Here is a 72,089-nt window from a genome sequence, read left to right on the forward strand (position 1 = left end):
TGCTAACCTCTTCATCTCAGAGTAGCATTTGCAACCTACGTCCTCAATTATTTGCTTGACGTACTCCAATCTCTGTCTTTCTCTACAGTTTTTGCGCTCTACAGCTCCATCTAGTGCCATGGAAGTCATTCACTCATGTCTTAGCAGATGTCCTATCATCCAGTCCCTACTCCTTATCAGTGTTTTCCACATATTCCTATCCTCTCCGATTCTGCGTAGAACCTCCTCATTCCTTACCTTATCAGTTCACCTAATTTTCAGCATTCGTCTATAGCACCACGTCTCAAATGCTTCGATTCTCTTCTGTTCCAGTTTTCCCACAGTCCATGTTTCACTACCATACAATGCTGTACTCCAGACGTACATCCTCAGAAATTTCTTCCTCAAATTAAGGCCGGTCTTTGATATTAGTAGACTTCTCTTGGCCAGAAATGCCTTTTTTGCCATAGCGAGTCTGCTTTTGATGTCCTCCTTCCTCCGTCCGTCATTGGTTATTTTACTGCCTAGGTAGCAGAATTCCTTAACTTCATTGACTTCGTGACCATCAATCCTGATGTACAGTTTCTCGCTGTTCTCATTTCTACTACTTCTCATTACCTTCGTCTTTCTCCGATTTACTCTCAAACAATACTGTGTACTCATTAGACTGTTCATTGCGTTCAGCAGATCATTTAATTCTTCTTCACTTTCACTCAGGATACCAATGTCATCAGCGAATCGTATCATTGATATCCTTTCACCTAGTATTTTAATTCCACTCGTGAACGTTTCTTTTATTTCCATCATTGCTTCCTCGATGTACAGATTGAAGATTAGGGGCGAAAGGCTACAGCCTTGTCTTACACCCTTCTTAATACGAGCACTTCGTTCTTGATCGTCCACTCTTATTATTCCCTCTTGGTTGTTTTACATATTGTATATGACCCGTCTCTCCCTATAGCTTAGCCCTACTTTTTTCAGAATCTCGAACAGCTTGAACCATTTTATACTGTCGAACGCTTTTTCCAGGTCGACAATTCCCATGAAGGTGTGTTGATTTTTCTTTAGCTTTGCTTCCATTATTAGCCGTAACGTCAGAATTGCCACTCTCGACCCTTTACTTTTCCTAAAGCCAAACTGATCGTCACCTAGCGCATTCTCATTTTTCTTTTCCTTTCTTCTGTATATTATTATTGTAAGCAGCTTCGATGCATGAGCTGTTAAGCTGATTGTGCGATAATTCTCGCACTTGTCAGCTCTTGCCGTCTTCGGAATTGTGTGGATGATGCTTTTCCGAAAGTCAGATGGTATGCCGCCAGACTCATATATTCTACACACCAACGTGAATAGTCGTTTTGTTGCCACTTCCCCCAATGATTTTAGAAATTCTGATGGAATGTTATCTATCCCTTCTGCCTTATTGGACCGTAAGTCCTCACAAAGCTTTTTTAAATTCCGATTCTAAAACTGGATCCCCTATCTCTTCTAAATCGACTCCTGTTTCTTCTTCTATCACATCAGACAAATCTTCACCCTCATAGAGGATTTCAATGTATTCTTTCCACTTATCTGCTCTCTCCTCTGCATTTAACAGTGGAATTCCCGTTGCACTCTTAATGTTACCACCGTTGCTTTTAATGTCACCAAAGGTTATTTTGACTTTCCTGTATGCTGAGTCGGTCCTTCCGACAATCATATCTTTTTCGATGTCTTCACATTTTTCCTGCAGCCATTTCGACTTAGCTTCCCTGCACTTCCTATTTATTTCATTCCTCAGCGACTTGTATTTCTGTATTCCTGATTTTCCCGGAACATGTTTGTACTTCCTCCGTTCATCAATCAACTGAAGTATTTCTTCTGTTTCCCATGGTTTCTTTGCAGCTACCTTCTTTGTACCTATGTTTTCCTTCCCAACTTCTGTGATGGCCCTTTTTAGAGATGTCCATTCCTCTTCAACTGTACTGCCTACTGCGCTATTCCTTATTGCTGTATCTATAGCGTTAGAGAACTTCAAACGTATCTCGTCATTCCTTAGTACTTCCGTATCCCACTTCTTTGCGTATTGATTCTTCCTGACTAATGTCTTGAACTTCAGCCTGTTCTTCAACACTACTATATTGTGATCTGAGTCTATATCTGCTCCTGGGTACGCCTTACAATCCAGTGTCTGATTTCGGAATCTCTGTCTGACCATGATGTAATCTAATTAAAATCTTCCCGTATCTCCCGGCCTTTTCCAAGTATACCTCCTCCTCTTGTGATTCTTGAACAGGGTATTCGCTATTACTAGCTGAAACTTGTTACAGAACTCAATTAGTCTTTCTCCTTTTTCATTCCTCGTCCCAAGCCCATATTCTCCTGTAACCTTTTCTTCTACTCCTTCCCCTACAACTGCATTCCAGTCGCCCATGACTATTAGATTTTCGTCCTCCTTTACATACTGCATTACCCTTTCAATATCCTCATACACTTTCTCTATCTGTTCATCTTCAGCTTGCGACGTCGGCATGTATACCTGAACTATCGTTGCCGATGTTGGTCTGCTTTTCTTACTCTGCTATTAAAATGTCCAGCCAGTATCAGCTCATAGCCACTTGGAACGCTTCTATAATCTCTATCATCATCAGTTGAAAATCCTCTCTTACCTTCAAGGGCGTAATTTCAGTATGGGCAGACACCCCCACTATGATTACATTATTGCTCTAGATCTCAAATGGAGCTTTGTCAACCTCTCATTACTTTTCACGAGGGTAAACATTTTTACCACTGTTTACTCAGATTTGCATACACGTAAACCCCTAAGCGTAATAACTTCGTTTCTATCCTGTGTGACGTGTGTATCCTGACTAAACCTGAAGGCATGTCTCTGTATGCATCATGCAACCAAAGCATGGAAACGTTTCTAATGTTGCAGAATGAATTATCTAGTGATACGGGTTTTCGGTACCTTGGCATTCGCTTCGTACAGTGCAATGTTTATTTCTTACTGCTGACAATTTCGACAACCGCCACTGGGAATCCCAATGCTCGTAGCAATTGGAAATACCTATGTAAACTAATGTACGACTGTGATTAACATTCAACTTTAGATTTACAATTTAAGCAAGTTAAATAATTAGTAAAGCTAATTACAAGGGAAATACAAAGTCTGTAACGGCCTACAACCTTTAAACCTTGATATTACGTTTATAAATCTTCTGCAATACCATCGCAGCACATGGTTTCCTGGCAGTTCCTTATCTTCACTATTGGGAAAAAGCAGTGTTAAGGAAGCTGTATTCTTCAGGAAGCTTCTGTTGAGGAATTCAGCGTCCACAACTCGTGCTACCGTTACTTACTCCTGTGCAAGTGAGAGCTCCATTGCTGGGGAATAGCGCGCTAAATCTCTAGAACCGGAATTACGGTAGACCCATACAACCCCAAGCCATCCCGAACTCAACACGCATCATCTCTGAGATGAGACCTGTGTAGTTAGAGCGACCATCCGCATTTCCATGAGAGTCAACAAATGGAATTTGATAGATTCACCAGACAAACCCCTTGAGGTCGGCTCTTGCTGGGACACGCACGCAGCTCAAAGTTACCATTCCTTCTGGAGGTTCTGCCTTACCTGTAACGTTGTTGGTGTCATTCCCACTTCTTCCCGTCGTCCACTGTATCGTAATTAACCCTGGCGTCGGTGAATCCTCGATGATACTCATTCACACACTCGCAGTATTCACTTCAACATTAGCACTCACAACTGAATTTTGTACTGTAAGTATATGGATGAAAGCACTAGTGACTAGGTCGTTCTAGCGGTACTGAATACCGTAACGTCCAAAGCCATCAAAAATAAATTCAAAATATATCTATTTCAAAAAACAGATAAAATGTTTGCTTGACATTTTTCCAAGACATAGTTCCATTCCTTCCGAACTGACTACGTACGCGTGAACCACATGTGCTTTGATTTCTATGAAATGTAATAGTATGATAGCAACCAAAAGATTAAGTAAATTAATAATAGGCGAAACTGTTCACAAATGGTACATAAAACAGATCAGCACGCTGTTGCAGAAGCAACAAAATCCCTTGCTAAGTTTAAAAGAACCAAAAATCTCTAAGACTGCCAAAGCTTTACAGAAGCTCGAAATTTAGCATGCGCTTTAATACGACATGCTTTTAATAGTGTCCACAGCAGAATTCTGTCTTGAAAGTTGGCACAAACTCCAGAGAGATTCTAGTTGTGTATGGAAATGAGCGTTTGGCGTCATTGGCCGGAAGGCCCCTTACGGGGCAGGTCCCGCCGCCTTGGTGCAGGTCTTATTACATTCGTAGCCACATTGGGTGACCTGCGCGCCGGATGGGGATGAAATGATGATGAAGACAACACAACACCCAGTCCATGAGGAGAAAATCCCCGACCTAGTCGGGAATCGAACCAGAGCCCCTCAGGATGGGAGTCCGTCACGCTGATCATTCAGCTGTCGGAGCGGACTAGTTGTGTATAAAAGTACACCATTAGCAAGATACAATCAATACATTCACTTCGGGATAACGATGGTAACGTTACCAATGAGAGTGCCACTAAAGCACTATCACACGCGCTTGTTCAGAGAAGCTGTAGAAATCCAAAAACACGCGAACAGTTTCAACAAGAAAGAGGAAAGCCTTAAGGTAAACGGATCCTGGCTTCCCGTTACTGCAGCGAACGACCGTCGCAGGTAGCAAGAGGAGAACCGCACCGGGAATGACCGCGGAGAAGCCCTCGGACGTTGGCGCGCCAGGTACATACAGTCTGCGGCCGCGAGCTCGCCTCCAGTTCACCACCGGCAATGGAGGGTGAAGCTTTGACAATGCCAGCCACTCGTGCTGGCGAAACGTCAGAAAAATCATTAGATGAACTTCGGCCGAAGAACCCGAGACAGAAGCCAATAGGCAGTCTGTCAACAAGTGGCCACGAAAGCCTTAACAATTTTGTATTTCTGAAATTTCTTCAACGAAGAAGACAAAGTAAAATTCCAGAATTCGAATCGAGAACTGCTGCCAACATATGAAATTTAGACGTAGATGTCCAGGATGTAACGAAGAAACGTAAATTATTCTTCCGATCCAGAGTATATACCAATAAGATTCCTTTCAGAGTATTCTCAAGGCTGGAAGTAGGAGCAATCCACTGAATTACAGACCGGTATCACTGACGTCGATTTGCAGTAGTGAGTTACCCGTACCAGGTGACGTTGCGGACAATCAGTTCGCTCCCCTTAGAAACAAGCGAATATAACTGCAAGTGCTGTGCAACAGATAAAGTCACGGATATATGAAAAAAAAACATGGTCTGTTGAAAGATGTAACGCAAACGTTCTTCATTTAAATCCATCAATAAGTTAATATCAACCGTAAGTCAATTCCAGCATATGTTTCATATAAAACGTTATACTGTACAATTGCAGTGGTCAGATTCTTTTATTTTACACCTGTGTTAGTTGACCTGATCTATGCTTTTACATCTTTGCCTACTGGTGCGATCCGTCTCTGTCTGGTAGTGCTTCGGTCACCTGTTAGTTGACTCTTTGGCTGCAGTTTCTTGGAACGGGTTGTTGACATTGGAGGCAGTCGGTCGCTGTAAGTGAGAGAGAGAGACGAGGGGAACACTTGACACGTGGTGAACTGTTTACGGAGCTTACGGGGGACGATTGTCTAAGCGGTCGGTGGTCGGCAGAGTTGTGTTGGTCGGTATTATTGGGGCCTAATATCGACGCAGCTGGTTCACCCTTGACTATGGAGGCATAGTTCCTGATTTGGGTCTCACGTCACTCTAATTCTTCTTACTCAGAGCTAGCCGGCGGTAGCTGCTTCTTCCATGTTCTCCCGGTTTGAAGTTTGGTTTTAAGGTAATACTTTTAATATTGGCGTAATGCTCAATTTGTTTAATGGTATTTTATAGTTTTTTTTTCATTTCGGTATCTTGATTATGCTGAAGAGACTTTTCTGATTGATCAGATATTGGATATTTGCATTGAGAATTGTTGCTGTAGCATGAAATATTAGTACTTAACGGGACTCAGCACCTCAGATACCAGACATGTGAAATTTCCTGTTACTACACTTCCTGTAAGTTACAGTCATAAATGTCAATCACCCCCTTGACGAGCCAGACGTTGGAATTGTAATCTTTAGCATCACTGCTGTCAATGTTTTCCCAGCGCTGGGGGCATGTTCGAATTATATTTGATTGTACTACTTGCTTGTTAATCATTCCTAAGTTAGTGAATATTATTCTTTAAATTAACTAATTAAACATAAATTGGTTTCATTGATGAACTTTTTGAGTAACTGCCTGAATGCCTTCTTTAAATATTTTCTCAGATTTCCTCCTGATATTTGAGCTTCTGTTGACATTTTAAACTTGTTTAAGGCGCTAATTATTGTCACTCATTAGTGGTGCGTGGTGAATTCTTAATCACGTCATTGCAAGCAGCATTACCACTTGTACTTTATTAGTGTTTTTGATATATGTGTAATAAAAGATTGTCCATCTCTTGTGAAGCAACAAATGACGTGATAAATCGCTTGCACCCTTCCCAAGCGCGTTCAGTTGTTCCTTTATCCTGGGGCGTCCACTCTCATTTCAAAAACCAGAAGTCATACTCCACAATTACGACAGCTCTTCGGAAAGCAGCGAACCATAATCCACGAATTGGAAACCACACTACCCTCATCATAAAGAGCAACCTTCTCTGATTTCCGACAATTTTCTACGCTGAACTGCAGCTCGTTCTCTGTTAAAAAAGCTGTATGGTGGGTGATGAGAATTCTCCCATGCAAAACGTTGTAGGAGTGTCCTAATTGTCGCTGCAGTGTGCAGCCGAGAACTGTCATTAAGAAGGAAATGCATGTTATTTTCGTTACGTGGGGTTGCATAAAATCATGGGATTTCTCTGGACATCCTTAAACGCTCAACGTGCGCTCATAACTGAGAAGAGCGACATGACGCTATCTACGGGTGTACTAGGGACAGTTTCCATCATGTATCTGCAAAACTTCATCGTATTTTCCTTGTGGTTTCCATTTCGGAACCGATCGTTCCTCACTTTCCGAATAACCCTCGTACATTAGAAATGGCTCTGAGTACTATGGGACTTAACATCGGAGGTCATCAGTCCCCTAGAACTTAGAACTACTTAAACCTAACTAACCTAAGGACATCACTCACATCCATGCCCGAGGCAGGATTTGAGCCTGCGACCGTAGCAGTCGCGCGGTTCCGGCCTGAAGCGCCTAGAACCGCTCGGTCACCACGGCCGGCCATTAGAAATGAATTCCTATCAAAAGCATTGCAACCTTATATCACTCCAACTCCTCCCCAAAAGGCAACGCAGTTGCAGTTGTTTTATAGCACACAGTGAGAAAATTTTACCCCACATAGCTTGCAGTGCAACACAATGTGGACAAAAAACCGAAGTCACATGCCCTGCTCAATGTGTCAGTTGAATGCCTCTTGTGTGCATGTAATGGAAATGAAGCACAAGGGCTGAAAGCAGTCCCCAAACGGAAGCTTCATAATCAGGGCATGCGTTTATTAGAAAGACAAGAAATGTCGCGAAACCAACTACTCTTCCAACAAGAGAGAATGAAAGCCAGTCGTCATTTTTACACGTTGAAGCCATTACACTTTAAATGTAACTCAAAATGTTATTTAATTCTACAAACAGCGTTAGTGAGTCACTCCACTGACACATTCATGTCTTACTTCCTATGGTCAGCAGCAAAAACCTGCTGCAACTCGGTACTTCCCCCCTCAATACTTGGCAGTCACAATATGTGACGTTAGGTTGTCACAATTTTGACGGGGAATCATTCCTACTGTAATTATGGAATATTACATCCGGCTTTACGCGTGTGATGGAAAAAAATCTGGTTATTGTAATACATATTATACGTACTATCAAACATGTGCTTGATAACGACTTAGTCAAAATTAGCTAATTGCCCGATTTAAATGAAGAACGTTCACGTTACCACGTTTTCCTTTATAAAATATTTAGAGACTTTCGATCCTCACAGAAACAAAATATTATACGGAGGTGGTCCTAGCGTACGTGAAACATGTGTGCTGTAATTCTTAACATGGTAACGTAGACTTTCATGAACTACAGAATGAAGAAATGGTCATTATATCACGTCCCTTGGCCCAGATTAGGTGAACTGTAAATGATTTAAAATTTTTCCACAATATTTAGCAATTATATTTGTCATACGTAAAAAAACTCTACTTGAATAATACAATTATAAAGAAAATCTATTACATCTGACACAAGTATCATTATTATCTCTGTTCATCTTGCTATCGGCGTGAAACAAAACGATCCAGACACTATCTTCCTTTGCATTGTTCGGATAGTACGCCATTCTGCCCAGTCTACATAATAAAGTGTGTACATATTTTATTATTTGAGCAATGAGCTCCAATAAATGTCTAAAGTACTTCTATTGTTAATTTTAGCTTTAATCTGCACCACACATCCCTTTTCTTGTCGCATCATTTTTTAACAAAATTTCAGACAACGTGCAGGCAGCAAGCTGAACATCGCTGGACAGCGACAATTGGCCGCCTTTAAGCGGCAATTTCAAATTATCATAAACTTTATCCCATTCTTTCCATAGGCGATATTATATCTTTCATTTATGATCTATGAAAAACTGTTATTTTCAAAGTGGTTAACGATTTATTCGGACGAATTATGTTACGGGCTATGGAACACAGATTAGGCTTGCTCTAAGACGTAATTAAATCACACGATGGTCATTACGTAGTTAAAATGGTGAAATTCTTTTTTGTGTGTGTATATAGCTTATAATAATTAACTGTTTTTGAGCATTGATTCGTCTAAGTAATTTCAGTAATAATACAGGATCCCACGCTACAGTTTTGTGTCAGTAGAGACTAATAACGATCCGTGCCTTTGGATATCTTTGTAGCGAATCCAAAATCAAATAAAAAATAAAATATAAATTAAATAATAAAGTGAAACCCCACATTTACATTCCATTCAACAACACACACATTAATATGTTGTATATGAATGGCTTGTTTCAATAGTGGTACAAGTCCATTACCTCCACTTTTCCGTCTGTAATGCTTCTGAAATTAATGAGCCAAAAAGAAAAAATTTTCATCTCTAGCAAGAAGCCATATGCTTGAATATTTCTAGTATCTCAACTGCAGCTTTTTCAGCGCTCATTTAACTTTGAGAATTTGTATCTCAAAATGAACAAAAATGGACTTGTACCACTATTGAAATAAGCCATTCATATATACACTACAAGTACAAAACCATATTTATTACAATTTGCTGTGGACTTCAGCTTAAGCTGAAGTTAACAATGATATCGTAGCATTGCGTTCATTAAGTATTAATACAAATTTTCAACACAACGAAAATAACAGCACCTTGGGAAAGCTCAGGTAATGAATTTGAGGTAAGTATGTTGAAATCATCACAACATTTGGGGATTGATTAACGTTTTGGACATAGTATACTAACAGGAAATGTCAATCAGAGGTGAAAAAAGTACACGAAGAAACTTGCGTGCACCCACTGTCTCGTTACAACACCTTTTGAATTCGAGATTGCTAATAAACGTACTTTAATTAAAAATGTAAAAGCCCTAACGTCAGTCTGAAACCTCCGCTTGTATCCTATTACGAGTACTTAATGTGTGAACACTGCTGTGACTCATCTTTAACGTTACCGGTGCCTGTGAGTACCGGTTGTGTTGCCTTAAAATTCTAACACGGCTATTCAGTGACGAAGACGGCTGCTCCTCAGAGCCCAGAATCGAGTCCCTCTCTTGGATGGAAATAACTTCCACAGAGCTCTCGTAGTGAGAAGCAGAATTTTTTTCACATTTTTACATGTCAGCCTTGTGCACCAGTAACACCGATTCTTTCGAGTGCCGACCAATGAGTTCCATTCTGAGAATGCAACACTTTTCATTCCATACTCAGTTTCAGCAGAATTAACCAGTCGTGCGGATTTTTATTGCTGGAGTTCAGAAGCTCCTGACTCCCTGTACCTGTGCTGTCTCGCATCAGAGCCAACCATGTCTTCTCCATGAACACAAAGTGGTTTTCCTTCTCCTGCTCTAGACTTCATTCATGTTGTCCATTGGTAGATGCTCTTAATATTTCTTATCAGAGTCAATAACAAGGCTGTTAATTTGGCGCCAGCCTGATTACTACGGTCCTGTGTTCATAAACACAGAAGTACCGGATGGCCTCCTGTCGCAAGAGACTTGAGAGGTTTCTGTCTTTGTGCAGCATCAGTTGTAGCGTTTCTCAGAATACTGACTATCTTTGGAGGACAGGATGCCATGATTCTCCTCTCCCTTGTTGTCTGCTTCTGGAGCGTCTCTTTGTCGCCAGTGGACTGCCAATATTAAAAAACCGATGCAATGGTTTTCCATCGTTTATGTCCCAAAACAGATATCGCTTCTCTTTCGGCGTTCAGTTCGCAGGTAATACAGTGTTCCAAACTTTCTATCAGCTGTCTTCCTTCCCCTGGCAGTGGTTTTTCTTTGGATAGGCCTATGGTCACTCTTAATGGCTGGACACTAGCCGTACATCCTGATTGGCTGGCCCCTGCTCAACAAGCACCCAATAAGATTCCGAGCTACATTTCAATAGACCTCCAGCAGAAGAATTTAATGTGGAAATATAGTAAATGGATACGGCAATCACTTACTTTTGATCAAATATGTACCCTCACTTCTAGCTTGTGATTAATTTAGATTGAACGAATAAATGAATGAAATTAGCCTGTGTTGTCCTATTGAGGGCAAAGGCAGCCTACAAGTAGGGGTAGCTGCTTATAAAGACTCAAGTGGTCAGCTAGTCCGTGTAAGAGGATAGCGCACTTAATGCACGCTACACATTGAATTACACTTGATCAGTTACTTGTAGTCATAGTTCTTCCCACTCCTTGCTGTTTCTGGCTATACTGGTCCACTGTCTTCCTGCTTGTTTTCTCAATAAGTCCGATCATATGCGTCTTGGTCTTCCTGGGAGTCTCTTGCCGATGTAGGGGTCCATCTGTCGACCTGCAGCCTTGCCACGTGGCCGCCCCATTTCCATTTGGTGTTCGTAGCCTGTTGTGCTACGTCCATTGTTGCCGACATCTTGTGTATCGAGGTGTTCGATACTCTTTCAGAGGGACCCCAAGGATCTTCCTTTGCATTTTTCTTTGGCTTACCTGTAGAGTGCTTATCTCTTTGGCTTTGAGATCCCTTGTCTGACATCCATATAATAACACTGGAAAAACGCAGCTTTCGATTGCCTCCATTTTGAGCCGCCTATTCAGGGTTATGTCTAGCAATATGAACTTCTAGTCCCAGAAAGCTTTCCAAGCCAAGAAAACTCTTCGTATTCTTCCTCTTCCGTTTTGTTGTTAAAGGAAATTATTTGGCCCAGGTATAAGTATTGTGATGCACACGTTAGTTCCGTTCCTTCAACATATATTTGGGTTTTAATCCAATTGTCATTAGCTGCGTTTTAGATTTGTTCATTGTGAGTCCCGCCATCTTGCTTTGTGTGTTAAGCTTCTGGAGCATTGACTGCAGGTCCCTTGCAGTTTTGGCGAAGAGGACTATGTCGTCAGCGAAGTAAAATATTTTAGTCTCATGCCGCTGAGGCATATTTTGTCTTACTTATTCCATTTTAGTTTCCAGAATATGTCCTCCTGTATACAGGTAAATAGCACTGGGGAAATGGGATCCCCTTGTCTAACTCCTCTTTCCACTCGGAAAGGTTGGCCTGTCTTTTCGGTTTTAACTCTAGCGAAGCTGTGGTTTTGAATGTTTCTTAATAATTGGATGAATTTTGTTTCTATCCCTTGATTTCTTACTGCTTGAAGTACGCTTGTGTGTTCGGAGGTATCGAATGCTTTTGCTGTAATAAACAAAAGCAAGGTATATTTTGAGGTACCGATCTTTAGGTTTTTCTATTATCCGATTAGTGGTGTGAATATGGTCCACTGTGCTAAATCCTTTGCGGAAACCCGCTTGTTGTAAGGGTTGGTTCTCGTCTAGTGTTTATGTTAATCGTCTTGTTAGCATTTTTGTGAACAGTTTATACAGGTTAGGCATCAGGCTTATGGGTCTATAATTGTTCGTCATCTTTCGTACCATTTTTGTGCCAAAGTACAATCACACTTGATTTCCACTTATCGGTCTTTGGTTTCTATGATCCTGTTGAACACTTATGTGATGATTAGTGTTAGAAGATCTTGAGCTTCTTTTAAGAGCTCATGGTGTTTGCTGTCTTCTCCCGGTGACTTTTCATTTTTCAGTTCAGCGATAATTGTTCTGACGTCGCTGTGTACTGTAGCGTTTATAGTTTCAGTGGTGTTTGGGTCTCGATCGATAGGTTGCGGTCTGTGGCTATGTTTGGTAGAGAACTTGTGTATATTGCTTCGTAGAATTCCGTTGCTGATTTGATTATATCGCCTCTTGTGTTTAGATGGCCTCCCACCTAGTTTTTCGTTCCTAGTATCGATTGTTTTCCGCCCTGGGCGCTTATCCTCGCTTTTCTAATTGATTTGTTTGTTTCTAGTATTTTTCTCGTTGTTGCCGATCGGTGCTCGCGGATATCTTTCCGTATTTCCCTTTCCGTCATTTTGTCTAGTTTGTCGTGTTCTTCATTATTCCTGTCTGAAATATCTCTAGTTTTTAACATTATCAGTCTGCGGTCGATTAGCTGTATGGTACTCTGACTTAATTTGCCTCGACTTTTCTTGATTTGTTCGTGTTTGCTTATGTCCTTGTGAGCTTGGTATATGTATTTTTCTAGTGAGTTATACATTTCTTTGGTGCTTTGTTTTGTATTGATATTTCCTTATTGTAGTTGCTTCTGTAGCTCTTGTTTAAATTTTTTCTATTTCAGGTTTGCTTGTTTTCCTGCGTTTCTTTGGATTTTTGTTTTTGCCCTCACCATTCTATGGTCGGTGATAAATTTTAATTGTGATGTTGGATGTTGGATGTTCATTATTATGTTTTGTTTGTCCGTTAGAATGTAATCTATTTCGTTTTTCGTCTTGCCATCTGACGAGCGCCAAGCACGTCTTTAATTGTTGTGTGTGGGAGATTTGAAAAACTTATCGTACAATATCGTGAATTCATGAATTCCTCGAAGAACACGATCTACTGACATATAGCACTGTTCCAGAAGATTTCGTTCCTGTGCAACACAACTAGATCTTCATTCTAATGAAGCAATGAGAGCTACCGACAGCGTATGCAAAATGGATTCCATATTTCTGAATTTATAAAATGCTTTTGATTCCCTTCCACGCAAGCAGATTCTGATCAAACTGCGTGTCTGTGGAGTACCTATTATCGCAGTCATGTTTCTGGTTTCGTGATTCCTGGCAGAAAGGTCACAGTTTATAGTAACTGAAGGAAGAGTTATAGGCCCCTAATTTTTATAAAAGATTGAGATAATCTGAGCAATCCTCGAAGATTGTTTACAAATAATGCTGTCGTTTTCCGTCTTATAAAGTAATCAGGTGTTCAAAACAAATTGAAAAATTATTCATACAAGATGTCTTGGTGTTGCGTGAAGTGGTAATTGATTTCAAACAATGAAAAGTGTGAGGTCACCCACAGGAGTACTAAAAGGAATCCGTTAAATTACAAAAATGGTTCAAATGGCTCTGAGCACTATGGGACTTAACATCTCAGGTCACCAGTCCCCTAGAACTTAGAACTACTTAAACCTAACCAACCTAAGGACATCACACACAACCATGCCCGAGGCAGGATTCGAACCTGCGACCGTAGCAGCCGCGCGGATTGTTAAATTACATTTCTCTATTAAACAAACATATCTAAATACTGTCAATTGAACTTAATATCTAGGGATTACAATTAAACAGCGAAAACTGGAACGTTCATGTACATGCTCTTGTCGTCAAGGCGAATCGAAGATTGAGTTTTATTGCCAGTATTCTAAGAAGATGCCAGAAATCTTGGAGTACGCTTGTCCATCCTCGACAAGAATTTAGCTATGTGGTATGGGATACTTCTCAGACAGGATTGACTGAGAACATCGAAATAGTTCAAACGAGCGCAGCTCATTTTCTATTACTCCGAAATTGGGAAAAAAACGTCATGGACATGATACGTGAGTTGGGGTGGCAATGAGTAAAACAAGGGCTTTATTCGTTGCGGCGAGAAATTTTCACGATATTTCAGTCACCAGTTCTCTCCTCTGAATGCGGAATTACTTTGTTGAAGCCGCCAAAATAGAGAAAAATGAGCGTCGTAATAAAAAAGGGGAATCAGATCTCGCATAGAAAGACTTGTGCCGTTTTCTTGCGCGCCGTTGGAGAGTGTAACGGTAAAGAAGTAATTTGAAAGTGATTAGATGAACGTTCTCCTAAGCAGTTACGTGTGAACTGCCGAGCTGTCTGGTAGAAATTTTTAAGCTCCCTCCACTAACCCCTATCCCATCCCCTCCCCAGATATCTTATTTGCTACCTCGTCCACCTGGTGCCACCTGTCAGTCTCTAACAGCGTCATTTAGTGTATCACTGTCAGTTGATTGAGTCCACAGTATGGTTTGGCATAACAATGTACATACCACACACAATTGTCGGACGTTTCTTTATCCTGCAAAAAGATTCGGGGTATGGTCCACGGCCTATCAGCTAGTGAATCATGCCTCCAGAAGGATTTATATGTCTCACAATCGTCCTCTCCTTAATGTAAGGAACAACGACTTATGGCCTACGACCCGTTTGACATTGTCCCAGCCTCTTTGCCACTCACACAGTTCTCGTAGTTTTAGCTCTTCTTTTGTAATTATTTCCTGACTATTTATTTCTCTCACTTTTGGAAAATTCCCCATGCGAAGCCATACAGTACGTATAGTGTCGTCAGTGAAGTTTCAGTGGAGCCAATGGGTAGTTATAAACGTCAGGCAAATTATGACACTGCAATGTGACCACATACGGGAATGGTTAGAAAACAAAGGACACTACAGACCACTACACGGTATAGCGAGTTGTTTAGTATTCCAGCACAGTTGTGAACAGAATTCACTAGACCACTCGTCTTTTCACAGGGCTTCGATGCACAGCTTTACTGTCCTTTACACACTGAAACACTCGAGGAGACAGAGTGCTACCAACTTCACATGTTTCTCTGGTGTGCCTTATAGGAAATAAAATATGAAAGACCATTTTCATATATATATAGTGTGTCTCAACGGCCGGGGCAAGTCTCTCTATTGGACGTTACCACCTGGGGAAAGGAGAGCTATAGTTTAACTTGGAACGCGAACCACGAGTTGTTTCTGGCGGCTCCTCGCGTCATTGAGAGGTTAAGGTTAGGTTAAAATTAAGACTGGAAAATCCATGACCCGACCGAGATTCAATCCTTGAACCGCTTGGTTTCCATACATGCACTTTACCGTCGGACCATCACGAACGGCGTGACGGTAGATAGTTCACCAATAGATGGTGATGAGTGAGTTTTCAAGTATCATAATACGCGACATATATGGTCCTTTCTGTTGACGACATTGTTCTAGAAGCCAAGACCTTAGCATCTGTCGGATATTTCAACATGATATCACTGCCTAACCTGAGGAAAAGGCTCTCAACATTCGGACAAACAGACAGACGGACAACAAATTGATGTACAAAGATCACTGACAAAACTAATTTTATGTGAAAACCTTTTAAAATGATCCATTTTCTGCAGTCATAAGACCTGGAATTTACTTATGAGCATGACACAAGTAAAATCAACGTTCTTCGTGATTGGTGCTTGTTGCGAGATGTGCAGCGGTGTGGAGTGAATGTGTCTGTGCGGAGTTTACCAATTAAGTTATAACTTGCTCTGACTCGTTTAGATGGACATCTGGTTTGTTGGTGTACCTGATGTTGCTTTATACTGGTGCACTACCATCTGCAGTCGAGTTAATTACCTCTTGTGGTATTTTAAAAAGGACATATGATAGAGTACACTAAGCTGTTACTGCTATAATGTTATTTCTGGTTTTTTGTTTCCGTCCAGTTACTGCAAGGGCCTTTTCTTTGTCGGCGAGCAGTCACAACTGATACTTTGGATAATTGTGGTGATTTATTTGTTTGTTTGAAAATGAAACACTCAGTCATCTGTCTACTAAGAGGCTACGCCACCATTTGTAAAGGTAGTGATTCGTTTCTACTTTCTTTCGGCTCATTTTAGGTCGTAACAACGATCGAAGACATGTAGGTTAGGTAGCTGTGGTAGCTAAACATTACTAGCACAATTAAAAGTGAATGTTATCACAGTTACATAAATTAAGTACCAAAATGAGAAACATTAGTAGCTGCCGTAGGCTGAAGCAGAGCAAGTAGTGTCGGGCTTGAGAGCACGGCATTGTGCAGCCAACCTGCCTACTCCGACGGCAAACGGGCAGGCGGCCACGGCCCTGCTGGAAGCTCTCCAGCAAGATTATGGCCGGGCCGGGCCAGAGGTGGGGGTGGGGGAACACTGCCCAATTTTAAGAGCAGGTCTCCTCCTTTGTGCCGGCCGCTCTATTAAAAATTCAATTCTCCTGCTGAAGACAAAAGGAGCCGGGGCACATAACTGATTAAAGGCGCCTAATTAATCCGCTACATCAGTCGCGAATTTCAGTCCCCCTTCCTGTTGCGGGTTTCCTTCTCGTGAATAGTTAATTTAAAACCCTTGCAGAGGTTTTAAAGATAATTCCATCCAGGTCTGGAATGTTGAGCGGGCCCGTACGCCATTACGATGACATCTGACGTATTTCACTTCTCGCTTTATTTAGTCATTTGGGAAGGTGGTCTCTTATGCTTTCAGAATACGCTCAAGCCTGATACAACAAGAGGACACAAAAAAAAAGAAAAAACAGCAAATAGTGTTCCAGCTTTTATCACCGCTTCGTAAGTACTCTAATAGATACCTAGAACATTACTTTAAAATTAAATATTCGTTATCCAGTAGTTTTAGATGCCATAAATGGCTTCACATTACACGAAACATATCTTACACTCGGAACCGTAAAGGATGTTTTCTTTGGTAGATAAGAAAGAAATGGAATTACACAGGGCGATGGCTCTTAATCGGACCAACATCACAAAAACTAAGCGTATTGGTCATCTACATCTGCTTCCAACACTAATTACTCTGGTCAAAATCTTTCTTAATCCTACAAATATACACTCCTGGAAATGGAAAAAAGAACACATTGACACCGGTGTGTCAGACCCACCATACTTGCTCCGGACACTGCGAGAGGGCTGTACAAGCAATGATCACACGCACGGCACAACGGACACACCACGAACCGCGGTGTTGGCCGTCGAATGGCGCTAGCTGCGCAGCATTTGTGCACCGCCGCCGTCAGTGTCAGCCAGTTTGCCGTGGCATACGGAGCTCCATCGCAGTCTTTAACACTGGTAGCATGCCGCGACAGCGTGGACGTGAACCGTATGTGCAGTTGACGGACCTTGAGCGAGGGCGTATAGTGGGCATGCGGGAGGCCGGGTGGACGTACCGCCGAATTGCTCAACACGTGGGGCGTGAGGTCTCCACAGTACATCGATATTGTCGCCAGTGGTCGGCGGAAGGTGCACGTGCCCGTCGACCTGGGACCGGACCGCAGCAACGCACGGATGCACGCCAAGACCGTGGGATCCTACGCAGTGCCGTAGGGGACCGCACCGCCACTTCCCAGCAAATTAGGGACACTGTTGCTCCTGGGGTATCGGCGAGGACCATTCGCAACCGTCCCCATGAAGCTGGGCTACGGTCCCGCACACTGTTAGGCCGTCTTCCGCTCACGCCCCAACATCGTGCAGCCCGCCTCCAGTGGTGTCGCGACAGGCGTGAATGGAGGGACGAATGGAGACGTGTCGTCTTCAGCGATGAGAGTCGCTTCTGCCTTGGTGCCAATGATGGTCGTATGCGTGTTTGGCGCCGTGCAGGTGAGCGCCACAATCAGGACTGCATACGACCGAGGCACACAGGGCCAACACCCGGCATCATGGTGTGGGGAGCGATCTCCTACACTGGCCGTACACCACTGGTGATCGTCGAGGGGACACTGAATAGTGCACGGTACATCCAAACCGTCATCTAACCCATCGTTCTACCATTCCTAGACCGGCAAGGGAACTTGCTGTTCCAACAGGACAATGCACGTCCGCATGTATCCCGTGCCACCCAACGTGCTCTAGAAGGTGTAAGTCAACTACCCTGGCCAGCAAGATCTCCGGATCTGTCCCCCATTGAGCATGTTTGGGACTGGATGAAGCGTCGTCTCACGCGGTGTGCACGTCCGGCACGAACGCTGGTCCAACTGAGGCGCCAGGTGGAAATGGCATGGCAAGCCGTTCCACAGGACTACATCCAGCATCTCTACGATCGTCTCCATGGGAGAATAGCAGCCTGCATTGCTGCGAAAGGTGGATATACACTGTACTAGTGCCGACATTGTGCATGGTCTGTTGCCTGTGTCTATGTGCCTGCGGTTCTGTCACTGTGATCATGTGATGTATCTGACCCCAGGAATGTGTCAATAAAGTTTCCCCTTCCTGGGACAATGAATTCACGGTGTTCTTATTTCAATTTCCAGGAGTGTACATATGTAATCCGCAAGACCAGACACGGTGCCTGGCGGAGGATACCTTACACTGCTAGTAGTTATCTCCTTCTCTGTTCCACTTGCCTGTCCGTACAACCCCTAATTTATCCTCCCTCGTGAAATATAAGTTTGCTGCTGTGGAACATCCTGCAGTCAGTTGCAAATACTGGTTCTCTAAGTTTTCTCAACAGTTCATATGTTTATATAACGTTGTCCGTGGAGCGAAGCGATCTGGTGCTATACTTTCATTAAAGCAACAGGCGAGATCGCAGTAACATTTGTTTCTTATGAACAGTTTCGGCTAATATTACAGCCATCCCCAGATTTTTGGGCCCTGCAAGGACAGAAACAGCAAAGTTACACTGTTAATACATAGAGAAATGTTATACCGTTTACCCCTATGGCTGGTGCTAACGGCTCCTTGGTTTTTTTACGTGATACCACGAATGATGGCTGATGAGCCACAGGTTATGTAGTATCCAACTCCCGCATGGACTATGTATTACGTTAGCAACAGCCAATGAATGGCAGACGCTTCACAAGAATTGGCAAGTCGTTGCTGTATGAAATTTTGAAAATAAGTTTTCGTAGACCAAATACGAATACACGAGAAGGTAGAACGTTACAACCGTCATGTAGGTAGTTACTTACGTTAAAATAGAATAAACAAACTCTTAGAACGAGGGAAGGGTAGTGTCTTCCAGTTACAATGGTGTGAATGACAAACACATAGTTCTTATTGTTTTGTCCATAAACGAATAAAATAGAGAGTAGTAATTATATGCTCATAAGGATATCACATAAAGACATAAGATGAGGTAAAGTTACATTGAAATATACAACCATTAAAACATATGTCGTTTGGTATTTACTAGGCGGTGCCCTCTGGAAATAGTTCAAAGAGACGCCGCTATGAAATCAAAGAAGAGTGTACTGAAATGGACGTCGTTGTCATGGTAATTTAACGGTCCAATTGGCGGATAAGAAATTAAAGAAGTACACATGGAGATGCCGATTGCGATCAAGATATCGTCCAGGTCAGTATGTTCGAAGCCGTTTGTGCAGACGACTCACAAATTGGTGCAAAAACTGAAGAAACATCGCTAACGTATGATGGCGCGTGATTCATAGTAGGCGCAATAACACGCGAAAATTTTAATGACCGACTAGGTACTGAAATGGCAGCGACCATATTACGTACGCTGTAGAAAAGTTACTATCCTCAGCGCCATTAGTGAGACCAAATACGTTGACACATGAACCACTAGAGCATCTAGCATCTGTTGTTGACCAGATGCCCTGGTGCAAAGTGACAGCTATGAAGAGAGAAAGACAGAAAGTACATTTACTGATGCCGATTTTGACGATAATAACGCATGTCAATTTCCTCAGTTACCTCTGCGTGAGCGTTTCCATGGCACGCGCTTCTGCAAATATGAATACATATACGACACCGTGTCGTTAGTAATCTGATGGTAAAAAGCTACAAGGGTCAAAAACGCATTGTTATTCTATTAATTTACAGGAATGGAAAGATAAAGTGTTGAAGCGGTAGATATGCGCCAGTACATATTAAACAAGCTGGTCCCAAAGCACACTATGCAATGAAAGCTATGCGAGATAAAAGGCTTGTTGACAATGAAGTGGCGCTAATAAACATATGAGACGAGAGTAAATAGTGGTATTGTAATTAATTCCCATAAAACTAAGATAAGACAGAGGGCAAGTCATGAGTCGTAACTTACAAGAAGGAAAGCAGTATTCTTCAGCATAGCTTTCGCTGTGTGGAGTACTTAGGGACCAGCTACGTCAATATTTACTGGGGCATATTTATCGTTTAAACGATTTATCTTTCCATTTCTGTAAATTAATAGAATAACAATGCATTTAGACCTGTATAGCCTTTTATCATCAGATTACTAACCACACGATATCGTATATGTATGAAAGTTTCCAGAAGCCCATGCCTGGAAACGTCCACTCAGAGGTAACTGAGTAATTCGACCTTCAGCATTAATATGACCTAAATCGCCATCAGTAAATGTATTTCCTGTCTTTTCCTTATATAGCTGCCACTTTGTCGCCATGGCCCCTTGATAACAGCAACTACTCTAGTAAGTCATTCGTCACCCACTTAATCTCACTGACATCGCTGGAGGATACTAAGTACATTTTCTACAGCGTTTGTAATATGGTCGCTCCCATTTCAGTTCCTAGACATTAAAATTTCTGCTTGATATTGCGCCAATTATGAGATACGTGCCGTCATGAGGCAGCGATGCCGTCATGAGGCGGCGATGTTGCTGCAGTTTTTCAAACGTTAAAAAATGGTTCAAATGGCTCTGAGCACTAAGGGACTTAACTTCTAAGGTCATCAGTCCCCTAGAACTTAGAACTACTTAAACGTAACTAACCTAAGGACATCACACACCTCCATGCCCGAGGCAGGATTCGAACCTACGGCCGTAGCGGTCGCGCGGTTCCCGACTGTAGCGCCTAGAACCGGTCGGCCACCCCGACCGACGGGCTGCCCCAAGTTGAGTACAATATATGTACTTTAAGTACACTTGTGTCAACTAATCTTCAAATGTTCAAATGTGTGTGAAATCTTATGGGACTTAACTGCAAAGGTTATCAGTCCCTAAGCGTACACACTACTTAACCTAAATTATCCTAAGGACAAACACACACACCCATGCCCGAGGGAGGACTCGAACCTCCGCCGGGACCAGCCGCACAGTCCATGACCGCAACGCCTGAGACCGCTCGGCTAATCCCGCGTGGCTTCAGTATTTCATGGCGGCCACCTTGACCTTCAAGTTGCCTAGACAACGGCTAAGTCTTCAACTATCTCCAGAGGTACTGCCTTGTAAATGTACAACGACGTGTATATATTTTAACGGCTGTATCTTTTAATGTAATTTTATCTCATACTACGTCTTCTTGTAATATCTGTATGAGTATATAATTACTTCGAGTTTATTCTTTTATCGACGGAACATTAAAATGAATGACCTGCTTGTCATTCACATCAGTGTCACTGGATGACACTGCCTCTTCTCTCGTTCCAAGAATTGTTTTATTTTAATATAAACGTCTACTTATCTGACGGTTATAACGTTTTAACTTATGTACTCGTATTTGGCCTACGAGAACTTATTTGGAAAATTTCATACAGAAACGACTTGTTAGTTGTTGTGAAGCGTTTGCCATTGGCTGTTGCTGACGTAATCCATAGTCGGTGCTGGAATTGCACACTGTATAGCCCAGCAGTCACAATGGACGACATCATATCATCAGTTTTCTTTCTGGTTTGACACGGTCCGCCGCAAATTCCTCTCCTGTGCCAACCTCTTCATCTCAGAGTAGCACTTGCAACCTACGTCCACTTGCAACCAACTATACATGTGTCGATAGTCCGTATGTCAGAATAGTGTAGTTTTCCAAAGTGTGTAGTATGGGTAGGACTGTGATAGTTGTGTGGGAATGGGAGCTAAGTTGGTGACAGCTTTCAGCTCCAAGCTGTGATGGCTTGGGTTACACAGCATGAAGATGCAGATGATACGCAGCACTGTTGTGGGCTGGCTGTGGGGATACAACGGACGTTCAGCACGTCAGTCCTCCGATCGGCATTCACTGGTGGCCAGCCCAGCTACTGCTCGCACTGAGGTTGACCCCTCAACTGTGGTCGAGTGGCAGATCGCCTTGGGGCGTGGCAACTGGGGAAAAACTTCCCAGGGGACCACACATGAGGCTTTCACGGGGAGCCTGACAAACAGGTTCTAGGTGCTGTCTATGGAGGACACTGTTGTTTAGCCAGATTCAGGCACCTGCCCTGTTTCACAGGAATCTTCTCAGCCTTTAAGATCCAGGCAATCACCGATGGTGGGATTATTGATAGTTGGGAGCTCCAACGTTAGGCGCACTGTCAGGCTCCTAGGGACATGGCTGCTTAACCATGATTTATTTTCAAAGAATATTCTTAAGAATTTAATTTATTTACTAGCTATTCATCAAGAACATTAACACATTTAATCACACAATGTAAGCATAGAAGTAGTTGCCAGGGAGTAACTGATGACATCATAACCAAATTCCTTTCAACAAATGGGAATTTTTTTCACTTTCATAGTGCCTAAAAGCATTTCCTTAAAAGAAACATATTTACAATGATAATCAGAAAGCACCCTCTAAATATCAAAGTTACAATTTATTCAGAGGCTAAAAGAAACAAGTTTTGACTGTATGAGCTTGCGGGCAGAGAACGTTGCCGCTCCATTTGGACACGGCCGTAGTTACGATCACTCACAACAGCCTTTGAAAGACTACACTCGTGCAAATCTGCAACACACCAGATAACTTTAAACTAAGAGTTTTAACAATTTACACAAGCACACAAACTATGTATCCCCAGTAGGAGGGATGGATATGGTTCAAAACACTTACAATTCAAATATTAACCTTGCCACCGAAGGTGCAACTAGATTTTGACTTCTAAGAAAATTGTTACAGTGAAAGGGTGGCAACTTTATATAATAAAATGATAATTTAAATAAAAGCCCATGAAATGCACTCTTATATTACAATGTACAAGGTTGGCCAAACAATAGTTAAGATCTAGAATGAGATTTTCACTCTGCAGCGGAGTGTGCGCTGATATGAAACTTACTGGCAGATTAAAACTGTGTGCCGGACCGAGACTCGAACTCGGGACCTTTGCCTTTCGCGGGCAAGTGTTCTACCAACTGAGTTTTTTAATAATTAAGATGCTCTACAGTACACAGATACCGCCTCTCAAGATCATAGGCAACAATGTTAAAGTTTCCAAAGATCAATACTTATTTCAGGTAGTAGGCCGTTACACTCCAAGCAATAAAATTCGTTAACACACCAAATCCGACAAACATGACAGAGGCAGCTACTAACGTACGCCGAACCGCCGGTTGCTCTAACCCGCCCCTACTCCACAAGGGAGAAACGGACCACCCAATTTATAAACAACCGCCTTCCCGCGGGTGGGCGAACGGAGAAGAATGGTGGGACGACCCTAAAGCAAAACGGCTGGTGACCTCACCAAGGAAACAAGTAGAATTTAACAAGAGTAAATCAACAACATATCACCAATCACTTAACCTCTAATAAACTGCGATTTCTCGAGAAGACCTGGTGCAGCACCCCAGAATCGCTTCCCGAACCATCCGCTGCCAGCCGCTTCAACGGACGCAGGAAGGCGCGCCGATCTCCCGTCTCCCGGCGTCGCAGCTCGCACCGGCCAGACTGATGTCGTGGGTGGACTCCTGTTGCTCTCATGTCGACCGCGAAGTCACTACCCCTCGCTATACGCCGCTATACTAGCTTGGCTGCCTCACATGCGCTGACGCTCAAGACGGACATGTTAGCTTGTGTCTCAGTGCGTGACAGATCAACCGATCGACCCAACCGCCAATGACCATTACCTGAGCAAATTCGATCAGACTGGCAGCTTAACGCGCAGACTCAGATGCAGGAACTAAGCCCCGACTGGGCGACCACTCGCTGAGTTCTCTTACTGGCGGAGTGGAAAGACTCATTTTGCCGGCATTAAAGGTTGATCCAAACGACTGACATACTAGCACTCCGAACGACAGACAGACACTAACCGCCTAACAAATGCAGACAATAGACAGCCTAGCAAGGTGGGGACGAGATACTGACTCAGACTGACTCGACTGACCGACTGGCGAGCTCATAGCGCCCCTTAAATGCACTCGAACAGGCAACCTTTCCCCTTTCCCACCAGAGGGAGACACCAAAGTTGCGATAGTCACAGCGGCGCCACCGCCAGAAAAGGATGGCTACTGCTTCACACTACCCGCTGCGGCGCGCTCTTCAAAACAACAATTTTTACCACGGCTCAGCTGCCAAGAAGAGGAAGAAAGCCAATTTGCACTCCATGTAGAGACATTCCAGACATGGAATGGGTCCTTTCAGATGCAATCAACAGCACAAAGTGCAGGCAACTGCAGGTGGTGGGTCAGGTCTGCACCAATGATGAGTGTCACTTGGGATCAGAAGAGATTCTCTCTGGCTTCCTTGCGTATTGATTCGTACAGACTAATGTGATGGAAGAAGAAACAGGAGTCGATTTAGAAGAGATAGGGGATCAAGTATTAGAATCGGAATTTAAAAGAGCTTTGGAGGACTTACGGTCAAATAAGGCAGAAGGGATGGATAACATTCCATCAGATTTTCTAAAATCATTGGGGGAAGTGGCAACAAAACGACTGTTCATGTTGCTGTGTAGAATATATGAGTCTGGCGACATACCATCTGACTTTCGGAAAAGCATCATCCTCACAATTCCGAAGACGGCAAGAGCTGACAAGTGCGAGAATTACACAATCAGCTTAACAGCTCATGCATCGAAGCTGCTTACAAGAATAATATACAGAAGAATGGAAAAGAAAATTGAGAATGCGCTAGGTGACGATCAGTTTGGCTTTAGGAAAAGTAAAGGGACGAGAGAGGCAATTCTGACGTTACGGCTAATAATGGAAGCAAGGCTAAAGAAAAATCAAGACACTTTCATAGGATTTGTCGACCTGGAAAAAGCGTTCGACAATATAAAATGGTGGAAGCTGTTCGAGATTCTGAAAGAAGTAGGGAGAGACGGGTCATATAGAATATGTACAACAACCAAGAGGGAATAATAAGAGTGGACGATCAAGAACGAAGTGCTCGTATTAAGAAGGGTGTAAGACAAGGCTGTAGCCTTTCGCCCCTACTCTTCAATCTACATGGAGGAAGCAATGATGGAAATAAATGAAAGGTTCACGAGTGGAATTAAAATACAAGGTGAAAGGATATCAATGATACGATTCGCTGACGACATTGCTATCCTGAGTGAAAGTGAAGAAGAATTAAATGATCTGCTGAACGCAATGAACAGTCTAATGAGTACACAGTATTGTTTGAGAGTAAATCGGAGAAAGACGAAGGTAATGAGAAGTAGTAGAAATGAGAACAGCGAGAAACTTAACATCAGGATTGATGGTCACGAAGTCAATGAAGTTAAGGAATTCTGCTACCCAGGCAGTAAAATAACCAATGACGGACGGAGCAAGGAGGACATCAAAAGCAGACTCGCTATGGTAAAAAAGGCATTTCTGGCCAAGAGAAGTCTACTAATATCAAATACCGGCCTTAATTTGAGGAAGAAATTTCTGAGGATGTACGTCATTGTATGGTAGTGAAACATGGACTGTGGGAAAACCGGAACAGAAGAGAATCGAAGAATTTGAGATGTGGTGCTATAGTCGAATGTTGAAAGGAAAGGAATTCGTGGCGGGCCGCATCAAACCAGTCAGTAGACTGATGACGAAAAAAAAAAAGTAGAAGTTGTGAATACTGCCTGTCTCGTTTGCGAGATGAAAGCAGCGCTAACTATTTGCAGCATAGTCGACAGTACCGATTGCGGACCTCTGGTATAGAGACGAATGGAAGGATTGAATCAGACGCTCAGACGGTTCTGTGACCGTGTTGGCTGCAGATTCCTCGACTTGCGCCATAGGAAGGTTGGGTTTCGTGCTGCGATGAATAGGTCAGGAACCCACTGGATGCATCAAGCGGCTACACGTGTAGCAGAGGCTGTGTGACGTGGTCAGGACGGTTTTTAAGTTACAGTGTCTCGGGTAAACACAAAAAGGGCTTCCGTCTCAAAGGGTGCAGGCCAAACACAAAGATCATCGTTACAGGAACTGTCGTTGAAACAGCTGTAAATTGTTGTAGCTGTGTTGGGAAACCGCCAGTGCTACAAGCTGTAATCGGAAGCACTGATGCTGAAATCGGTAAAGGCACTGATAGCTGGCTAAAGCGGGCGGTAAGTTCAGCCGAGAACCTAACGGTGTTCCCAAAGGATACGCTAAATACAGTTGGTGGTGGCGTGTTTGATGCTGTTACAAGTAGTTTATCTAGTCGCGATACTGAAGTATATAGTTCCTGTGAGTGAGTATGGGCAGAGATGATTCTTGGGAACTAGAATAAAATAATAATTGGATCCTTTTATCGACCTCACAAATCAGATGATGTAGTTGCTGAAAGGTTCATAGAAAACTTGAGTTTAATTTCAAACACGTTCCCTACTCATACAGTTATGGTTGGTGATGAATTTAATTAACACTCGATATATTGGCGAAAATACATGTTTAAATCAGCAGGCATGCATAAAACAACATCCGAAATTTTGCTAAATGGGTTCTCTGAAAATTATTTAGAGTAGTTACTTCGTGAGCTCACGCGAATGGTAAACAGCTGTGAAAACACACTTCACCTCTTAGTAACAAATAATCTTGAGCTAATAACAAGTATCAAAATAGATACTGGGATTAGTGAACATATTGGGACTGAATATTATAACCCCCGAATCCTCCAAAATCAAACGAAAGATTTTTTTTGTAGTCAGTATTCTAACTGCTCTGATGCGGCCCGCCACGAATCCCTCTCTTGTGCCAACCTTATCATTTCAGATTAGTACTTGCAACCTAGGGCCTTCATAATTTGGTAGATCTATTTCAATCTCTGTCTTTCTCAAAAGTTTTGCTCTCTACAGCTCCCTCTGGTACCATGGAAGTCTTTCCGTCATGTGACCTATCATCCTGGCCCTTCTCTTTATCAGTGTTTTCTACATTTGGCTTTCCTCTCCACTTCTACCCTGAACCTCGTCATTCCTGACCTTATCAGTCCATCTAATTATCAACATTCGTCTGTAACACCACATCCCAAATTCTTCTTAGCTTATCAGTCCACCTAATCTTCAACATTCGTCTGTAGCACCACATCTCAAATTCTTCGATTCTCTTCTGTTCCGGTTTTCCCACAGTCCATGTTCCACTGCCCTACAATGTTGTACTCCAGACGTACATTCCCAGAAATTTCTTCCTCTAATTTAGGCCTATGTTCGATACTAGCGGACATATTGGCCGAAAATACCAATTTTGCCAGTGCTTGTCTGCTTTTGACGTTATTCTCGCTCTGTTTGTCATTGGTTATGTTGCTATCTAGGTAATAAAAGTTTCTAACTTCTACTAATTCTCATTACTTTCGTTTTCTTCGATTTACTTTCAGTCCATATTCTGTAGTCATGAGATTTTTCATTACACGCAGCAGATCCTGTAATTCTTCTTCACTTTCACTCAGGATAGCAATGTCATCAGCGAATCGTATCGTTGATATCCTTTCACATGGAATTTTAATTCCACTCCGGAACCTTTCTTTTATTTCCGTGATTGCTTTTTCGAGGTACAGACTGAACAATAGGACCGAATACCATATCCCTGTCTTCCACCTTTTTTAATCCGAGCACTATGTTCTTGGTCGTCCACTCTTACTATTACCTCTTGGCTCTTGTACATGTTGCGTAGTACCCGTCTCTCCCTGTAGCTTACCCCTATTTCTCATGGAATTTGGAACTTCATGCAGCAGTTTACATTGTCGAACGCTTTTTCCAGATCGAAAAATCCTATGAACGTGTGTTGCTTCTAACATCAACCGCAACGTACGAATTGCTGTCTCGTGCTTTTGACTTTTCTAAAGCCAAACTGTTCGTCATCTAGCACATCTTCAATTTTATTTTCCCTTCTTCTGTATATTATTCTTCTCAGCAACTTGGATGCATGAGCTGATGAGCTGATAGTGCGGTAATTCTCGCACTTGTTAGCTCTTGCAGCCTTCGGAATTGTGTGGATGATATTTTTCCGAGAGTCAGATGGTATGTCGCCAGACGCCCACATTCTACACAACAATGTTAATAGTCGTTTTGTTGCCATTTCACCTAATGATTTTAGAAATTTTGATAGAATGTTATAAATCCCTTCTGCCTTATTTGATCTTAAGTCCTCCAAAGCTCTTTTAAATTCTGATTCTATTACTGGATACCCTATCTCTTCTAAATTGACTCCCGTTTCTTCTTCTACCTGTATCACATCACGTAAGTCTTCCCCCTCATAGAAGCTTCCAATGTAGTTTCCCACTATTCTCTCACTCCTCTGCATTTAACAGTGGAATTCACGTTGCACTTTTAATGTTGCTATAATGTTACCACTTTGCTTTTGATGACACCGAAGGTTGTTAGGACTTTCCTACATGCTGAGTCTGCCTTTCCGTCAATCATTTCTTTTTCGATTTCTTCACATATTTCGTGTAGCCATTTCGTCTTAGCTTCCCTGCACTTCTTTTTATGTCTTTCCTCAACGACTTGTGTTTCTTTATACCTGAGTTTCCCGGAACATTTGCGTACTCCCACGTTTCATCGATGAAGTGAAGTATTTCTTCTTTTAACCACGATCCCTTCGCAGTAACCTTCTTTGTACCTATGTTTTTCTTTCCAACTTTTGTGAGGGCCCTTTTTAGGTATGTCTATTCCTCCTCAACTGCACTGCCTACTGAGCTATGCCTTACTTCTGTATGTACAGCTTTAGACAAATTGAAACATATCTCGTCATTCGTCAGTACTACCGTATCCCACGTCTTTGCATATTGATTCTTCTTGACTGATGTCTTAAACATCAGTCTGCTCTTCATCACTACATATTGTGATCTTAGTCTGTATCTGCTCCTGGAGCGTTTTCCAGCTTTCCAATCCAGTAAATGGTTTCGGAATCTCTATCTGACCATGATGTAATCTAACTGAAAACTTCTCGTACCATCCGGTCTTTTCCAAGTACACCTCGTTCGCTGGTGATTCTTGAGCAGAGTATTGGCTATTACTAGCTACAATTTATTACAGAACTGAATTAGACTTTCTCCTCTAATTCTTTGTTCCAAGCCCATATTCTCCTGTAATTTTTTCTCCTCTCTGCGAAAGACATGGGTATTCGGGGAACTAGATAAAAATTCACTTGACGCCGTCCTGAGAAGCATTCTCCACTCCTTCCAAATTAACAGTGCAAGTGTAGGGCAGATGTGGTTTGAATTCAGCGAAATAGTATCGGCTACAGCTGAGATACATATCTCAAATAAATTAACAAACGACGGAGCTAATCCTCCTTGGTACACAAAACATGTCAAAACACTGTTGCAGAAACTGCGAAAAGAACCTGCCAAATTTAAACGAACACAAAATCTCCATAATTTGCGATCTCTTACAGGAGATCGAACTTTAGCGCGTACTTAAATGCGAGATGCTTATAGTAGTTTCCGCAACGGAACATTGTCTTGAAACCTGGCAGAAAATCGAAAGATATTGTGGTCGTATCTCAGGTACGCTAGCGGCATGATAATGCCTGCTCTGCGCGATAGCAATGGAAATACATTCGACGACAGTGCTGCCAAAGCAGAGATACGGAACACACCCTTCCAAAAATCCACCACCAAAAAAGACGAAGGAAATAAGAAAATATTCCAGAATTCGAGTCAAGAACAGCTGCGAACATCAGTAGCTTCGAAGTTAATATCCTCGGAGTAGTGAAGCACCTTAAACCGCCTAATAAAATCAAGTATTCCGGTCCAGACTGTGTACCGTGTAGGTTCCTTTCAGGGTATGCAGATACAATAGCTGCATACTTAAAAATCACAAACAACCGGTCTGTCGACGAAAAATCAGCACCCAAACACTGGAAAGTTGCACAGGTCACACAACTATTCTGGGAAGGTAGTAGGAGTAATCCATCAAGTTACAGACCAATATCGTTGACGTTGAATATCCAGCAGGATTTTGGAACATATACTCCGAACATAGTGAATTACCTCGGAGGCAATGTTCTATTGTCACACAGTCAACACGGTTTTAGAAAACATCGTTCTTTTGAAATACAACTTGCTCTTTACTCATACGAACCGTTAAGTGCTATTGACAAAAGATTTCAAATTGATTCTGTATTTCTAGATTTCCAAAAGCCTTTTGACACTGTACCACACAAGCGGCTTGTTGTGAAATTGCTTACGGAATATCGTCTCTGTTATGTGCCTGGATTCATGTTTTCCCATCAGAAAGGTCATAGTTCGTAGTAACTGACAGGTAGTGATCGAGTAAAACAGAAGTGGTTTCTGGCGTTTCGCAAAGTGTGTTATAGGTCCTTTGCTGTTCCTATATAAACGATTTAGGAGATAATCTGAGAAGCCGTCTTAGATTGTTGGCAGATGATGCTGTCGTTTATAGACAAGTAAAGTTAGCAGAAGACCAAAACAAATTGCAAAACAGATTTAGAAAATATATCTGTATGGTGTGAAATTTGCATTTGAACCTAAATAACCGAAAGTATTAGGTCTTCCACATGAGTGCTAAAGTGAATGAATTTAACTTCGGTTACACGATAAATCAGTCAAATATAAAGGCCGTAAATTTAATAACGAACAACATAACTTGGAAGGAACGCATAGAAAATATTGCGGGGAAGGCTAACCAAAGATTGCCTTCTATTGGCATGGCGCCTAGAAAATGTAACACACCTTGTAAAGAGACTGCTTACACTATGCTTGTCCGTACTCTTTTAGAATACTGTGGCACTGTGTGGGATCGTTACCAGTCAGGATTGACGGTTTTCATCGAGAAACCACAAAGAAAGCCAGCACGTTGTGTATTATAGCGAAATAAGGAAGAGAGTGTCCCTGGAATGATACAGGATTTGGGGTGGACACCATTAAAACAAAGGCTTTTTTCATTGTGGCGGAATCTTCTCACGAAATTTCAATCACCAACATTCTCCTCCGAATACGAAAATATTATTTGACGCGGCTCTACATAGGGAGAAACGATCATCATAATAAATTAAAGGACATCAGAGAACGCACGGAAAAGACGCAGGTGTTCGATTTTCCCCCATGCTGTACGAGATTGTAATAATACGTATCATTGTGAAGGTGGTTCGATGAATCCTCTCCCAGGCACTTAAGAGTGGTTTGAGAGAGTCCATGTAGATGTAGATCTGTTTGCTGGATGTACTCCAGCCTGTCTTCTAAAGTTTTTTTCCCTCTACAGTAACGTGGGAGTAACTACCTCGTGTCTCAACAGAAGTCCTATACATCCTGTCCCGTCTCCTTGGCAGCATTTCCTACATATTCCTTTCCTCACCGATTCTGCGCGGTATCTCCCCATTCCTTACTTTATCAGTCCACCTAACGTCCACCTAATTTTCAACATTCGTCTGTAGCACAGCTTCTCAGATGCTTCGAATCTCTTCCGTTCCGGTTTTCCCACAGTCCATGTTTCACTACCATACAATGCAGTGGTCCAGACGTACAATCTCAGAAATTTATTCCTCAAATTAAGTGTTATGTTTGATACTAGTAGACTCTTGGCCAGGAATACCATTTTGCCATCGCTAGTCTGCTTTTGTCATCCTTGCTCCGCCTGTCACTGGTTATGTTGCTGTTTAGGTAATGGAACTCGTTAACTTCATCTACTTCGTGACCATCAAACGAGATGTTAAGTTTCTATTATTATCATTACTGCTACTTCTCATTACGTTCGTCATTCTTCGATTTGGTTATAATCCATACTCTGTACTCAGTAGACGGTTCATTTCAATCAGTAGATCATGTAACTCTTGTTCACTTTCACTCAGGATAGCAGTGTCATCAGCGAATCGTATCACTGATATCCTTTCAACCTGAATTTTAATCCCAGCTCAGAACCTTCCTTTTATTTCCATCATTACTTCTTCTATGTACAGACTGAACAGCAGAGGCGAAAAACTACATCCCCGTCTTACGCCCTTTTTAATCCTATCACTTCGCCGTTGGTCGTCCACTATTATTACTCCGTCTTTGTTCTCCAACATTTTGTATTTAATCCGTCTCTCTGTACCTTAAAGTATTTTTCTTAGAATTTCGAACATCTTGCATCATTTGGCACTGTCGAACGCTTTTTCCAGGTCGACATATCTTATAAACGTGTGTTGCTTTTTGTTTAGTCTTGCTTCCATAGTCAACCGCAACGTCATAATTGCCTCTGTGGTGCCGTCACCTTTCCTAAAGCGAAACTGATAGACACCTAATAAAACCCTTATTATCCTCTTCCAATTTCCTGTATATTATTCTTGTCAGCAACTAGGATGCTTGAGCTGTCATGCCGATTGTGCGATGATTCTCGCACTTATCACCTCTTGCTGTTTTCGGAACTGCGTGGATGATATTTTCCGAAAGTGAGGTGGTATGTCGCCAGACTCGTAAGTTCCACACACGAACGTGTACAGTCGGTTTCTTACCACCTCCGTTCTGCTAGAATGTTACTCGTCCCTTCTACCCTAGTTGAACTTATATTGTCAAAAGCTCTTTTAAATTCTGATTTTAGTACTGTATCTTCTATCGTTTCTAAATCGACTGCTGTTTGCTCTTCTAGCAGGTCAGACTCATCTTCCACGCATAGAGTAGTTCAGTGTACGCTTATCACCTACCTGCTCTCGTCTCTGCGTTTAACAATGGAATTCCCGTTTCTGTTATGATGGTAACACCCTTGCTTTTCATTTCAGTAACGATAATTTTGACTTTCCTATACGCTGAGTCAGTCCTTCCTAGAGTCATTTCTTTCTCTATTTCTTCACATTTTTCATGTAGCAATTTTGTCTTGGCTTCCGTACACTTCCCATTTATTTCATTCCTCAGCGACTTTTATTTCTGTATTCCTGAATTTCCTTGAACATTTTTATACTTCCTTCCGTCATCGATCAACTGAATTATTTCTTCTGTTACCCATCATTTCTTCGCAGTTACCTTCCTTCTAGCTGTGTTTTTCTTCCCAACTTCTGTGATTGCCCTTTTTAGAGATTCCATTCCTTCTCAACTGTACTGCCCACTGAGCTATCCCTTATTTCTGTATCTATAGCTTTAGAGAAGTTCAAGCGTATCTTGTCATTCCTCAGTAGTTCTACATCCTACTTCTTTGGTTCAAATGGCTCTGAGCACTATGGGACTTAACATCTGAGGTCATCAGTCCCCTAGAATTTAGAACTACTTAAACCTAACTAACCTGAGGACATCACCACCATCCATGCCCGAGGCAGGATTCGAACCTGCGACCGTAGCAGTCGCACGGTTCCGGCCTACAGTGTCTAGAACCGCATGCCCAGCGCGGCCGGCCCTACTTCTTTGCGTATTGATTCTTCCTGACTAGTGTCTTATACTACAGCCTACTCCTTATCAATGTTATATTGTGTTCTGAGTCTGTATCTGCCCCTGGTTACGCCTTACAATCCAGTGTCTGATTTCGGAATCTCTGTCTGAGCATTAAGTATCTAACTGAGCACTTCCCTTAATACCTGGCTTTTTCCAAGTATAGCTCCTCATTTTTTTAAAACAGAGTATTCGCTACTACTGGCTGAAATTCAATAGACAACTCAGTGTTTCTCCTGTCTCACTCCTTATCCCAAGCGAACGTGGTATCACGTGAAAAACCGAGGCGCCGTCAGCACTAGCCCTATGGATAAACGCTACAACATTTCTCTATTTTCTTTTAACGCCATATGTAGTAGTAACACTGGTAAATTTGCTGTTCCTGCCTTTACTGGTACGAAAATCTGCGGACAGGTTTAAAATAAGCGGATACCGGTCATAATAAACATAAGCTTTTGCGATCTAAACTGATGTTTTGATCAAAGTTTGTCAACAGTGCTCCGTGGAAAGAATCCCGTCTTCCCTCCAACGTTTCTCATTCTTGGTTACGAAGCAAGCTCGTGTGTTGATCGAATCTGTCAGGAACAAATCTAACAGTATTGATCACAATTGCTTCAGATCCTATCTTTAATGCAGCCTGGTACGGATCACAACCTCTCAATCAGTACTTAAGATTTGGTAGCGTTAATGTTGTGTGCGCTGTCGCCTCTACAAAAAAATGGCTCTGAGCACTATGGGACTCAACTGCTGTGGTCATTAGTCCCCTAGAACTTAGAACTACTTAAACCTAACTAACCTAAGGACATCACAAACATCCATGCCCGAGGCAGGATTCGAACCTGCGACCGTAGCAGTCACACGGTTCCGGACAGCGCGCCTAGAACCGCGAGACCACCGCGGCCGGCTCGCCTCTACAGATAAGATTTTTAAACTTTTTGGCAGATGAAAACTGTGAGCGGGACCGAGGCTCGAACTCGGGATCTTTGCCGGTGGCGGGTAAGAGCTCAGCGACTGAACTACCTAAGCACAACTCACGACCTGTCGCAACAGCTTCAATTCCGGCACTGCCTACGAGGAGGAGAGCATCTGTGTAGTTTGGAGGGTAGGAGAAGGGGAACGTCCGGAACTGCAGCTAAGGGCCGACCATTAGTTGTGATTAGGTAGCTCAGTCGGTAGAGCACTTAACCGCGAAAGGCAGATATCTCGATTTCCAGTCTCGGTCCGGCACACAGTTTTAATCTGCCAGGAAGTTTAATATCAGCGCACACTCCGTTGCAGAGTGAAAATTTCATTGGAGATAAAATTTTGGCGGTAATCCAAAGTCGTCCTTGAGTATAACGAAAAAAAACGTTGTCGTTTAATCCAATATCTCATTGCAGCGTTACGAATTGATGGTAAAACTTTTCTACTGTCAAAGAGCACACCACCAATACCGTATACGAACATTAAGGGATTCTTTTTGATGCTCATCTGCACAGACTTAAATTTTTCTACGCCTAGAGCAAGCAGTCATTTATCAAACAAAGTCAGTCGCTGTAAGTCACCCTGTACCTCTCTACAATCACACAACTATGGCACTTTCCTATACACTACAGTGTAATCAGCAAACGGTCGCAGATCGCTGCTTGAGTTATGTCAGATCAATTACGAGTGTCGAGAACTAGAGCGGTCCTGTCGCACTTCCCTATGACAATCATGACGATATCCTCGTGTGCGATGAACTCTCCCCGTGAGGGCAACGTACTGGGTTCTATTACTTAAGAAATTTAGGAACCACACACATGTCAGCACACCCATTGCGTGTGTTCGGATCACGTTAACAATCTGCAGTGGGGCACCGAGTCAATCGTTTTCCAGAAATCAAGGAATATGGACTGAGCCCCTATACTTTCATTCATGGTTCGCAGGATATCGCGTGAGAAATGGCAAGCTGATTTTCGCACGAGCAGTACTTCCTATATCCGAGCTGATTTGGGTACAGAAGTTTTTCTACCTCAAAGAAATGTACTATATTCGGACAAAATACGCAGTAAACAACGATATAGAAATTGAACGGTAATATTTTTTACCCTTCTTGTATACAGGAGTCACGGGCTCTTTCTTGCTGTCTCTTTTCAGGGCTTTGTGCTGGGCGAGACATTCGTGATCATTGCAAGGAAAGTAATGAGCCAATGCAGAAGATAAATGTCAATAAAAACTGGTTGGGGTTCCATCTAGTTCTGATGACATTCGTTTTCAACTCTTTCACTTGCTCCGTTTCTACGGCCTCTACACGGAACTTTTTACCCTGGTCAAACGATGGTATGTCTACTGTCTGAACAATTTTTTAAATGTGTAATTTATAACTTGAGCTTTCCTATTGTCTTCTATTGCCAGAACAGACCCGTGGACGAGTGACTGGACAGATGCCTTCGACCGGCTTTGTGATTTAACGTAGGACAAGTTTCTCAGGTTCTTGACAAGATCTTTCGCTAATGTATGATAGTGGAAGCTGTATTCTTTGCATTATGATCTTTTTTGTAGCTGCACCAATTTGTCTGTCGACATTTACGCGTCCTTTTTGTGATACGAGAAGGCAACAAACTCTGCTTCCTCAACATCTTTCATTTTGGTTTTAGACAGTGTTTGGTCTTCCTCGTATTAATATACTCAGTACATCCAACGTATTTGAACGAAATAACTTCTATTCACTGTCAAAGTAGGATGTTAATAACTAGTTATCTGCTCTTTCCAACATAAGACCCTCCTAGCCCTCTTGAGTGATGTATAAACTTCAGCAACCATCGTCTCTGTGTTGACAGCGTTATCGCTAAATTCTCCCTCTGTGTCCTCTGTGTCATCACTGCAAATAAGGTTAAGCATATTTGTAGATACTGGGTCAGAAATACATACACAAAAAGAAGTTTTGCATCACCTTTGTTCCGAGAGTTCCGGAAGCGGTACAGAAAATTGGAATACAGATAACATAAACATCATTTCCACCGATATGAAACTTCCTGGACATTAAAACGGTGTGCCGGAGCGAGACTCGAACTCGGGACCTTTGCCTTTCGCGGGCAAGTGCTCTACCAACTTTATTTTTTTTAAGGCTCATTTTGTTCGAGTTTGTTCGTTGCATCTGTTCGGGGCGGACGTCGTAAGACACCCGTTTAAGTTCGTTGTTGATCGGTTAACTCAGTTTTTTTTTATTACAGAGGGAGCTAACCCTCTGACCGAACACGCTGAGCTACCGTGACGGCACCAACTGAGCTACCCAAGCACGACTCACGCCCGTCCTCACAGCTTTAATTCCGGCAGTACCTCGTCTTCTACCTTTCAAACTTCACAGAAGCCACGTTCGCAGGAGATCTTGTGTAAAGTTTGGAAGGTAGGAGACGAGGTACTGGCAAACGTAAAGCTGTGAGGAAGGGCCGTGAGTCGTGCTTGGGTAGCTCAGTTGGTAGAGCACTTGCCCGCGTAAGGCATAGGTCCCGAGTTCGAGTTTCGGTCCGGCACACCGTTTTAATTTGCCAGGAAGTTTCATATCAGCGCACACTCCGCTGTAGAGTGAAAATTTCATTGTAGAAACATCCCCAGATTGTGGCTAAGCCATGTCTCCGCAATATCCTTTCTTCCAGGAGTGCTAGTTCTGCAAGGATCGCAGGAGAGCTTCTGTGAAGTTTGGAAGGTAGGAGACGAGGTACTGGCGGAAGTAAAGCTGTGAGGGCGAGGCGTGAGTCGTGCTTGGGTACCTCAGTTGGTAGAGTACTTGCCCGCGGAAGGCAAAGGTCCCGAGTTAGAGTCTCGGTCCGACACACCGTTTTAATCTGCCACCGGCGGAAAACAGAGTATCTGATACGAACATCAGTTCGGCTTCAGTAAAAGTAAAAACACCCGGGAGGCAGTTTTGACGCCGAGATTGATAATGGAAGCAAGACTGATGGAAAAATCAAGACAAGTTCATCGGATTTGTCCACCTGGAAAATGCGTTCGACTATGTAAAACATTTGCAAGATTTTCGAAACTGTGGAGATAACAGTGGTGAGCTTCCCGAGAAAGACAGGCAGTGTGAAATATGTACAAGAGCAAAGAGAATGATGATGATTTTTGGTTGGTGGGGCGTTTAACTGCGCGGTCATCAGCACCCGTACAAAGTCCCAATTTTCACACAGTCCAACTTTTACTCAATCCAATCTAGCCACTGTCATGAATGATGTTGATGAAATGATTAAAACACAAACTTCCAGCCCGCGGACAGAGAAAATCTCTAACCCGGCCGGAAATCGAACCCGGGACCTCGTGATCCAGAGGCACTAATGCACCTTTTTATTTGTATTCTTTATTTTTTTTATTCGGTATAGTTCGTTGCTGTTGATCTGGACGGATGTCACAAGACATCCGTTGAAGGTGATCATCATTGACTCGTTGACTCAGTTTTTTTTTATTACAGAGAGCACGCAGCTCTCTGACCGAACACGCTGAGCTACCGTGCCGGCATCACTAGACCACAAGTTGCGGACAAGAGCAAAGATGAAACGATGTGAGTGAAAGGCCAAGAACGAAGTGCTCGGATTACCAGGATGTAAGACAGCATGTAGTCTTTCGGTCCTCGTTTTCAACCTCTACGTCGAAGAAGCGATGACGAAAATAAAACAAACGTTCAAGAGAGGAATTAAATTTTAATGGGAGAGTATATCAATGATAAGATTCGCTGATGACATTGCTATCGTCAGTGAAAGTGAAGAATAATTACAGGACCAGTTGCCTTGAATGAACAGTCTAATGAGTACAAAGTATCGATTAGAGTAAACCAAAGAAAGACGTAAGTAATAAGAAGTAGCAGAAATGAGAACGTCGAGAAAACATTAGAAATAGGAATCACGAAGTAGACGAAATTAAGGAACTGTGATAACTAGACAGTAAGATAATCCATGATGGAAGAGCAAGCAGGATATTGAAGGCACACTAACGCAAGCCAAAAGAAATGCAGTGGTAACCAAAATTGGGCATTAATTTGAGGAAGAAATTTCCGAGGTTGTACGTTTGGAGCACAGCACTGTACGGTAGTGAAACATGGAGTGCGGAAGAATCGAAGCATTTGAAATGTGGTGCTAAGGAAGATTGTTGAAGATAAGGTGGACTGATAAGGTAAGGAACAAGGAGGTTCTTAGCAGAAAGGGCGAGGAAAGGAGTATATGGAAAACACTGACAAGAACAAGGGTCAGGATGATAATATATGTATAAAAAAATTGTGGAATACCTATGTTGTACTAAAGAGAACAGTAGATGGTAAAAGCTGTGAGGGAAAATACATATTGGAATTTATACAGCAAAAATTGAGGACGTAGCGTGCAATTGATACTCTGAATTGAATAGGTTGAGGACGACGTGACTCTAGATTTAATTTAGCCACGAACATTTGCCAATTTATCTTTGCTAATACGGCTTTCACAGTTATGAAACTTTGCAAAATGCGTCATTGCCATCTATGACTGTTAAAAATGCCGGCCGAAGTGGCCGTGCGGTTAAAGGCGCTGCAGTCTGGAACCGCTAGACCGCTACGGTCGCAGGTTCGAATCCTGCCTAGGGCATGGATGTTTGTGATGTCCTTAGGTTAGTTAGGTTTAACTAGTTCTAAGTTCTAGGGGACTAATGACCTCAGCAGTTGAGTCCCATAGTGCTCAGAGCCATTTGAACCATTTGAACTGTTAAAAATAATCATTATGACGGTCGCAACTGAAAATTCAGCCCTGTCAGTTTTTAAATGGAGCGGAGAAACTATTAAGAAGTTTATACTTATCAACGTCACATGGAACTAGGCCATTGGAGATAACAACACGAAAGTAACACGTATACGTGTCTGATATTTTTCTTTTTTGCATGTGCTTTTTCTGGAATTTTTTACCAGTTTTCTGCGTTAGACTGACTTTAAAGCGAAATAGGATCAGTGGGCTTTTACATAAATAATTATAACGGTCGAAGGCAGCGATGATCTTCCAACAGTGTGGTGATACGACCTTTTCGGCTTGATGCCACTTTTAATCGAAGCAGGTGAGGATAGAAAGCTCTTGAGCTGTTCTAACAAGGTTTGCTTCTGGTCAGTGTGCTACCCTAAACGTGAGTATAGTGGCTAGTAAATGCCTTCAGCACAATCATGAGATAGGCACTCATTCTCTGAAGAAGTGTGGTTAAATGCACATCACGAACATAATGTCTAATTACGTGAGGGGTGATATTTATTCTAAATCTGTATATATGCTCAAAGTCTTTCACACAAAATATTTTCTACATTTCAACTGAGAAATCATAAAGGACGCCGAGAGCAAATACAGGGATGTTTGTACAGAAAGTAAAATCTGCATTGTATTTAGATATTGTTTTTATTCATGCAGTTTCTGCAATTTTATCGTACTGGTCATGAGGAATGTAATATTGTAATTCAATCATATTCTAGATAGGAAGCTAGTAAGAACCTTTTCTTTGTAAGAAGGACACATTCTCTTTGTTTAGAGAATGGTCAGTAGGGAAATTGAAGTAATTAATGTATGAATACGAAAGCTCATAACGTCGACTTGATGTTCAGGAACATTAGTTATTGGCTGGTGTGGAAACACAAATCCATATCGACAGGCAATGTGGCAATGTCTCTTTGCGTAGTAGGCAATCATAACTTTGACATTCAGTGAAACTTGATATTGCCTAATTGGAGCTCGCGATCTTCTTTTCCTTTTTTTTTTTGTAGTTTTATTTTTATATTTTTACAAATATTCTTTTCTTCAAAATCGTTTTGAGGGAAATTGGTGGACTGATGACAGCCGGTTTCGATAGTAATGAGTCCTCATCAGAACAAGTAGCTTGTTACGAAAGTAGCACATCACATCGTCGTTTAGCGCTTATCGTGGTCAATAATAATCTGCAGTTCGCCAATTGATTCTAAGTGTCGACGAAGAGTGCTCGATTACGATATGACGTGTTGAATTTGGAAAGTTGATAAAGTGTCTACAATGACCTCAATATGATACTTCCACAACAGGTTACATGTTCTGACAACTATGAGTAGGTTCGAAGCAGGCTAACTACCACAAATTCACCAAATTCCACCAATACAGTTGTGAATAAGATAATATGACATACTAGCGTCATCCGATTATCCACAATTTTAGCCACTCTAGCCCCTTAAGGCATATCATTGGAATTGTGTTCAACAGTGAACCGCGATATATTGCAGATTTTTCCCGTAAGACTGATCGAATAAGGTAGTGTCCTCGTATTTCCTTGGGCACCGATACTTTCTTTTAGGGTTCTTTAAATCACTGAATAGAGTGACTTCACTAACACGTGTGATCACCAGGATCTGAAAATCGTAATTACTGATGACATCTGAAAAACCACCTCACTGCCCATGGAACGTACATGTTTTAAAAGCATATTTGAGATCTCATCGGTATCAATTCATGAAAGGCTTCTGACATTCTCCAGGTTGCTAAAGAAATCATCGTCTCATGATGTGGTTCTTGTAGATATCAATCTCTACTACGCTTTGAACTTATTTGCGTGTATACTTAATAAGTTTGGATTCTGAAGTTAGAATGATATTATGGCATTGCATTTAAATGTATCTATTTACCGCCAATGTAATATCATATTATTGTTAACGTGAACTGATAAAAACGATATGCTGAAGAAGTGACGCTTATGATAGCCTGTAAAACGTGATTTCCTTAGTTACTTTAAAAATCTAACAACAGGGGATTTGCAATTAAATTGGTGTTATAAAAACGGTTGCATCTTAAAGAAGAATGTAATACTACATTATGCTGTTCGGAACATTGCTCTGATTCACTAAATTTTTCGATGTACATGGACGTCAGAGCAATATGTATTTTTTATCAAAGACTAGAAAATCCTCCAGTCGTGCAAAGAATCTACAGATATCAAGAGCGCACAGTTAGAATATTCAGAACCTTTTGACGACCTGCACAGCTCGTTAGCCGTCATTATGTGAGCTCATTAATAAACTAAATCACCCAAAAGGGCCTAAGCATTCATTTGTGAACTCCAGCTTAATAAACGTAAACTCTTTTGCTCTGAATTCCTCGGACTACGTTGCTTCTCCTTTAATGCTACAAAATGCGAAAAATTCCAACAAAATCATAAGGATTCCTACCACGTTCCCCATCATCCTTTGGTGAGAATATATAACGGCTGTTTTTTCTCGTACTCAACATTAATCACTGAAATTGAGCGAACATTAAGCTTAAAAGGAAGGCGTTTCTAAGCCTCATTAAATTGTATGAGCCAACTCCAAACGATTCAACCCCTACCCACTCTCTCTCTTTCTCTCCGCTAGTTTCCTCTTTCACTGTGGTTTCTCATAATATTTCATATTGCTGTTAGCGTCTGTCAGAACGAAGGATTTGAATGTGGGATTCTAGCATTCTGGACTCATTTTTCACCCTGTTTCGCAAAAATTGGCACAAAGTGGAAAAACGTGAGTAAACGAGACTATGCGTTAGTTACATTATCTTCAGTTCAGGACGATTGGGCCGCATTGTATGAGTTTCTGTTACAGATTCGGCCAGTGCTGTCGTTAGTGATACAGAACACCTACCGAGGCAGATGCTTTTATTTTCACGTTCAACATGACTACTAAGAAAACTCACTCACCGTTCTAATTTTTACATAAAAGCAAGTACAGTTATGGGTATTTATTAGCGCAGCCACATGAAGGTAGCATCGCAATCATGTTACAAATAGCCATATACTTATTGTTGTTTACTTTTTAATGTCGATTTTCGTCGATTTTAGACGATCTACACGTCAGAAAATGTATGGAACTGTGTATTCCGTGATTGCAGCGCATACCCAACGTACCCTCAGAAATAAAATGTGGATAGAAAAACATTCAGGTCGTGAGAATCATAGGACTGTGATGATGGAATGATTTCGGCCAAGTCTGATTGGATCCAAAAGGAATAAAGTTTGTGGCAGATGTAGAAATTTGAGCTTCTGTTGCCACAGCAGTCGTCGCCACAACAGATAACTGCACGACGTTTCATCATCAGTTTCACGGAGAAAAATTTGGACGATGCGACGCTGTCTGTATTAAGCAGAGGACTCAGTTTTGTAGCTACACCTATTTTAGATGAAGACGGTTCAAACGGGCTATCCTTCCGTTTTCGCTTTGAAGGACGCGTGTAGTACTACGTAACAGACCAACCAAACCGTCGGGAGCAAGTGTGTGCGAAGTCGTGGATGACATAGAGATCACACGAGCAGCTAGGGAAACAAACAGTCCCCCCCTCCCCCCAGACAGAGCTTGCCTTCTCTGAGTAAGCCTTACACAAATGAGGTGTGACTGATTTACCAAAAGTTGCCCACTAACAACTGATATTGAAGCCTGGTCAGAGGTTATGGTGACAGAGAACTGGCGAAGCTTACCGGTCCCCAGCTCAAGAACCTGGTGTCGCTAAGCCCGTACCCAGCAAATGAATGCTTAGCCCCTAGGGGTGACATGAAGAGGGGCCACCTCTGCGGTAAGCCGCGTCGGAGGGTGATGTGAGGAGTAAAGTTGTCCATTTGCTATAAGAGATTCTTGAATACCGATAAAAAGATTAAATAATACTTGCGGCACAGTATGATTGTGACCGGTCGCCTTGAGCACCTGCATCAGGAAACTGACTGACCCTGTCAGACGCCTTATTAAAATAAATAAAAAGTGAAAATCGTTAAATAGAACTAGCTGCAGCCACCGAAACGATGTCCCAGCATCCGACTATACAAATCAGGATCGTGCGCGCAAGGTACACTAGCAATATCGACGAACTGCTATTAAACAGTTTCGTAAACAAGTAGTGCGATCGTGCAGAATTTATCAGTATCTGTAAGTCCGGTTTCTCCGGAAATAGAAAGATTTTAACAACCCCGAAAGGGTCAGGAATCTGACTTCTCCCCACCCCGTGGCCTCTAATATCATTTTATTTACCAGTGACGTAATGGTATCACCTGTAAGAGGCCAAACCCCTGTATAAATATCCTTAGGAATACCGTCGAGGACTGGCTATTTGGACGGTAGTGAACCAACAATAAGGCGATATACAAATGTCATCTCGACTAAAGTCACTTACAAATCCATCATGTAATGCAAGTTTAACCATGCGATCCAGGAGAGGAGTAAATGAATCAGAGACAACCATGTCAGTAGCACCAATGTCGGTAAAATAATTACAGATTGCTCTGGAAATGTCACGTTGGGACATCAACAAGTGATCATCGCTGTAAGTGAGGTGCGCGATACATGCTCTTTTCCGACACGTCCGGAACTGGATAAGGTGATGTAATGAGGTCGTTTCATCGTGTGGGAATGAGTGGGATCTGAATCCTTAAAGTAGTACTTTTAAATGACGGACGTCCATAATCCGGAAGGGAGCCTGTTTGGCACCTTCATAAAGCTGTCGCAGGACGGAATAATAAAATTCGTTGATCCGTCGGAGATCCCTCGCCATCTCAGAGCCGTAACGCATTAACGACATCCGGAGCAATGTTTTTGCATGCCCTGTTCACCATTCCGTAAGAGTACAATTGTCCTGGGAACGCAAGCTACGTATACAAACCTCTCGAAAGAAAATCTCGAGGGAGTGGTACGTTCAACATCCAGGGAAGGCGATACTGGCTGCGACACGCGATTTAAGGTTATCACGATTATCGCCAACAGCTATCCACATAAAGAATAAGTAAGACAAAAACGGTCGTCTCTGCTGCTGGAAGTAACTGTAAAATGAGCATACCTGACGAGAGTGCGATAGTGACAGATCCATGCATCGCGTATTAGCGGAATGCTCACCTAATCGCCTAGCTCCTTGCCGGCATTAACAGGACCCAAATCACAAAATCTTCACCTAATAGAAGTTTCTGTGGAGTTGTAGGAAACAATTGCACTATATCCTCTTGTAAAACCGAGCTCAATTTGTGGAACTGCCACATAATGAAGGAGCATAAGGGAGAATTAAAGTAAGATCACAAAGAAGTGCAGCCTATCCCTCAGTCATTATCAGGAATTTCAAAACCAGTCAGTGGTATTCTCTCTCTAAAATAACAGTAGCAGAACACAGTTCAGGAGCCACATCAAAAAGAGTAGAAAAGCCTAGAACTGAAAAATAATCAATTGTCACGTCTTGCAGAAATATCACGTCTGCATTTGTACAGCAAATAAATAGTGGCAGCGGCGCAAATCTATGATCGGAACTAACTCTTTTCACATTGAGGGTAAGAAAGGTATAGGCTTGCATCTAATTATTACCAAACTTTTATGTTGATTACTTGCACGTTACATTTAAAGTCCTGTACCACAGTACACGGCAGACTCAACGGCTGAATATGAATATAAAGTGTTGCATCCCTATCTTTCAACCTCTACCTTGTTGTTCTCTTTTTTGTTTGTTTTTTGTTTTTGGCGATGCTTCACGCTTAGGTTTACAACGTTGTTTGCTGTGGCTTTGCAGGAAATCGACTCCCGCGTCGAGAAACATCATGGGCTCTTGAAGAAACTCAGTATCAGGTGCAGAGGACACACCCACTCATCCATAGGCGGGCGGTGCGGCTCCTGAGAATCAACGGACGGTATGTCTTTCAACGTCCCCACATGTTCCACTGCCACACTTATGAGGATCTTGTTCTGATATGCAGTGGTCTCGGCACGCTTTCCCCATCCGCAAGATTTACCTATCCATGGGCGCAGGAGGAGGCTGGGAATACGTACTGACTCAGGGATGCCCTGCAGGTCCGGCGACACACTAAGGAGCTTTGATACCGCTCTGTCCTCATGCGATAACAATGAGGCGGTCTCCATCTGGGGTGGACACAACGGAGGGGATGCTGGATGGTTTCGAATCTTGAACAGCAGCTGATATCATCTCTTGGAGAGAAAAGGCCTCCTCCAACAGAATATTTCCAATAGAGTGGAGAATGGAACAGGAATAGTCTGACTCTTCACCATCTCGCGTCCGTCTTCGCTTGCTTTGAAGTGGAGTTGGCGGCGGCTCGTAAGCTATAGTGGCAACGTTTCTACTCGAGTTTAATGGCGGAAAAGCACTAGGACCACCAAGCAGGAACTTGGTTAGGCACAATGGCTGTCACCTGGGAACCAAGTCTACTAAAGTTATCCTTTTACGCTGTTCTTAGGTGGATTTTAACAGCGCGACACGACCTGGGTAATTTGTGCGGAATTGTCCACTCTCCATACTGTAGGGAAGCAGCATACTCACGTCTTATAAAATTCTCATCAGTCTTTCCATTGTGTGCCAGCCTAGTCCGCTGTAACTAGCTCTGACGTCATAAATATTGCGCAATACTTTAAAATGAAGTAAATAAGCTGAAACGTTTCTAGCATGTCAGGAGCAATACAAATTCAATATGTGTTGCATATCAGTTCAATAACTTTAACCATTTTAGAAATTTGGATGTTTTCCTGTAAAAATTATTGGCGCAACACAAAAGAGCTAGAAACTTAATAATTTATATTTAGATTCCTTTTGCATAATTATTTAGTAGAAACAGTATTCATATCTCACAAATTAAAGTTTCAGTTGAAATTCATGATTTTCAGGATTTTGTCTTAGAAATTAAGGAAGCAAGATAGATTAAGTAGGCGAATAAATAAAGCTAGGTTGTTTAAATTTAAGTAGAAAGGAGATCCGCTATAACCATAAAAATGTGAGAAGTTTCAACAGAATAACTATAAAACTATAGCTATAGCGTATCTCGAAAGAGCAACTTCAGAGCTTGTCTACTGTGTGTAGTGTAATTAAAGTAATTCTCTCGCCCAAAATATTTGACTTAGCCACGTCAGACTTTTATTATGATTATTTACTTGTATGCTGATTGCACAATTAAATTGAAAGCTTCATCGTCCATCAGCAAAGGAAGCAATGATTTATTCGATAACTTAAAGTGGTGCATTACTAGCCCAGCAGCTAGTCGGGAGAGCAGATTTGATCAGGCGTTCCCTTAGGCGTCCGCACCGTGACTTTATATGTAAGAACGTTGCGCGAGAAGAGGAAGGCCCCAGTTCTCTCCAGACGCTGATTAGCGCACCACCTGTGCCGGGAGTTGCGTCGCGTCGGTATCGTTGATATAAACAGCCTCGGATGGAGTAATAAGTTACTTGGGATACGCGTAACCATGAAATCGTTTTCGAGTGAAGTGTTAATTTTGGGATGACGTTAATGATCTATCTTTATCTTGCGTATGTCGTATTTTCACGTGCCACCGCAGGGCAGACATTCTACCATTATTAGCATGGCGTTTGATGAACATTATAATCTAATTATGGCAACCATTCACTTAAACATTTAACTTGAAAAGTTATAGTGGCATCAGCGCATTAGACTTTGAACTGCTCTGGTAGTTGGATTGTGTGGATCCTTTTTGGTCTGTGACTTTCAGAATATAGTGAACATTTTAGAGAGAATGGTTTTTGATTATGAATCCCAGACAATCTGCTAATTCCTCAGAGCTATAAGCTGTAGCTTTAAATGCATTTCTCAGATGAAGTGGGCACTAGGAATTCTAATAACAGGCTTCACGTTTTGCTAATCACTTTCCGGTTGCCAATATTGTAGTTAGAGAGCCAGTGTTGAGAACGTCAAACAACAGCCTTAAATAAATAATAGGAACATTAACAATTATTCCATCTGCCGCCCCACATATGGTGCATCGGTCGGGAAACAAACTGTGTAAAAGTGAAAGTGATTTTTAAATATTCGGATTCGGGAGTAACATGCGACACGCAACTGAGTAATAGAACAGTGGTAGTGTTACTTGTGCATGTGGACGACACAATTGGATTAACAACGCATCTGGATTGACGGAGCTGGCACTGAGTCTAGCGGCGCTGCCGGCATCGCGAGAAGCCGAGAAGTTGATTCCGTATTTCTAGATTTCCGGAAAGCTTTTGACACCGTTCCTCACAAGCTACTTCTAATCAAGCTGCGGGCCTATGGAGTATCGTCTCAGTTGTGCCACTGGATTCGTGATTTCCTGTCAGGAAGGTCGCAGTTCGTAGTAATAGATGGCAAATCATCGAGTAAAACTGAAGTGATATCAGGTGTTCCCCAGGGAAGCGTCCAGGGACCTCTGCTGTTCCTGATCTATATAAATGACCTGGGTGACAATCTGAGCAGTTCGCTTAGGTTGTTAGCAGATGATGCTGTAATTTACCGTCTAGTAAGGCCATCCAAAGACCAGTATCAGTTGCAAAGCGATTTAGAAAAGATTGCTGTATGGTGTGACAGGTGGCAGTTGACGCTAAATAACGAAAAGTGTCAGGTGATCCACATGAGTTCCAAAAGAAATCCGTTGGAATTCGATTTCTCGATAAATAGCACAATTCGCAAGGCTGTCAATTCAACTAAGTACCTGGGTGTTAAAATTACGAACAACTTCAGTTGGAAAGACCACATAGATAATATTGTGGGGAAGGCGAGCCAAAGGTTGCGTTGCATTGCAGGACACTTAGAAGATGCAACAAGTCCACTGAAGAGACAGCTTGCACTACACTCGTTCGTCCTCTGTTAGAATATTGCTGTGCCGTGTGGGATCCTTACCAGGTGGGATTGACGGAGGACATCGAAAGGGTGCAAAAAAGGGCAGCTCGTTTTGTATTATCACATAGTAGGGGAGAGAGTGTGGCAGATATGATATGCGAATTGGGATGGAAGTCATTACAGCAAAGACGTTTTTCGTCGCGGCGAGATCTATTTATTGCATTGCATTGCAGGACACTTAGAAGATGCAACAAGTCCACTAAAGAGACAGCTTGCACTACACTCGTTCGTCCTCTGTTAGAATATTGCTGTGCCGTGTGGGAGCCTTACCAGGTGGGATTGACGGAGGACATCGAAAGGGTGCACAAAAGGGCAGCTCGTTTTGTATTATCACGTAGTAGGGGAGAGAGTGTGGCAGATATGATATGCGAATTGGGATGGAAGTCATTACAGCAAAGACGTTTTTCGTCGCGGCGAGATCTATTTATGAAATTTCCGTCACCAACATTCTCTTCCGAATGCGAAAATATTTTGTTGAGCCCAACCTACATAGGTAGGAATGATCATCAAAATAAAATAAGAGAAATCAGAGCTCGAATAGAAAGGTTAAGTGTTCGTTTTTCCCGCGCACTGTTCGGGAGTGGAATGGTGGAGAGATAGTATGATTGTGGTTCGACGAACCCTCTGCCAAGCACTTAAATGTGAATTGCAGAGTAGTCATGTAGATGTAGATTTAGATTGAAGCCAGTTTCGCCACACCGCAGTCGTCCTCCGGATCAACCGGAGCCGCCCCCTGCAGTTGCAGGCCACACTAACACACAGCAGCCGTCGAAGTGCCGTCTGCAGTTCAACGCGCCGCGTCGCATCAGTAATCCTGGTACGCCGCGCTGGCAACGCCATACGTGGTGCAGAAGGAACTAAGTTAAGTGAAAAGCTGTTAAAATTTTTACTAACTTGCACTAAAAGACTGTCAGCGATGGAACCGCCAGAGGAAACTGAGGTTAAACTTAAATCAGAATCTATGTCTGTTGAGGGAACTGTAAATCCAGACAATGGTTCAAGTGTAAATATGCATAGAATAGTAATGTTAAAGTGAAATATGAAGTATTGTCTCCTGACATCAGTGTGAAAAGGGGCAATGATTCAATAATAGAGTCCCCTGTAGTAAAGCAGAAATGAGAAATTGTTAATTTATTGGATGATAGTTTACTTGATGATTTAAAAACGAAACAGTCATCAGAGGTGGTAGAGTTTAAAAAGGATAAGTTAGATATGACTGATCAATCAGATGTTTCATTTCGTTTTGATGATTCTGGTATTGGAGCTAGTTTTTCGTCACCTGAGTGTGATAAAAAACCAGCTAGTGAGCAACCCAAAGTTACTGGGGCTATTGATTAAAATGTTATATTACAAGCAATAGCCACCAGTAATGCTAAAATGACAGCTGAATTAATGTCTGAAATAACTGTGGTCAAAAGCAGTAATGCTGAATGAAAGTATGAGATTGTGGCCAGCCAAACTAATTTTAATAAACGATTGGAGGTAATGGACAATACCTTCAAGGTTGGTTGCAATAGGTTGAAAGAGGATCTGGACTGTTTGAATTATAAAATTGATTACAATCATGAGGATATTAAGAAAAAGGTTGCTCAACAATTTTCTGAAATGTATAAAACAGTAAAATCCGAAGTTGCTGAGGTTCGCAAAGACTTCCAAATGGAAGATGCGAAGCTGGAGCACAAGTTAACAGAAAAGATCGAGGCGGAATCTGAACTGTGCTCAGATAGATTTAAAGATGTTAATATAAAAGTAAACATATGTCAAGCAGAAGTAGACGCAATCAAAACTGATACTACTCGTATTGTGCAAAGAGTAGATAATGCTGAAATGAGAGTAGAAAATATTACTACTAACATTGCTAACATTGAGAGTAAAGTAGCTTCAGTAACTTCTAGTAATGGTAGTATGCAACAAGTTGTAGCTGCAAACGCCTCTTTTATCGGGTGTCGGCAGTTCTTGCGGTTCGATCCAGATAAAAATATCCACCCGCTAGATTTCTGGAAAGATTTTGAAGATGTGATTCCACCAACTTGGTCTGAACGAGAGAAAATCTCATTTATAGAACCCATTTAGCGGGTGACGCCATGCGTTGGTCAGCTGATGTTATTTTGAAGTGTAAAACATTAGCGGAATTTAAAACAGCTTTCATTAATGAGTATTGGTCTAGCAATAAGCAAAATGAAGTGTTGAGACAATTTTGGAGTGGAAAACGCTTCAATGCAGGCAAGGAATCTATTAAAGAGTTTGCTAGGTCATGGATTTCACGTTTGTCACATTTGGCGGAAAAGCTGAAACCTGAAATGATAATACTAGGTCTTGAAGCCAAACTGCCAAGGTATTGGCAAACTAGAATTATATCTGCCCCTAGAGACAATCTTGATCGTTTCATTGAGTATTTGGAACGTGTAGAGCGTGTTGCTGCCAATGAGGAGCAAGCACGTAATAACAGAAATGGTAATAACGCTAGTAGTAATTTTAAGAACGAGCAGAATGGCAATGTAAACATCAGAACAGTAGGTGTTCGCCATCCTAAGAGAGGTTGGAATTGGAGAAATAATTATCAGAACCAACAATGGCATCCAAATGATAGTAATTTTGTTCCGAGCAAAATTATGCAGGTAAACAACAGTGCGGAAACCAATGCTGTGCCACTTAACTATAATGGAAATAAAGGAAACAGTAGTAGGCCGAGGCAGGAAAACTAGTTCCCTATGAGGACACTGGCGCTCACCAGGCGGTTACTTTTCCTAAGCCAGTAATTACAGTAATTGGTAAGACAGATCAGAATACTCAGATTGAACATGTGGATGAGGGGTCGGTAGCATCTAAGGATACAGCATAAATATTAGATCACTCACAGTATTTAATAGATCCCATGTTAGAGACGCTTTCTAAGTGGCAAGAGAAAGAGAAGGCGCAGCAGTGTAACGATAGGGAAGAGCTACAAAATACTGAATCGTCAGGTGAAGAAGCAGAAGAAATTCATGCTTATATTTACGATAAGGATGATGTGCTCTTATCTAAAGTGCCTGTGCAGGATGTTGATACTGTACTAATAGATTTAGGACAGGAGGTAAGTGAGAATGTAGAGAATAGCCTGTTGTGGGTCGATGAACCCAGTAGCTGTGACCAGTTGTCACTTGAGAAGGACACCGACGATAATAGCGAAAGTGGTTTAGCTGTAACTAGTGTTATGCCCGGTCTGGAGGCGCAGAATCGCCGAGACTACAGTAATTTGGGTCATGTTCAGCAAACTAAATGTAATGAAGTCGTGCGGTGTTTCGAATTAAAATTAATAGACCGACTGAAAAAGGCATCTGAAAACGTAATTCAGGAAACCCCTACAGACTTCGACCTAAATGTAGTGAAGACAGATGTCGATCACTTTAGATGGAGACAAATACAAAAGGAACTATTGGATGAGTTTGAGGACACACCTGTACAACCTAGAATAAGCCACCCTATAATAATAGTGAATATGTTGGGTATCAATGTACGTTGTCTCTTAGACAGTGGAAGTGAGGTGATTGCAATATCTCAGTCCTTCTTTGATGCATTACCTAGTAAAGACAAGCTTACCGTAATGAGGGTATCAGGACTAAGAATAATTGATGCTACTGGCAAGGTGTCAAAAACGGTAAAGCAAGAAGCTCTACTGCCCTTTAAAATTAATGGTAATTTAATTGATCATCCATGCTTAATTGTAAATAATCTCAGTATTGAGGTTTTAATTGGCATAAATTTCTTGTCAAAATATCAGAGTGTTGTTGACTTTGAAAGAAGCCAGTTAAAAATGGTCTTGCCAATAACCGCAGTAATTACAGTACCTTTTATTGATAAACACGTAGTAACTAATGATGAAACTTGGGAGCTGCCTATACGAGTTCTGAAAAATTGGAGATACTGGGACAAAGGTGTTAATCTTAGTAAAAGTAAGCTAAACACAGAAGAAGAAGTAGCAATTATTTAGACAAAATAGAAGCTAAATTGCAGGAAATCGATAAAATGTCAGCTAATGAGAAGGAAAAACTGAGACTTTTAAAAATGGCATCATAAGGTATTTTCAAATCGACCTGGCGTGGTCAAAGGTTATGAATGTCAATTAAAGGTGAAACCTGGCCAAGTGTTTTTGAGGGAGCCATACCAAATACATGTAGCTAGGAAGGAGGCGGTTCGAAAGGAGATACAGAGACTGCTAGAGTGGGGTGTGATTGAAAAAGCGGTCAGTGAGTACAATAATCCTCTTGTTGTTGTACCAAAAAGAGACGTGAGTGTCAGATTGGTCTTGGACGCTCGTTGGTTGAATGAAATAGAGGTTAGGGAAAGTGACAGACCACAGAACATGGACGAGTTATTGCAAAAGTTCCGGGGAGTAAAATTCTTAACTTCTATGGACATCCCGTGCGGATATTGGAATTTGCCACTGGCGGAAAGTTCAAGGAAGTACACAGCTTTCTTTTACTAAGGAGTTTGTTACCGTTTGGTACCTTTCTGACCTAATATCTCTGTTTGTGCCTTCGTACGTGTGATGTGACATGTTTTAAGACCAGCCTTAAGTAATAAAATAACAGTCCACGTAGATGATCTGTTAATAGCAACTCCTACCTGGGAAGAACACATAGTTTTATTAGAGGAAGTGTTAGAGGCTATTGAGAGAGGTGGCATGAAACTAAAGATTGAAAAGACAGAGTGGGTTAAAGAGGAAATAGGTTTCTTGGGATATATGATAAGTGGAAAAGGTATTCGGCCTGACCCAGGGAATCTAGCAGTCATTGAAAAATTTGAGGCAACCCAGAAACAAGAAGCAGTTGAGATCGATGTTCGGTCTTTTCGGCTTCTATAGGCGTTTTGTTAGTGATCAGGCTTTTACTGCACCCTGTCTTCACCTCCTGCTGAAAAAGAATACCCCTTGGGTTTCGACATCAGAATGTCAACAGGCGTTCGAGGTGCTTAAACAATCTTTAATTAATAGTCCTATTTTACATTATCCTGATTTTGAAGAACAATTCTTTATGTCTGTTGATGCTAGTGGCTATGGTATAGCTGTGGAGATATTCCAAGTAAAAATAGAGAACGAACAAGAAGTGCACAAGACTATAGCTTTCGCAAGTCGATCTTTACAGGCAGCAGAGAGAAATTATGGCATCTCAGAACTGGAAGCATTGGAAATTGTATTTGGGGTACCGAAATTTGAGCAGTATGTATTAGGTCACAAGATAATTGTTTACAGTGACCATAAGGCGTTGACCTTTTTAAAGACCTGTAAGTTGAGGAATGCTCGTTTGGTAAGATGGTCATTGTATCTCCAGCAGTTTGACCTTGAGGTTAGATATATTCAAGGGAAAGATAATTTGGTAGCTGATGGGTTATCTAGAAGTGCGGAACTCTGTGATGACACGGGAATTACAGCAACAGACCTAAGTGAAGTACGAATGTTTGCATTGCACGAAGTAAAGGAAGAAAGTGCATTAAAGAGGGTGATTAAGAACTTGAGACGTGAGGAAAATGCAGATGACCAGCTGAAATTAGTAAAGAGCTATTTGGGAGATGCGAACTATCATAAGGTTTCGCAATACTACTGTCTGCATGAAGGTATTCTGTTTAGGAGGGAAAAGGTAGGTTTATCTGAGTGCAAGCTGTGCTTTCCCTCACAACATGTAGACTTACTAATCGACTATGTACTCCTGAGGTATAGGCACTACGGTGCAAAGAAGTGCATTGCCAAATTAAAAGAGAAGGTTGTGTTTGACAACATGTACCGCAGTGTTGCGAAGCGTCTAGCATCTTGTGTAGTGTGCCAGAAAGTCTGTGCTGCTAACACCAGAATACAAGGGGATATGCATTCAGTAGAGCCAACTGAAACCCTAGAATTACTGGCTTGTGATGTGTTTGGCCCTCTTCCTGCTTCGAGAGGTGGGTGCACCCATGTTTTTGTTGTTGTGGATGGATTTAGTAAATATGTTAAGCTATACCCAATTAAAAGAGCAAATGCAAAAACGTTGGTAGAAAAGTTGGAAAAAGATTTCTTCGTGAACGTTGGCGTTCCGAAGAATTTGCTGTCAGACAATGGGCCTCAATTTACTTCTGATAGATTTAAAGAATTTCTGGATAAGGCCGGAGTGAAACATCTGAAAATATCTGCATATTTCCCCCAAGGAAACGTATTATGAGAGAATTGAATAGGCTTTGCAGGACTTATTGTGATCGGAAACACTCAAGTTGGGCAGAGCACAAGTATTTTGAGAACCTAATTAACAACTTAAGGCAAAATGCAACTGGTTTTCCGCCTTGCGAATTGATTTTTGGCCAAGAACCACACAATGTGACTGCAGATATGGTAGAATTCCCTATTCTAACGCAAATATCCACAGGCGAAAAGAAGTTAAGGGCTAGGGCAAATATAATGAGAAGAACATTAGAAAGAAAGAAGTGTCATGACGCAAAAGCTGTACCCACCAGTTTTGAAATAGGTCAGTTAGTCCTTGTCAAAACCAAGGAAAAATCAAAGAAAATAAATGCAGAAACAAAGAAATTCATGTTCGTATACCAAGGAACTTTCAGGATCATAGGAAAACCACATGCCAATGCATATAGGCTAGAGTACCCTAAGAGTAAAAAGCTATTCGGTCTCAGGAACGTGATCGACCTAAAGAAGTTCATAGGTAGTGAATGAATTCTGTAGAGAGGAGTTTGTTCTGTAACCTCAGTGTGGCAGCTGTGCAGTCCCAGCTGTGTGAGATCTTCTTTCCCATTTCAGATTTCACTCTCTCTTCATCTTTTCTATCCACCTAAAATTTCGACCTCTTTTTTCCAACACATTAAATTTTCCGTTATGGTTATCAAGCCAATAATAAACTAATGAATTCTGTAGGGAGGAGATTGTTCTGTAACCTCTACACAGTGTGGCAGCTGTGCAGTCCGAGCTGTGTGAGATCTTCTTTCCTTTTCAGGTCTCACTCATTCTTCATCTTTCCTATCTACAAAAATTTCGACCCCTTCTTTCCAATACGAACATTTTCTGAAACCAATGAATTCTGTAGGGAGGAGATTGTTCTGTAACCTCTACACAGTGTGGCAGCTGTGCAATCCCAGCTGGATGAGATCTTCTTTACCATTTCAGGTCTCACTCTATCTTTATCTTTCCTATCCACCAAAGTTTCGACTCCTTCTTTGCAATACAAAAATTTTCCGTCATGGCTATCAAGCCATGAGTTCTGTAACTATTCTATCCACCGATTAGTGAAGAAAATACCTAATGTGACAAACCTAACAGTGACGTTAACAATAGAGAAGTGTGACGTAATTATGATACAAATGTATTTGAGTAACAAGTATGTATAGAACACTGGTAATATTGTAAGTACAAAGCGTTGTTTTATTGGAAATGGTCCCACAATAATATTTAAAAAAGATATACAAGTTCTTTTGTAAGCAGGATCTGAAGTGTCAATGAGACCTAGTGTATGCATTAGAGCTAACTAATAAATAGTAAGAGAGAGCGCTTAGTGTTATGAAAAATAGACAGATAAGTTGTAAAAATGAACTCACCTTGTGTAGCAAGGAATGGCAGTGTAATAGAATTGAGTAGTGTTTGTGGTTGACACGTGAAGGACAAGTCCCTGAAGTATTTATAAGGTGGGAGCTGGCCAGTATTTTGGTTTTGGGTGTGCAGTGACACACCTACATGTATTGAGGTTATGAGTTGGAGGCGTGAATGCGACCATACACACCCTCCTGTTAGATGAGACAGAGCAGCTCATGGTGTCCTATAGGTTTAAGGAATTTAGCATTTCGCTCGTCCATAATTACTTAATGCACTTTAGTGGTAGGTCGAGAGAGACTACCTGTGGTTTCAGTGTCCGATCGAGTGGAAATGGATTGCCACGTGAGCAAACTGATCAGCTGAAAAACACTATAAATTTGAAATAAATGTGCTATCGTATGCTTTAAATTTTAATGGAGTGAGTATTACTTAAATTCATACACTAGCAGAGTAAGTACATAATCGCAGATGTGGAACTGACACAGCAGTAGAAGACCAATAAGTGGATTTAGTAGTCAACTAATCGTAGTGTGTTTTGAACCCTCAGAACTGTACTATTACCACAAGTTACTCACATGTACAAAGAAGATGAGAAGACAACTACTAATCAAATATACTCATACTATCTCTAAGGAATAAGGTAATCAAAGATGAGTCAGCTAAGTAAATAAAATACAAATGTATCAAGAATGTACCGAGCATTGGTTCTGTGTTCTGGCCCAGAAATAATAAATTGAGATTAAATAGGATTCACGATTGTATGCCTTGAGCATAAATTTTCTCTAGTACGTGACTAACAGCGTTTTGAGCCATTTGTTTACCGATTTTATGACAGTTAAGTAACCGCGAGAGTAAAATTGAAAAAGTTCTGTTAACCTCCATCCAGCAAAATATTGAAAGATAAAATGTATATACATCCCCATTTCATTGTGAACCATCCTTAGATTTTAAATGAACAGAGTCTGAGGCACTCTTTTTGTTTGTTCTACAGGACAAACCAGATAATGGCAGCCTGGTAGTTGTGTGAAAGCGTGGAGTGACTTGGACACAACTCACAGTGACCTCTCCCCTTTCCCCATGTAATTTAAAGTGAACGTGAAGGACGCACACCATAGCAACTTCCCCTCCTCTACCCTTGAGAATGGAAGTGTAGAACGCCAGCCAAAGCGGCAACAACCATGTGTGTAAAAATGAAATTGTCATGATTTGTGAAATTTTCTTTCAGGTTTAGAAAAGACTGCTAAGATATAATTATCTGTTTATGTATCATGATTAACTATGTTATTTCTTTGAATTTGTGTATGTAAAAATATTTACAGGCAATTTAATGGATTTAAGATTTTCATAATTTTACATATTTTTATGTGTTTGTCTGTCTAAGGCAATATGTATGCCAAAGTGTTTCATTGATTTTGCTTAAATTTTGAGTGATAATGTTGCTTAAGAGGCAGTGAACATGCGAGCAATTTAAATAATTGAAGTAGGTAATACGTTTTATTTTAATATTTCTATATGTTTACATTTCAGTTTTAATTTTCATAGGGAGTTAAGCTGTACTCTGCCTTCCCTTTTTGTAATTAATTTTTTTTTCTTTTACATTAAAAAAAAAGTAGAGGGTGATGTAGGGAAGCAACATACTCATGCCTTATAAAATTCACATCAGTCTTTCCATTGTGTGACAGCCTAGTCCGCTGTAACTAGCTCTGACGTCATAAATATTGCGCAATACTTTAAAATTAAGTAAATAACCTGAAACGTTTCTAGCATGTCAGGAGTAATACAAATTCAATATGTGTTGCATATCAGTTCAATAACTTTAACCATTTTAGAAATTTGGATGTTTTCCTGTAAAAATCATTGGCGCAACACAAAAGATCTATAAACTTAAAAATTTATATTTAGATTCCTTTTGCATAATTATTTAGTAGAAACAGTATTCTGTATCTCACAAATTAAAATTTCAGTTGAAATTCATGATTTTCAGGTTTTTGTCTTAGAAATTAAGGAAGTAAGATAGATTAAGTAGGCGAATAAATAAAGCTAGGATGTTTAAATTTAAGTAGAAGGGAGATCCGCTATAACCATAAAAATGTGAGAAGTTTCAACAGAATAACTATAAAACTATAGCTATAGCGTATCTCGAAAGAGCAACTTCAGAGCTTGTCTACTGCGTGTAGTGTAATTAAAGTAATTCTCTCGCCCAAAATATTTGACTTAGCCACGTCAGACTTTTATTATGATTATTTACTTGTATGCTGATTGCACAATTACATTGAAAGCTTCATTGTCCATCAGCAAAGGAAGCAATGATTTATTCGACAACTTAAAGTGGTGCATTACTAGCCCAGCAGCTAGTCGGGAGGGCAGATTTGATCAGTCGTTCCCTTAGGCGTCCGCACCGTGGCTTTATATGTAAGAACGTTGCGCGAGAAGAGGAAGGCCCCAGTTCTCTCCAGACGCTGATTAGCGCACCACCTGTGCCGGGAGTCGCGTCGCGTCGGTATCGTTGATATAAACAGCCTCGGATTCAGTAATACGTTATTCGGGATACGCGTAACCATGAAATCGTTTTCGAGTGAAGTGTTAATTTTGGGATGACGTTAATGATCTATCTTTAGCTTGCGTATGTCGTATTTTCACGTGCCACCGCAGGACAGACATTCTTCCATTATTAGCATGGCGTTTGATGAACATTGTAATCTAATTATGGCAACCATTCACTTAAACATTTAACTTGAACAGTTATAGTGGCATCAGCGTATTAGACTCTGAACTGCTCTGGTAGTTGTATTGTGTGGATTCTTTTTGGTCTGTGACTTTCAGAATATAGTGAACATTTTAGAGAGAAAGGTGTTTGATTATAAATCCCAGACAATCTCCTGATTCCTCAGAGCTATAAGCTGTAGCTATAAATGCATTTCTCAGATGAAGTGGGCACTAGGAATTCTAATAACAGGCTTCACGTTTTGCTAATCACTTTCTGGTTGCCAATATTGTAGTTAGAGAGCCAGTGTTGAGAACGGCAAACAACAGCATTAAATAAATAATAGGAACGTTAACAATTATTCCACCCGCCACCCCATAATACCTACAAAACAGATCCATTCCTTTTCCATGGGAATTATATGTACCAGTACTCACATATATGCCAAGGAGAGGGTACACTCCGTTTTACCACCAAGGGTCGAACACCATTTTAACCCTGTGAATGGTATTGAGCGGAACATCGTTCCCGACGTTTATTTTGTATGTCCACAAATGCAAGCACAACAGTTTTGAGGAAACTGTCATCAATTTCGGGCAGAAGGCTAAACACACTGACGTCCATATATTCCACCTCTGCAGAACAGAACAACCATACTATCAGAACAATCGTGATGAGTGAAAGGGACTTGTAGTATTAGCCGTCAGACTGACGAGGTCTAGAAACTTTACACAAATCACATACGATTGACAATTCAAGTAAGCCACGTGGACCTCTTCTGAACCTACCTTGATCATGTTTCCAGAGTAATAATGAACCTCTAACGAACTTGGCTGCACATACTGCGTGGACTTGTCGGAACTAAAACTGACGGTACCTGTACGTGGAATGTTCGTGGGAGCCACGGACGATATCACGGCGTAAGACAACACTGTATCAAAATTGAGCCACAAACACAAGAGCTGAAAGACAAACTCAAGGACTCACACGACACTGAGGGACAACAAGGAAGCTCATGCAACCCTACGACAGAGGCGGGAACAGGCAGAAGCTACTCGTCTAACGTTAGAAGTGGGAATGCACCTAGATCACGGGGTTTTGCATTAGGAAAGGTAAAGGCACCAGAGAGGCAGTTCGGACGGTGTGGTTGATAATGGAAGCAAGAGCGAAGAAATATCAAGACAGGTTCATAGGGTTTGGCGATCTGTAACAGGCGTTCGACAATTTAAACGGGTGCAAGATGTGCTAAATTCTGAGAAAAACATGGGCAAGTTACAGGGGAGAAACAGGCGCTATATAATACACTCCTGGAAATGGAAAAAAGAACACATTGACACCGGTGTGTCAGACCCACCATACTTGCTCCGGACACTGCGAGAGGGCTGTACAAGCAATGATCACACGCACGGCACAGCGGACACACCAGGAACCGCGGTGTTGGCCGTCGAATGGCGCTAGCTGCGCAGCATTTGTGCACCGCCGCCGTCAGTGTCAGCCAGTTTGCCGTGGCATACGGAGCTCCATCGCAGTCTTTAACACTGGTAGCATGCCGCGACAGCGTGGACGTGAACCGTATGTGCAGTTGACGGACTTTGAGCGAGGGCGTATAGTGGGCATGCGGGAGGCCGGGTGGACGTACCGCCGAATTGCTCAACACGTGGGGCGTGAGGTCTCCACAGTACATCGATGTTGTCGCCAGTGGTCGGCGGAAGGTGCACGTGCCCGTCGACCTGGGACCGGACCGCAGCGATGCACGGATGCACGCCAAAACCGTAGGATCCTACGCAGTGCCGTAGGGGACCGCACCGCCACTTCCTAGCAAATTAGGGACACTGTTGCTCCTGGGGTATCGGCGAGGACCATTCGCAACCGTCTCCATGAAGCTGGGCTGCGGTCCCACACACCGTTAGGCCGTCTTCCGCTCACGCCCCAACATCGTGCAGCCCGCCTCCAGTGGTGTCGCGACAGGCGTGAATGGAGGGACGAATGGAGACGTGTCGTCTTCAGCGGTGAGAGTCGCTTCTGCCTTGGTGCCAATGATGGTCGTATGCGTGTTTGGCGCCGTGCAGGTGAGCGCCACAATCAGGACTGCATACGACCGAGGCACACAGAGCCAACACCCGGCATCATGGTGTGGGGAGCGATCTCCTACACTGGCCGTACACCACTGGTGATCGTCGAGGGGACACTGCACGGTACATCCAAACCGTCATCGAACCCATCGTTCTACCATTCCTAGACCGGCAAGGGAACTTGCTGTTCCAACAGGACAATGCACGTCCGCATGTATCCCGTGCCACCCAACGTGCTCTAGAAGGTGTAAGTCAACTACCCTGGCCAGCAAGATCTCCGGATCTGTCCCCCATTGAGCAAGTTTGGGACTGGATGAAGCATCGTCTCACGCGGTCTGCACGTCCAGCACGAACGCTGGTCCAACTGAGGCGCCAGGTGGAAATGGCATGGCAAGCCGTTCCACAGGACTACATCCAGCATCTCTACGATCGTCTCCATGGGAGAATAGCAGCCTGCATTGCTGCGAAAGGTGGATATACACTGTACTAGTGCCGACATTGTGCATGCTCTGTTGCCTGTGTCTATGTGCCTGTGGTTCTGTCAGTGTGATCATGTGATGTCTCTGACCCCAGGAATGTGTCAATAAATTTCCCCTTCCTGGGACAATGAATTCACGGTGTTCTTATTTCAATTTCCAGGAGTGTATGTGCAAGACCCAAGAAGGAAGTATGAGCCTGAAATACCAACGACGAAGTGCTCGGATTAAAAGAGGTGTAAGATAGGGATGCTCTATTCCATCCCTAGCATTCAACATACACATCGAACAAGCAATGACGGAAATAAAAGGAAAAGTTCAAAATTATGATTAATATTTAAGGTGGAAGGATACAGATGATACGATTCGCCAATGACATTGCTATAGTCAGTGAAAGTGAAGAAGAATTATGAGATCTTTTGAATGGACGAAACGTCTAGTGAGTAGAGAATACCGACTGAAGGTAAACTGGAAAAAAATGAAATTAGTGAAGAGTAGCAGAAATAAGAAAAGCTTAACATCACAACTGGTGGCCACGATGTAGATGCAGTTATGAATTCTGCTGCCCTGGAAACATAATAAGCCAAGAAGGATGTTAGGAGACTAGGAAGGACAAAGAGAAGTATACTGTTATCAGCCACAATTGATTCTGAGAATGTACATTTGTAGCACAGTGTTATCTGGAACTGAATAATGGACAATGAGAGAATCGGAACACAAGAGAATCTAAGTATTTGAGATGTGGTGAATGTTAGAGAGACTGATGTGATACGGAATGAGGAGGTTCTCTGCAGAATCGACGAAGAAAGGAGATTAGGGAAAAAAACTGAGAAGAAGAACGGACAGCATCATAGAAGATCAGTTAAGACATCAGGGAATAATTTCAATGGTACTGCTGGGACGTGCAGAAGGTTAAATCTGTAGACGAAGACAGAGATTTGAATACATCCAACAAATAACTGAAGAAGTAGAATGAAATGGCTGCTTAGAGAGGAAGAGGTTTGCTCAGAAGAGGAGGTCATCGAGCACTTGCTAGTTTACCCTTTCTTGTGTCATATTCACAATTATATGAAATTTCGTAAAGTACAGAACAAAAAGTACAAAAGGCAAAAAACGTAAGTTTCATTAACCTCTGCTATTCATTTTGTATCGGGAAAAGGTATCTGATATTTCGGTTATGGTCTTTCGATCACTGTTTTATACAGCTACTCCAGGTAATTACGCCATCTCATATAACAGTCAGTACGCCGATGTACCGCCGCCTATCCTTTCGTGACGGAGCTCGCTACATAAGGTGTGTTTTTTTCTAATGATGAACGAGAACTGACTTTTCTGTTGTCGCCTTTGTCTTCGAAAAGAGGGAGTAAAACAAATATTTAAAATCTGCTGAAATTATGGAATTCATAAATAAAGATTTTCTTCGGGTAAGACACACTGCCAATCTCGTTGCAAAATATGGTTAGTAATCTGACATACGTCGAGTTACAACCAAATTTTCAATTGCACTGAATTATTGTCGTTAAATAATTATACCATCGCGCATCATGGTTTACCGATGTATGTAGTCCTTGTGGCCACTGAACGTCACCATTGCAAAAAGACTTCAAAATTAAATTTCGTTTCCTAGATCGCAGTTGATACATATCCTGAGAATTAGTTTCATGAAAGTTTAATTGCCATCTTATGGTCATAGGATACGTGAACTAAAAGCCTCTACGTATGGCATAATTCCATCTGGCCATTGACAACATGGTAAACTCACAGAAAAGAGCCGCTCACTCAACACCAAGTACAGTAAAATAAAAACCGTAACTGTATCAGCAAGGCACAGAGGTGTCAAATACATAAGACGGAGCACATCCACTGCTGTCAGATGTCTGTATGTTGCTAACTGGCTCCGTACTCTGTGAATTTTCTGGAGTTTACCCTCCATGTTTTCAATGGACAGATGACAATGTGCCACACGTAGGAACTTCACACTTCACATATCCAACAATCTGACGATTTAAAGCCGGCCGCGGTGGCTGAGCGGTTCTAGGTGCTGCAGTCTGGAACCGCGCGACCGCTACGGTCGCAGGTTCGAATCCTGCCTCGGGCATGGATGTGTGTGATGTCCTTAGGTTAGTCAGGTTTAAGTATAAGTTCTAGGGGACTGATGACCTCAGTAGTTAAGTTCCATAGTGCTCAGGGCCATTTGAACCATTTTTTGACGATGTAAATATAACTTTGCTGAAACTAGTAATCAAGATACATATTAACTGCGACCTGGGAGATAATATTTCTATTTTGTAAGCCTTTCTGCTTTAATATAGAGATCGCTCCTCCTCTGAAGGTGCCAGGTAATTACAGAACTTCACTGTTGTTTGAAGATTCGTTGACAGTCATAATACCATATGGACTTTCAGTTCAAAAATGGTAATGAGTATTAATTCGGACTCTGTAAAAATAAATCTACAGACTCGACTTGTTGAGATTTCAGTGCTTAAACGACACGGTGTGATAAGCAATCTGTTGTTCTGCCTTCAAACAACGTGTCTACAATTTCCTGATACATCTCCTGGAACACACGAAATCAGCGCAATGGAAGTAATATGGTAATGACAAAAGGTTTCTATAGTGAAAGCAGACACCGGCTACTATATATAAGATGATTATTGTTTAATAAATAAGATATTACAGACAGATGCAACGAGTACCTTTAAGATATTGCAGATGGATGCAAAACATACCTTCTAATACCTCGGAGTCAGAAACAAGAGTACCTCAAGAGTTACTCCCCATATCCTGTAGATCTATATGATTACTCTGCAATTCACAATTAAGTGCCTGCAGAGGGTTCATCGAACAACCTTAAAGCTATTTCTCTGCTGTTCCACTCTTGAACAGCGCGCAGGAAAAACGAACACTTCAAACTTACTGTGCGAGCTCTGATTCCTCTTCTTTTAGTGTTTATCATTCCTCCCCATGTAGGAGAAGAGGTTACTTATTACGCCTTATACATGATGTCAGTGAGTTTTAATTGAAATCTTTTATTTAACATGTAAATTTTGTGAGATAAAGGTACGTATAGGATGATGGTTTCTACGTAAAAATAATAAAAGATAAAATGAAATAATTTTTATATCATACGTTCAGGTCTTACATATCGTAAACATCATCTGTGTATGCATTTTCTACGGTGGAGGTGCAAAATAACATTGAGAGACTACAAATTCCAGATCATCGTCATCTTTCAGTCCTTGAAATATGCCTGATAAGTGGTATGAGAGACATGATGGCATCTTTCCGACAGATGGCGCAGAGAGTTGTGTTTTACTGCACCCCGAGTTGTGACGGAGTCAATTCACGTTATCAGTGTGGAAGGACGTGTAGGCATGGGACCTGCCAGGAGTAAGCCTTGACGAGGGACTGTATGACAGGCGGTGACTACTATACAGTTCACGAGAGGTGAAATCCAAGCTTAAGTTACAGACGTAATTTCATCACGAACTATAGGGAACAAATTGTCGGACGCTGGATTGAGATCTTGAGCTGTCTTGCGTTATTTACCACTAAAACCATATTACAGGTGACAGAGACTTGCATATCGCAGCGCGTGAAGCAACTGGGGCATTCAACAGCACTCCGTGGTGTTTAGCGATTAGTCTTGCTTTTACCAAACCGCCTGTTGGCTTCTGTCTCGGATTCTTCGGCCGACGTTTGTTTGACGAGTTTTCCGACATTTTGCCAGCACCAGTGGCTGGCATTGTCAAAGCGACCTCCAATACTAGTGATGGACCGAAGTCAAGCTCGCGGACGCGGATTATACCTGGGGCGCCAACGTCCAAAGGCTTTCCCAGAGCGGTTCTCCTCCTTCCACGAGAAACGGTCGTTTGCTCCAGCACGGGAATCCAGGGTCCCTTCACGTTGAGAGTTTCTTCTTAAAACTATTCTCGTATTTGTGTGTTTCCGTAGCTTCTCTGATCAAGCGTGTGTGATAGCTCTTCTCTACTGGCAGACCACCCGAGTTGGCGAATTTTACTAAGTGGTCGGCCTCACACAACGAATTCTCTGTCACTGCTGATTCCTCCACCGCCCCGGCCTGCAATGTCGCTCATTTTCTGTGTTCTTGGTGTTGATTGATCGTCCAGTCATTCCAAGATAAACTTTTCCGCATGTGCATGATATGCGGTATGTTCGCAACGTTGCCAGTGGGCCCATTTTCTCCTCTGCCGATCTGAGAAGCTCTTTGACCTTCTTTGTCGGTTTATAAATAGTCTTTAAGCCGTGTTTGCGGAATGCATGGCCGATTCTTCGTGAGCGAATTTATACAACACAGATATACTTGGAAAAAACGGATAAGAAGCTTTTGGGTATCTTCCATCAACTAAGTAGCAGAATTGATCGAGACGATTGGGACACGATCGATAAAATTATTTACAGGAGCATGCACAGAAAGGGATTCTCGAGACGCCTACCTCTCGAACTAGGTTACTCTGTAGATTATTCTGTATGATTAGGCCGAATGAGACAACTGGAACGATTTGATAAGGAAGCCTATATGAAGAATGCGCGGATCCAGTACTGTCCTGCTGGTTGTCCAAATTTGTCATGCGTAGAGATTACCTAGGGTCAGATGGAAGGACGGGTTCTTTCAGTCACACTTCGGCCACTACGTACGAATGTATAGTTTGGTAGCTGTATGTACTGATAAAATTCTCTCAGGCTTAAAGCCGCGTAAAATGGTTTAAAATCTACGTGTTTCTGGCCGAGTGTTCCTCGACCATTGTCAGGTGGTGACCACTTGACAAAGGCCGAGGACCATTGGGCGGAAATATCGTGTATTTTAAACCAATTGACGTGGATGGAAGCCCAAGAGAATTTTATCTGACATATTATGTATTTGAGCCATCTGAATGAGTTCATTTGAGATGACTCTCAACAGCTGTTTTCATCCGTTCGAGCCGGTCAGGGTGCCCAAGCGGTTCTAGGCACTACAGTGTGGAACTCTTGACCGCTACGGTCGCAGCTTCGAATCCTGCCTCGGGCATGGATGTGTGTGATGTCCTTAGGTTAGTTAGGTCTATGTAGTTCTAAGTTCTAGGGGACTGATGACCTTAGCAGCTATGTCCCATAGTGCTCAGAGCCATTTGAACCATTTTTTTCATCCATTCGAAAAAAAATAGGAGTAAATTCGTATCCATGTGGATCAAATCTCATACTGATTTAGATGAGAAACATGAGTACCGAATTAAATGGAATGTTAATAATTTTGATAAACACTGGACTGGAGTTTGATAGTGTAACTGTTTACGTTTTCGTCAGGGTACGTTGCTGCTGAGAGCAGGCTAGTGGTGGTGGAGTTGCAGATCTAATCTTTCGCCCGTCTGATTATGGAGCGAAGGGAAGACCAACCGCGGTGCGACACCCATCAGCGGATATCGCAAGAGGCGCCTGTATTCCCTCCCTCGCCCTCCATTTCCCCTTCTTCACCCTTCCACTCCGCCATACCCCAGCTTTTACGCAACCCGACCACCCATTAGAAGCCGCAGAAGATCATTTCCGCAATTAGTTTAGCAGAGGAAGCGGCGATGGGTGTAAGGGAAAGCGGTGACTGGCAATATGGGCAGGGAACGCACCCGAGATGCACTATTAGCGACCGGCAATGACGGGACGAAGACGATAGGATCAGTGCGGGTGACTGCGGGAAGAATGAGGCACAAAACGGCCCGATATCGGCTTGAGAAAAGGCCGGTCGGAGTTGGGGGTGAAAGGAGCAGAAATAAATCTCTCCTCACTTTGGTTTCCTTCGCCACCTTCAGTTTGATGGTCGTCCAGCTATGCCGATAAGAAGGCGCAGGAAGAAAAACTTTTTTCTCGACCCAGTACTGTCATTCTCTTCGTTAAACGCGCTTCTCAGCTCAGAGCTAGCAACAGTGACGAATGGCGACCGTATCTTGATTTTGTGCTCGGCGTCTAATTCATATGAGTGTACTGTACGGAACATCCACGCATTTATGTGATTCTTTTGCAGAAATTTTCACCAACAGTATTTGGTATTCTGTACACAGGATGTTCATCAGAAGGATAACTCATACCGGTTCTCCTCAAGCAGTCGTCGGGACTAACAAAATTCAGAAAAGGAAGATGGCTTCAAAGGCTCTTGCATTTATTGGCCTTGGATGCCTATAAAAAAATTCAGATCAACTTAGAATTTACACAGTGTGTAACAAGTATGAACTGTCTGTTCCGCGGATAAAAGAAAATGTCTTACAGAAAGATCAGATAGTATGCGAATAGCGGCAGCCAGGAACACGCCTCGTGAGGCATGTACTGGTTCATATGTCATATAACGTTTACCCTGGCTGCACACTTCCCTCATTGTCAAGCCAAACTGTGCTGGAGGAGGCAGAAGAGCGGGAAACAGAAAACGTGTTGTATTTACGTATGAGTGAAGTCGCCTGCACACGGCTCGAGTTTGTTTTTGATATTTCTCCACTGCACAGAGAAACAAAACATATGTTCAGTGTTATTTACTTATTTTATTCGTGCTGAAGACATAATAAACGCTCATGTGGTGCAAACTGACGGAATAAGGACCACCACGGACAATTTGAGAGATTTTGTCGCTCAGATTGCGACCAAATCGAGGCTTCTCATAATCGACAAAAGGTCGTTGACACACATCTCTAGATCGAAATATTGTTGCAGTTCCACAGTATCATTGTCAAGATGTGGAAGACAATGTAATTTTAATTTAATAGGATTGGTCTTTAAAACAGGAATTGCCTTGCAAATCACTCAGTTTCAGCGCAAGTGCAAATGTAACAGAAAACGGTCGTTAAACTGCCAGTGTCCTCAAGATATTTAGTAAACTATGGTTGTAATTCTTTCAAGGCCACAGTGAATCTTCAGACCCCGCGGCCTTTTTAACGCCAAGGAGCTTAGGGAACTGGACTGAGCTTTTTGTGAAAATTTGTTCCTTCTACAATGCGATTTTCTTTTTAAAAGCATCCCCATCAAACCAGAAATACGTTATTTCTCACCCTGCAATGTATTACTTTTGGGCAGAGTGCATTCAAATCCACTTAAAATGAGAGGTCTCGAATCCATCTCGGTTGTTCTATTTTCGTTGCTGCACTACATTTTCCCTGATAAAGTCAACAATAGATGGTTTTAAATCGAAAAATCGTTTCAAGCATGCCCATTGACGTACCCAAGGCGCTTCGCAGAGCTCAGTTCCATCGAGACCGTTGCAACAAACAGTAAATACGTGCAACGTCAGAAATTTTACTATTCATACCACCAGTTCCTTCGCATGCCCCATACCTGCCAATTTAACAATAAATACTTCCTGATTTACAGATCAGTGAAGCCCAACTGCTGATAGTCGTAATTTTTTGCTGTTTCATTGTCAACTATATCTTCTTTCTGCCTGATAGTGTAATGTCATTTCATAATAAATTTGTAGTATCCGCTGATTAAATAACTGCATAAGATATGTTTCTCTTCCTTGATTCCTATTCATTTTTAAAGGCTACTGATAATAGATAACTAGATTGCCTCTTTCTGTGAAAACAGCGTCTGAAGCTGTGAAAGTCCTTCATACCACGAACAAATAGCGAAGGGTAAGAGCGCTGATACCAAGATTATGCCGAACGCAAGCGAGTCGTGCCGATCCAAAAAATGCCGCACCGCAACACTAAACGAAGTATCGAGCCGTATCGTATACATCCGAGAATGACCGAGCCAAGTCGACGCAGGTTGAGACTCAACCTACACGCAGCCCTCGCATCGGACTCAAAAGGAGTTTCACGTGGGCAGTCTTCATTTAGAGGATCAGTGGTAAATTTGTGAGGCAAGTCAAGTCAATGAAATATTTATCGCTAACAGCGAGGAGTGTCTACTACAAAATTAATTGAATGAAAGGTAAAGGTTCATATTTCTTTGAAGGGCTCCAAATACTACAGAACACGTCATTGTCAGCCAATCTACTGCAGGAATCGCAGTCAGTGTGGAAACAAAAACCGATCGTACTCAGACGCACAGGTAGAGTGATAATTGTTCGGTATAGAACATTCAAAATGTGACGGACGTGCTCAGGGAATATAAATGGGCTTCTCTCGGAGAAACGTGGTGTTGTTCTCATTAAATCATTTTGGGTGAATTTGTTTGCATCGTATATCTCACATGATAATCATCAGAATAAGGCAAATGAGCCCAGGGCGCGTGACAAGAATTATTGACCGTTATATTCACTCGTGTTTTGAAAAGGATAGTACATGGCTAACATTGTACCTGGCTGCATTACGTATTCCCACGGTACGTCCACAGGCACCAACGCCCATTCAGCAGTTGTCAAAAGCATTGGTGGAGGAAACGAAACGCCTTACCACGACAGCTTCATACCATACTTGTGGGTAGCATGGGAGCACGCTGCAGAGTGTTTATTCCGTCCGTGGTAATCACACGCTCTATTGAGAACTGTATTCCCTGTTCCCGTGCTTTTGTAATATCCAGGGGACCATCATGAATAGCAGTGGCTCCCATGTAATTATTACCACCGACTACATTTGTTATTTCAGTTCGTATCATTGCGTATTTCTTTCAGTTACTTTTTGTAGTAAACTGCAGCATTTTTTTTTTTTTTTTACGTATATGATCCATACTCCATCGCCCTATGTGTTTGCCAATGGCACATCATGCTTTCTTCCCTAAGTTTTTCACATCAGTGTAATGCCGAAAAAATCGGAAAAATAATTGTACCTTTCTTCGAAGAAGAAAAAACTGTTTCAAATGCCTCTGAGCACTATGGGACTTAACTGCTGAGGTCATCAGTCCCCTAGAACTTAGAATTACTTAAACCTAACTAACCTAAGGATAACACACACACCCATGCTCGAGACAGGATTCGTGCCTGCGACCGTAGCGGTCGCGCGGCTCCAGACTGTAGCGCCTAGAAACGCTCGGCCACTCCGGCCGGCTTCGAAGAAGAATTCTGACTCAGTATGTTTTGACACTTGCATAGATGTACGGTTTTAGAGGTATTTGTCACGTGCATCGTATAAAGGCGACCAGAAAGTAGCATCCGTGCTTAAGGTGCGACTGAAGTGGATTAAGATTCAGGTTCGTTTCTGTATATCGAGGACAAGTCGAGAACCGCATTACAATGAGGCACGTTTTAGTTTTATATACTTTCCTCACATTTCCGAATTCTGTCATCTAAATAAAAATAAATGTTAAAAAGTGTGGGCGAAATGCTGTATTCTTGTTTTATTCGTTTGTTTGTGGCTTAGGCTTTCTCAGATAGCAGTTTATATCTAAAATTACAGTAACGTGTTTGTACATACATTTCAAAATGTTTATTAGATATCATGTGAAAAGGAGAATTACCAGGATCAGGAAAATGACAAGGAAAGACTAGGTCGCTTTAACTAACATCATTTATCCTTGGACAACAACATTTATGTATTTTTGATAGTAACAGGTCCCCTTTGAAAAACAGGTAGGAAATTTGTAGTTAATTTGTCATTACAAAAATGGTTCAAATGGCTCTGAGCACTATGGGACTGAACTGCTGAGGTCATTAGTCCCCTAGAACTTAGAACTAGTTAAACCTAACTAACCTAAGGACATCACAAACATCCATGCCCGAGGCAGGATTCGAACCTGCGACCGTAGCGGTCTCGCGGTTCCAGACTGCAGCGCCTTTAACCGCACGGCCACTTCGGCCGGCAATTTGTCATTACAGTCGTTCAAACTGGTGAATGGGACATCAGTTAAATTACAATAATAACAGTAGCAATAATAATAATAATAATAATAATAATAATAATAATCCCCGTGGAGGCCCAGGAAAAGAATAGGCCTCCGGTATGTTCTGCCAGTCGTAAAAGGCGACGAAAAGAACAAACCACTAATAGGGCTAACCCCCCTTTTAGTGTGATTAGTTGGTTCAGGACAGAACTAAAGAAGCCTCGGACAAGCGCCGTCATGGTCGGGGACGACGCTTGAACCCTATGCCCGCCCACAATGGTAACGACACTGCTAGCCAACTGGAAAATGATTTAAATCCAAATAGAGGTGTTTTGCAGGATATGCTTCCTGCAACCACCCTAGAAGGAAAACAAAGACAGAGGATGAGATGGTCAGATGAAGTTAATCGACACCTCATGTTCTGTTATTACCAAGCAACAAACCTAGGAACCAACATAACTGGATACAGATCACAAGTATACACAACATTTATTACCAGATACCCAGAATTAAAATTTTTAACAGAACAACGACTAGCTGATCAGATCCGTGTAATAATCGAAAATAACAGGATACCCCAGTCAGAATTAGAAAACATCAAACAAGAAGTACAACAAATACTGGAACAAAATAATGTGCAACCAGAAGAAGAAGAAAATACAGTAATGGACTCAAACATCCCAGAGCAAACAAACAAAGAACAACACGCACCAATTAAACAATCAGAGGAAAACGAAATCTTAAGACAGCCACCAGAACAAGCACAAATAGAACACGAAGTGACACAGATGCTAGATATAGAAGAAAAATTTCAGCTAACATATATAGAATACAAAGACACAAATACAGACATTAGACCATTCTTGCATAGACCACCAAATAACCCACAAGTCGAAACAACAATAAAAACTATCAACACAATCATACACAACAAAATAAAAGAAAACACAACTATGGAAGAGTTACAACTACTGGTTTATATAGGAGCACTCACTACACTAAATATACACACTAGACAGAGATCAGAACCAACCAACACACGGAAGAAACCCACAAAACCAGCATGGCAACACAGGCTACAGATCAGAATAGAAAAACTGAGAACAGACATCGGACAGTTAACACAATTTATAAGAAATGAAATATCAGACAAAAAACGAAAAAGGTTAGGTAAAATCTCACAACAAGAAGCGACAGAGCAATTAGACGAAAAGAAGCAGAAATTACAAGCATTAGCCAAACGACTCACAAGATACAAAAAAAGTGAAAATAGA

The sequence above is a fragment of the Schistocerca nitens genome, chromosome 1, assembly GCF_023898315.1.
Source record: "Schistocerca nitens isolate TAMUIC-IGC-003100 chromosome 1, iqSchNite1.1, whole genome shotgun sequence".
NCBI classification, from domain to species: Eukaryota; Metazoa; Arthropoda; class Insecta; order Orthoptera; family Acrididae; genus Schistocerca; species Schistocerca nitens.